At 39.1% G+C, this 72,089-nt stretch overlaps 3 protein-coding genes and 1 pseudogene across 4 annotated transcripts; 1 reads left to right on the forward strand and 3 right to left on the reverse strand.

Moving 5' to 3' along the window:
- Window positions 1–1,688: 1,688 nt before the first annotated feature.
- nudt4a (nudix (nucleoside diphosphate linked moiety X)-type motif 4a) lies at window positions 1,689–26,411 on the reverse strand. 2 transcript variants are annotated; one of them, XM_056261221.1, is made up of 5 exons: window positions 26,016–26,411; window positions 12,371–12,481; window positions 7,702–7,746; window positions 7,454–7,538; window positions 1,689–3,163 (listed from the first exon to the last, which is right to left on the reverse strand). In XM_056261221.1, the coding sequence occupies exons 1-5, from the start codon at window positions 26,241–26,243 to the stop codon at window positions 2,958–2,960; spliced, it is 675 nt and encodes a 224-aa protein (XP_056117196.1). In that variant the 5' UTR covers window positions 26,244–26,411; the 3' UTR covers window positions 1,689–2,957. The 2 variants fall into 2 exon arrangements, with proteins under 2 accessions (XP_056117196.1, XP_056117195.1); XM_056261220.1 differs by having other exon boundaries at window positions 7,454–7,541.
- A 2,274-nt stretch (window positions 26,412–28,685) lies between these two features.
- On the reverse strand, window positions 28,686–37,964 carry ube2na (ubiquitin-conjugating enzyme E2Na). Its single transcript, XM_056261222.1, has 4 exons — window positions 37,809–37,964; window positions 33,653–33,899; window positions 30,241–30,381; window positions 28,686–29,079 (listed from the first exon to the last, which is right to left on the reverse strand). Exons 1-4 carry the CDS (start codon window positions 37,836–37,838, stop codon window positions 29,033–29,035), a joined length of 465 nt encoding a protein of 154 aa, XP_056117197.1. The 5' UTR covers window positions 37,839–37,964; the 3' UTR covers window positions 28,686–29,032.
- Window positions 37,965–38,601: 637 nt separating this feature from the next.
- On the forward strand, window positions 38,602–41,837 carry c1qtnf13 (C1q and TNF related 13). The gene is made up of 2 exons (XM_056261218.1): window positions 38,602–38,648; window positions 40,698–41,837. The coding sequence occupies exons 1-2, from the start codon at window positions 38,621–38,623 to the stop codon at window positions 41,780–41,782; spliced, it is 1,113 nt and encodes a 370-aa protein (XP_056117193.1). The 5' UTR covers window positions 38,602–38,620; the 3' UTR covers window positions 41,783–41,837.
- A 2,458-nt stretch (window positions 41,838–44,295) lies between these two features.
- On the reverse strand, window positions 44,296–57,064 carry LOC130094870 (chitin synthase chs-1-like; annotated as a pseudogene).
- Window positions 57,065–72,089: the final 15,025 nt, after the last annotated feature.

Consider the following 72,089-nt stretch of genomic DNA (forward strand, 5'->3'; position numbering starts at 1 on the left):
CTTGGCCTTCTCCTCTGCCCAGGTGAACAGAACAAGTGGCACTTTTCTTTTGTACTTTTTCCGGACGTTCACATTGTGCTGGGTCTCATTCTTGGGACCGTCAGGAGAGACTACACAGAAGAGCTTCATCATGAGCATCGATCTCAGAGGCATCATCTAAATGGCTCGCGCTCGCCCATAATACCTCCTGCACCTCACTGTCCTTCTCCAACTAAGCAACCATCTTTCTCGGTTTCATTTCAGCCTCCAGCATTTGGGGGCATTCAGACTTGAGTAAGTCACTGGCCCAGACAGTGAGGTGCAGGAGGTGTTATGGGCGAGCGAAGTGGTGGAGGTCCAGGGATTTGAGGAAGAGGAAGGTGACCCCAGTGAAATGGGAGACTCCAAGGCCATACAAGGCCATTTGGATGATGCCTCTGTTAGTTTTCTTGTAAGGTGCAAATGTTTGTTGCTGACCCACTTTGGCTGAATGTGTTGGATAAAGTGGGCCATTGGGTTTAGGTAAAGTGGGCGACCTTTAACCTTCAGTAATTATACTTAAATTCTTTAAATAAATTGACATCCATTGGTTATTTAATAGCTGATGTGTATAATCTACTTTTTTAGAAAACAGAAATGAGTGTGCAGTCAGGAAATTCAAGGCAGAGATAGAAGAAAGGAAAGAAAGAGCAGAAAGGAAGGCAAGGCATTAAGTTGAATCTGTGGTGTGAAGAAATGACGAGAGGAGCAAAATTTAAATGCAGAGTATAAAGCTTTAAAATTTGGACACAAAGTTAATTTAAGGCGTTTAGAGAAAACAGACAAACATTTTTTACAATATGGTTACCATTTTAAAGATTCCTCTTGTTCAGTTTTTGTTAGCCTTATTCATTCAAAGTGGGTCAGCAAACATTTGCACCTTACAAGAAAACTAACAAATGTTTAAACATTTTTACATTCTTGCAACAATTCTATTCCTTTTCAGTAGTAACAAACAAAATGGTAACTGTCAGAATAATATTTGTTTAGATTTAGAGAGCAACCTTAAGTTAAAAATCTTATGTCAAAGGGTTTTTAATTTTTCACCTTGAGGGAATCTTCCTTTGAGGTCTGGCCACACCCCCTAATGTCATATTGCATCAACCAAAATAATTGTAATATTTAAAGAAATAGCATCTCTTTAATACAAACCCATTGAGCAGTACAATCAAGCTTAAACGGCCCACTTTACCCGCATTCAGCTATATGCCTCCAAGAGAAGACTTGCCACATGACTTTCCAAGGAAATCCTTATCTGATTATTATGTTATCCTATGTTATCATGCCGAATCCCTCTTTTAGCCATGTTTTTTTAAGCATGATATATACATACAGATAAGCTATTACAAATCACAGTTAACATCCCGACTTGTTCTTTACAGAGTTTATTCTGAGTTTGGAACAGAGATGAGTTTATTTTGTTTGAAAATTTTGATTTCCGAAGACAGGCAAAAAAAGAAAAGAAAAAATAATAATAATGATAATTTCTGTCAAATCACATTCACATTGTGGACATTTTAACACGGTAATGTTTTACATATCAAACAGTGTTCATTGAGCCTCGCTGATAAACAAGAGCTAAGGGTGCCTGTGTTTTTAGCAGTGCAATAATTTAACTTTAAATGTCTAAAACAAACTGTGGGACTCATAATACCAAATAAACTAAGGCAGAAGCTGACATTTTTAATATTAAAACATATTTACAACCTAACATGCAATCTTCCCTCTGCAGAAAGATAAGTATGCTTGTTTACCATTTACAGTCTTAATAAAACAGTTTGGCCACATATTTCATCCCGTTCAGTGAATTCCACATAAAAATCCCACTGAAAAAAAAAAAAAAACAGTGGAAGATTACAAAGGCCTCAAAGGAAAAGCATTATGCACAATTACATAAAATTCCTCCTCAGCTATTTAAACTCCCAAGATTGAGCTATTGATGCCTGAATTGTTACTATAATCAAAATAAATGTATACTGCATTTCTGCAGACCTTAGAAAAAACTGGTTTGACAAGATGTATTAGGGTTAACATTAGGTGTTTATGCCTTTTCTTTTTCTGAAATATTCAGAATATCACTTCAGGCAATATAAACAGCATAACATTACATAGTCTTTCATGGACCAATGACACCAGACTTAGGTTTTTTTTTTCTTTTTTTTTTCTCACATTTTACCAAATGCCATTGTGTCTTAAAGAGACAGTGGCTCAGAAGTAATTATAGGAGATGGGAAATTAAACCTTTATGTGCAAAGAGAAAGAAGGGTAATCACATTGCACCGCTTAATGTGGCAAATTCACATTTAAGACCAAACTGTGAAAAGACCTTCAACTTCACAGCATGTTAAACCTATATTACAGGTAGATATCTGTGATGAAGGCATCTAATATAACCAAAAGTAGCCCAAATCCTCTTTTAGACTATTTACGTATTCTATAATTCATGATTATGATAATGTTTTGCCCCTATTTGGTTCTTTATCAAGAATTTTACCCAATACCTAACATATAAGAGTAGTTATCTATTAGATATAAATAGACAGCATTTCAAAAAGACCCATCCTTTATCCTTTCTAAATAACAATCAATCCTTTTCACATCCAACATTTTCTTCCTCCACCTAAAGCATCTGTAAAATAATATTTCTAAAATGTCCATCACGGCACGCGTCTCCATTAATCTGCGCTTACTTGACGTCACTCTTCTTCAAATAACTTTACCTTATTTGGCTTGAAATGCACGTTTACGAATTAAATATTATGAAAACAACTCTCCTTGTTCTTATTGACCCGGAAACTTGCAGGCATTTCACGACAAGCCTTTGGTTTCTACACTTAAAAAAAAAGTTTCAAATAGTAAACATTGAAATTATACATGCAAAACTGTCTTTTCCAATCCAATGATAGTTTTCCTTGCATCGGTGCCCTCTAGTGGCAGTTCTATCTGTGCAAACGGGCCAGTTCACAGTCCTGTGAGGCTGTCTGGCGGAGGGGGGCGTTGTCATCAGTGTTCTCCGGCTCCTGAGCATTGCCGTTTGTGGGGCCGCAGTGAGGAGTGAGTTTGCGGAGATACTCTGCGTGGACAGGTTTGTGGCACTGTAGCACCCGGATCGCCTCGTCGATCTTGAACCATTTCCGCTTACGACCTGCAAAACATATTTCAGAGAATTTTGAAATATTTAAAAGCATAAAATACAGCAGTCTACGGATCCCCTTAAGGGACATGGTGATGGAAAAAAATTTAGATTGGAGGAAAAATTATGTCAATACTAGATAAATAAAATTAGTCATATCGTGATTTAAATATTGGTCATATCGCCCTCCCATACTCTCACAAAAGTTTAGCGTATATAGACCTACCTGCAAAACTTCAAGCACTAGAAATAAGAAATACTACATCAATTGTATAAAGTAATAACATGTATTAAAAAAACACTGCATGGTCTTCAGTGTAAATCAAATTTAATTTTTTTTTTTTAATTAAAGTTACAAAAGTGATTCAGTCAAGAGCAATGAGAAATGTTCTCTTTTTTCTTGTTTGAGTAACATTAATAACAACAGCAGGTACATTTGGATGCTGTCAGTTTAAAGGAATACATGATTTTGAAAGAAAGTGGTGGATTTACAAGTTTGTTGATGTGCATTTCTTAGAAACTAATTTATGTTTATGTTAATAACCTTGTTCCCCAGCAACAATTCAATAGCAGAAATACAGGTTTAACAGCAGCATTAGTTAATGTCATGATTTACTCACCCTCAAGTTGAGGCAAGTTGACTTCCATAGTATTTTTATCCTACTATGGAAGTCAATGGTCTTCAACTCATCAATTGCCTGCTTACCGACATTCTTCAAAATATCTTCTTTTGTGTTCAGCAGAAAAGAGAAATTCATACAGGCTTGAAACAACTCGAGGGTGGGTAAATGATGACAGAATTTTCATTTTTAAGTGAACTATTCCTTTAAGACCGACTGCACGGATCCAATATACTCGTGCATTTTCTTTCTCAACAACGTTCACTTTACGTTCACCTAAGACATAAAATGACTGTGTTGACTTGCAAATACATGGTCACTTTGACAAATAAGTATGTGTATTTAAATGGATAGTTCACCCAAAAATGTAAAATTCTGTCATCATTTACTCACCCTATGAATTTCTTTCCTCTGTTGAACACAAAATAAGATATTTTGAAGAATATGGGTAACTAAACAGTTTTTGGTCCCCACTGATTTCCATAGTAGGGAAAAAATACTATGGAAGTCAATGGTGCGCCACAACTGTTTGGTTACTGACATTCTTCAAAATATCTTCTTTTTTGTTCAACAGAGGAAAGAAATTCAAACAGGTTTGGAACAACTTGAGGGTGAGTAAATTATGACAGAATTTTCATTTTTGGATGAACTATCTCTTTAACTCTTCAAGCCCAATTTGTCGGCAAAAAGCACTCAGTTCAGTTCTCGCGTGCTTTATGAGCAGCGGCTTCATGCGCGCACGTCTCTCAGACAGTGATGAGAAATATAGCGTGAAAAAATATAGAAGAAATGTGTAGTCTTTCGCTGCTAACTGTGCTTTAACGGGTTCAAATCACTTGTTTTTAAACAGCAACAGTTAAAAATGCATGCATACGATAAGCTTTCGTGACTGCGTAGCACAGCAACGTCATGTGAGCCGCGTAACCACGATAGAGCAGATAGTTCAAAATCTCTACCAGTTGACAAATTTCAACCGATTAATAGTGTCTACCGGTATACCTCCCGCCCCTATGTGAGAGAATGCAAAAGCATTGAAAAATATTTGTTCCTCATTTTCACCATGTCCCCTTAGGGGCTCTGCAATTTTTAATTTTGTCCTCGCAAGAGCTACATTTACTTTAGACATATATGCAATTGCCCAGCTAACAAAAATATGTTCTTAGAATTCTTAGAATCCCGTTAAATTATGAAAATGATATTAGTGCCCGAGCACCAATGGTGCGAGAACCCTCATTTCTGAATGTTCTCTGAACAAGTAGCAACATTTAAAAAACATTAGACAAACTTCCAACTAAAACGTTTCAGAAAAAAAGTTTCACGAACGATGCACAAATAATATTTCTTGTGCTAATGTTTTGAGAACATTATTAAAGACCAAATAACTCTGAATTAATGTTCTATTAACATTACTGGAAGAAAGTTTGATCATAACTTTGAGAAAACCTTGCCAGAACATTAGCCAAAGTTGAGAACATTTCCTGTTAGCCGGGTAAATACACTTGCTGCTCAGTTTTTTTTTTTTTTATATAAAAAAACACCAAAACATATAGCGCAAATATATAGTTATCCAACAAGCGCAAATAGGGGAAAGGGAGGCAACAGACATCCAATAAAAAATGTCCAATGTTCTTTATACAGTCCAGTAAATGGAACGATAAGGGTGTCCAGGCATCAATAGTAGCAGGTTTAACCTTAAGTTGTGCTGTTGTACATTCATATTTTACTATGTTAAGAAAATGATATATCCAGTATGTTTTGGTACACATATGTGGCATGAACCAATTTTGAATTGTTTTTTGTTTTTGTTTTTTTGCAGACGCAAAACCAGCCAACACAAAGATCAGAATCATCATTAAGGAGACACAGACCTGGATTAAAGATCTAGACGGTTTGAAGACTTGCTGCTCAGTTTTAAAAATGCACAGCTTTATTTAAATACAGTACAAAAGGTCAACTTCACAGTGAATTTGACAGACATTTGGCTGCCCAACCATCTGACTGACAAACATTCCACTGTATTTATAGTCCTCAAAACTGTCTCTCACAAAGTGCTGAAACTTAAACATTCACCTTAAGCATTTTTAAACATGTCATATATGCAGGAAGGTTTAAGGTCATTACTTTGACAATCAGACTATTGACCTTTTCTATGCATTCAGCTCAGCTCTGTCAAGTTCACCCGCTTCCGCTCTGTGTATTGAGGTTATGATGCCCTATTTGGCAGCCGAAACTATGGTACAAGCAGAGCGAGGCCAGCGATAGGGGAGTGTAGTGACGCTAACTGGAAAACAACTGTGCCCCTGCTAACAGCACGCCTCCCTGTGAACAAACTTCGGTCTATTTATACGGCTGCTTGGACTGAAGAAGGATTACCTGTTTTTTTCATTCCTCACCATCTACAAATAGTGCAAGTTTTGAATTGCGCTGTCTGTGGGAAAATGTTATTATTGTGTATCCTTCCTGACAACAAAAATTCAGTTAAGTAGAAGGTTTTAAGTGGCTAATCCACATGCCTGCTCTATATCTGTAATAGCTTTGGAGAATAGTTCCATAAATCCCCATATTTGCAGCTGCTTACAGATCAGCAGTTGCGTCTTATGAAATGAAATGAAATGAACTGGTTATGATAAGCTTGTCTAAAACTATATAAATTCTGTCCTGTTAGCAGACTAAGCTGTTTGTAGACAAATAAAGTCCCAACTATTGATTCAATGCAGACTTGGGAAAAGGTCACTTTGTTACAGGTGAACTTCTCTGAAGAACCCAATTTCCATAGTAATCAATGCGGCCTGTGTGCTGCAATATTCCAAGTCTTGTTCTGAAGCCGTACGATAGCTTTGCATGAGATTTGAGAACTATGGCGAAGAGCAACTTTACCAAATGGCTTTAGAAGAATTGTAATGTAGCACACAAATCAGACTACTTTCATGCCGTTTTTTTTTATTTTTTTTTAAATCAGCCTAAGGGTACATTTACACGAAAATAATGTACTAAAAACGGAAAACGGCGTAAAAAGTTGTCGTTTAAACAGCCCCTTACTTATCATTATAATGAAAAGTTCTCTAGAAATTCTGCAATATTACTGTTCCACAAAAAAGTCGATCAAGAGTTAGTAAACATTTTTTTAACCTTTTAAAATAACAGTTTACCTTATAGTTTTTTTTAAATGGCTGTATTTATTTGATCAAAAATACAGTAAAAGCAGCAATATTATTTTAATATTACAATTTAAAATGTAGTGCCACGTGATCCTTCAGAAATAATTCTAATATGCTGATCTGGTGCACAAAAAAACATTTCTTGTCATGATCAATGTTGTAAACAGTTGTGCTGCCTAATATTTTTGTGAAAATTTTCCAGGATTCTTTGATGAATAGACAGTTTAAAACAACAGCATTTATTTGAAACAGAATTTTTTTGCAACATTATAAAAGGCTGTACTGTCACTATTGATCAACTTATTTCATCCTTGCGCAATAGAAGTATACATTTCATTTAAAAAAGTGAATCAACTCAAAAGCAAATCCAAATCAAATGTGATCTGATTCACAAGTGAACAACTCTTTTGAGTCGGTTCATTTTAGTGAATGAAAAACAATTATGAAATCACATTTCAGCCGTTACTGAATTAATCTGAATTGTTTATACAAAGAAGACAGTCTTATTCATAACATCAACTCACCAATATTGACCGAGTCCTCCCAGTCTTCCAGTGTCTCTGTAACCGTAAGCACATACACATATGTCCGATGCTTGCTGTCCTGGTTCTGCTGTACAGAATGAGAAATATAAAGTTATCACATGGCTACACAATGTGCATAGAGTAGGTGTGAAGATAAGATATTTATGAATGTTTATGAAATAAAGCCTTGTTTATTGAAGTATCAGTGACAGCGTCTTATTTTATATAAGGTGGTTTGGCAGTCTTACCTCAAACACCCCCAGTAGCCTGCCAAGGGTACCCCTCACACCAGCCTGTTTAAGCAGGAAAAGACACGGAAAAGGCATTAGAGAGACTCACTTTTGTCCCAACCCACAAGCCTTTTCAGTTTTAAACATGGTTGAGGCATCAAACTGTAAATCATACAGAAATATAGTTTAAAAAAAAAAAAAAAAAAAAAAACCCATATATTACATTAAATATATGCATGGGGCTATGATGCGTTATTGTGCAGATTATGGCACTTTTAAAAAGGAAATGACTTCTGCTATGACATAAGCTGCAGCATGATTCTATCAGTGCTAACAGCGGCTTAACATGAAGAGGAGCACACCAAATTTCTGGAACCGTACCAGCTGACGCCGACACATCAGGCCAAAACATTAGCCCCAGCTCACTGATCCGGGAGACCTGAGCTGCGTGTTTCCATAACACAGGAGATTCCCGGACAACATAATGCTCATAAGGGAACATCATGTCTTCATTCAGACATTGCAAAATGCCCCAACCAGCCCGAGCTCACCCTGCAAATTGGGTTGATACGACTGTTCACAATCAGAACTGACAAACAACAGGGGGCGATTTCAGGGACTATGAGAGATTTGTCTATTTAAAATGCCCTGAGAGTGTTTCTGTCATCTCGGTGTATCCTCATCTGACACGATCCCATAACATGAGCATTGCCCTAGACAAACCCTGAAAATAAACATCATAGCTGGAAAAGGACCAAATTTAAACATTTCATGAGGTAAAAATGTCGTTTTTATGTCCCATCCAGAGTTTTAGCCAAGCTACATTCATTTAAAGAGGACCTATTATGCCCCCCTTTTACAAAGTCTTGATTTTGTTTTTGGGGTCAATTGGAATAGGGTTTTATGCTTGAATGCTAAATAAACACCTTATTTTTCACATATTGCAGCACATCTCTTCCCTGTCTGTCAGTAACTCTCCGTTTAGTTCTGCTCTCGTATAAAGCCCCTCCTTTCAAAAAGCACAATGTGCTCGGATTTGTTGGTTGGACCAGTGTGTTGTAATTAATCAACAGCTTCAAACTTGTGTTTCGAAAATGTCACACCCCTTACCATAGCCGCGAGTTTCAACACACTACAAATGCAACTCAACCAAGAGGACTTTTTTGTGTATGTCTCAGGCAATAAATATTTCAATGTGGGATGTTGTGATGTGTACGTTTCCGGAAGAAAAATCAAGACTACACTACTCCTGGGCAAAAACAATAGGCCAAGCCAAAATGGCAAAATATTTAGTGGTCTTTTAATGCTCTCAACCATTTTAATCACAAATCAAATTGGGAAATTAGCAAGAATTGCACAAATACTGTAGATAAAGTAACTTAGGACGGAAAAGCCTTTCCCCAACTTGCAGACAGCCTTTTACATGAAGAAGAGTCAGTGCTGTTTCACTCAATTTGTTTCACTCAAGTTCATTTGAGTTTATTGTGAGACCAAATATGCACTATAGGGTTCAAATCTGGACTCTGACCAGGCCAAAAGATGAGCCTCATGGACTTGTTCTCAAGCCACTTCATGGTTGTCTTTGCAATTTGGGCCGGAGCATTGTCTTGTTGAAAAATAATATCTGATCATTACTCTTTAGATAACTTTTCATTTGTGAAGCAAGCCATTCTGCAATATTCTCCTGTACTCCAAAGCATTATAAATGGTAAATGGACTGCATTTATAAAGCGCTTTCACAGACCCAATGGCCACCAAAGCGCTTTACATTTGCCTCACATTCACCCATTCACACACTCATTCACACACCGACGGCGTATAAGACTTTTCACAGTGGCGTAGCTCACCAATACCAGCAGCGAAAAAGGCCACCACACAATGACACCTCTTCCTCCATGTTTCACTGTGGTAGAGATGCATTCATTGTTATATTTCTCACCAGATTTTCGAAGACACCGCTCTGGAGCGTCACCATGCAACTCATGTTTCATTGTGATTCATCACTCCACACACCTAGGAGTGCATTTGCTTACATTTTGCTAATTTCCTGACCAATAATTTGTGGTTAAGACAATTAAAAGCTTAGAGTTTAGCCATTTTGGGCTTGGCCCTTTTTTTCTGCCCAGGAGTGTACAATTGAGGCGTTTCAGGGATTTCAGAAACAGTGCTTACTGATATAGAGAATAACTCACTTTGGAGTGGACTTTGTACTTTGTAACTTTGCAGACTTTTTTAATGTGCATTGTTCAAACAGCAAAATTACATAAGAGAGTTGAAATGTAATAAAGCATAATAGGTCCTCTTTAACATGTCAAGAAAACAAATGTATTAAGTTATCATTAAATAATAATAAAAAAAAGTTCCTTTTCACAAGAGGCCTGTTATAAAAAACGATCCGCTTCGCAAGAGCTTTGGGACATCCCATCGCTGGCAAAGCCCCTGGGGGTTAAGTTTTAGGTCCCATGAGTGTTGCCATAGCCAGCAGCATGCTGTAATTCACAGACAGGTTTATGGTCTCCTCCAGGGTCTCCCTAACACTCGAATGGCTTGAGTTACACCTTTTAAACCATTATGTAACAAATAAATCCCTCGAAGTACAAAATAAAGTCTTATGTATGAAGGATAAAATGGAAAACATAGGCCAAATATGGCTTAGTTGGGCAGGGTTTTTTTTTCCAGTGTTATGCAACTATGCTTTAGTTAACTGAAATGTAAAACTCATTCAATCGATTTTAAATTATTGAATTGAATTCAATATGTTATTAAAGAAAGCATTACAAGCTGGCTGATTTATTTTCTTATACAGCCAGATAGCTTGCCCAGCCCACTGGCTATTCGTTTAGGGTACAATAATTAATTTCATACTTTTTAAAAAAACATTGACTGCTGTAATTAAGCTGCATTCAGATTGGGCAACTGCAAGTGTCCTAACACCATGACTCTTGAACCTCAGGGACATGTGCATTTCAGATGGACGAGGCCAACGGTAACAGGACACGGTTTCTAAATGTCGCTGTAATGCTTCACAGCTGTCAACAAATTACCCTCTTGGCATCCTCTACGATGGCCCTTCAATGTCATGACACAGCCCATCCTTGAAATGGACCACATAACCATTAGCAGGGATAAACATGAAAAGATTCATTTAGTGAAGCCTCTTAAATTGGAGACGAAAGAAAACGGGCTGATGTACAGATTGGGAATGATGATTGAGGAATCTATATGGTGGTGGTGGTGGTATCACATGACCATAGCTCTCAAACAGTTGAGTCAAAGGTGTGGGCAAAAACTGAATGGAATGCAGTGTGAATGAGAGAGTTTCATGGACTGTTTATGGGAAATTAAACTGCATAAAACACATTGAAAAAAGATAAACAAAGATGTGAGCTTAGTCTTTAGTTTGTAATATTTTGAGTCAAGTCATTATTTGACTAATTTAAGACATTTTTCCACAACTGGATTAAAAATTGGTTTACCGAGATGATGATTGGTTGCAACTTGCTGTACTGTGTTACTAAAAAAAAAAAAAAAAAATAGTATGCAGCATATAGTATATACTGCTAGTGCTAAGTATGCAATAAGCAGGATGGCATGGTGTAAAACAAAAAATCCTGGTGACAAGATATGAGACAGCTGCAAACTATAACTCTCACCTAAACATGAGCACGGTCTCTATGCTGACGCTTTAAACATAACTACAGTACAGTCAAGCCTCATTTAGGACCTTGGACCTACCGACAGACCCTCAGAAGCCTGAGGGACCAACATTACCCAACAGACCACCTGATGATGCAACCCCCTTCAGTAAACCAGTAAAGATAAGACAAGATTTTTATTTTACGTTAATAAATACATAAATAACATAGAGATCAACTGATAAGTCACAGTTACTGATAAAAAAACAAAACAAAAATAACAACTTTATTCAACAATTTCTTCTCTTCCGTGTCAGTCTCCTACACTGTTTATGTTGTAAAAACAGTGTGACGCTTCTGGGTTCTACGTCAGAACGCCGGCTCATTATTGGCCAGCTCCAGGGTCAGCATCACACGCATGCGTCGTGTTGCTCACGTGAACAGCGTCAGCCAATAATGAGCCGGCTTTCTGACGTAGAACCTGGAAGCACTGCACTGTGTTTACAACGTGAACAGTGTAGAAGACTGGCACGGAAGAGAAGAAATAGCTGAATAAAGTTGTTATTTTTGCGCACAAAAAGTATTCTCGTTGCTTCATGACATTAAGGTTGAAGCACTGTAGTCACATGGACTATTTTAATGATGTTTTTACCCCCTTTCTGGGCCTTGAAAGTTGCAATGACGTTGCTGCTGGTTCAGAAACCTCTCGGATTTCATCAAAAATATCTTAATTTGTGTTCATGAAGATGAACAAAGGTCTTACGGGTTTGGAACGACATCAGAGTGTGTAATTAATGACAGAAATTTCATTTTTTGGTGAACTAACCCTTTAAATCTGCAGTGGTCAGCTAGTAAAAATCATTGCTCTCAGAAAATTACGAGTTTACACGTTGTAATTACAAGTTCTACAAGCATGTGAAGGCTTTTTACAGTTCAGAACTGTTACTATAATTATGAAATGGTGTGAACGCAACTTTCACTCTGCAGGAATTTGGACCTTTAGGGCCAGAGTCGAGAACCAATGAGGAAGAAACCTCGAGGACATAGCTCACCTCCTCATAAACCTCTCGAACCGCAGCTCCTCCAGGCTCCTCTTCTGGCTCCATCCCTCCTCCTGGAACGATCCACTGATCTGGGTGTCGACTGCTGCTAACGAGCAAAACCTGCCACACACACACACACACACACACACATTCAAAAACAGAGCTTAGTCAGCTAGTCCAAATCCAAGTGCTCATCAACACTTTGTCAGGATATCTTGATTGCATAACTAAGCCTAACCTGATACTCCTCACAGTACCATCAGTAGCAAAAATACCATCCATCTGATAAACGTCCTTGCACTCTAGAAGTGCAAAGTAGCATGCACTGTACCAATTCATTTTATTTTTATTAAGAGTGATAGTTCATGTTGTTCCAAACCTGCTGTCTGAGTATCTTTGTTAATGCTGTGACAGTTTTTCAGTCTTCAGTGTCAATTGTTCAATGTCTATTAAAGTCTACATCCCTTAATCCTCCTATCCAATACCTAAACTTAACAACTACCTTACTAACTATTAATAAGCAGTAATTAGGAGTTTATTAAGGCAAAAGTCATAGTTAATAGTTAGTTAATAGTGAGAAATGGTTAACGGTGTTAATGTTTTGACTGTTTTTGTCCATGCAATGAATGTCAATGGGTTCCAAAACAGCATTGGACCCCATTGCCTTTCATTGCATGGACAAAAAAAAGACATTTCAAAAAATATCTTTTAGAAAGTTTGATCACAGTCTTTTACTAAAATGTGTATATTTATTACAATTGAATTTCTGCTTCCATAATGAGCTACTGCATTAATCTCGCTCTATCCTGTCACTCTCCACCACTCTTCTAGAAGGCAATCGTATATCTGTGGAATCACGTCTTATAAATAAACTACCAGCAACAGCTGTCTCAGCCATAGCGACAGATTCTGTCTGCTGAGAGTCAAGCTCTGCTTTGGGGTATGAGGTGTGGGAGCAAAAACAGCTGCGGCTGGACCAGGTGACCATGAGAGATGTGGAGAAATCTCACAGGTTCCGCCTTTACATTTCTCCTGAAGGATCACGCGGTTCAATCATAGCTTTAGTTTAGGAAAACCTAAGAATCAATATGCCCACTAATGCAGATGGTTCAGTTACAGTTGTTCAAGGATAAAAATACAGCATGGTAATTAGAGTTAAAGTAGTTCACCTTTATTTTTAGCAATTTAGAGCACTTTCATTTCAGCAAGCATTGCAGTCAATATTTGGCTATGTGAACTGTTATGCAAAGTTCCCCACCCACTGATAGCTTTGAATTTTTTTTTTTTGATTCAATCATCCTTGGAACTGATCAATTGATTAAATTAAGCCACAAGGTTAACAAACATTCTGACTAACAGCACAAAACAGCAAAGGTATTTACATGAATCTGTCCAAATTGTCAACATAAAGACAATTTTTAATAATTATGGCTGACAGGCAGAATATAATCCCTGATATGTAGACTACATTATTATTAACCATCAAATCAAGAATCTCAAATATTTTTATTATATTTTACATTGAGTAAAATAGAGCATTCTGGAAAATTAACTGTTCTCCCACCATAGTCTATAGCATAAGTAAAATTAATAAAATGTATATAAATTAAATTCCTACATTTGGAATTTCAAACGCTTCTAATTAGTATAATTTCCTTATTCTAGAAATATGTATGACAACATTTATGGGTATAATTTTAAAATTAAATCATTATTCAAAGATTTTTGCAGTTAGACATTTCACTCCATTCTACTTCAAATTGCAAGAATTCTGTTTGTAACAGTGTTCACTGTATTATTGTTATTTTGGAAATTAGATATTATAGATTTTATTTATATTTTTATATTTTTCATTTTAAAATCTGTTAAAAGTTATAGTAATTTTTTTTCTATGTTTTTTGGTATGTACTATTTTTTAATTGGTTTCGAAGGTTGTTAAAACCGGGGGTGGTAGTGGGGATAAGCTCCCACTTCCTATAAAATGCCCTCAATGGTGTGCGTCTCAAACAGCCTCTGACAACCCAGTCCAGCTCCTGGCCTTCCCGTGTGGCTTAGCTACTAAGTCCGGCGAAACCGTTCCCACTAACAGGAGAAGGGGCAAAGGCGGTCCTCTGGCGCCTCAAAACCAGTCGCTTCGGGCAGATGGGGCTCGTCAACCTTGGATGGTAGCTCATCTAGGAGAAGGCAACTCTGATTCCAAACCTCCGCTGCCTTGCGGCATACCCCTTCAGGGGAAAGGCTAAGGGAGTAAACCCTGACAGAAAATCCGGAGCTGGAGTCCCTAAGGCGGCCTGGCATAGTATCGTCTTCACCGGCAACTCCTGCGGCGCAGCTGGAGCCAAGCTGTATCGACTCTGTCTTTCCCTTGGATTCTTCAGCTTCGCGGAGAGGGGGGGCCTGCTGCATGGGCAACAGCTGGCCCTCCATATAACCCTGCCCAGGCTCTGTAGCTCCACTGGAGAGGACACTCCAGCGCCATCGCAAGATGTCGACTCAACACGGGAGGGGGCAGTTACCGGTTATAAGCTCGTCCGATTGGCGAAGGAAGCGAGCGCCAGGGGTCCCCTTCGACGGTGGGAGAGGTCATCGCGCCTCATTGGACAGCTAGCGCCCGCCTCAAGCTGGGCAGCCCCCAGCCAGTAAGGTGCCGTCCCGCCATGGCTCACCTGCCCCACTGGGTGCGTGGGGATTAGAGAGGCATCTCTCGAAAAGTGGGCCACTAATCACTCGCACCAGGCAAGTCAAAGGAAGAACCAAGAAAGAAGCCTCCAGCTCTTCGTTTCGCTAGCTGGAACGTCAGGACCATGTGTCCAGGACTAACCGCAGACCTTCTGCAGATCGACGACGCAAGGAAGGCGGCCGTCATTGACAGGGAACTGTCACGACTGAACGTCGACATTGCCGCCCTACAGGAGACCCGGCTGGCTGACAACGGCACCATCAGGGAAACAAACTACACTTTCTACTGGCAGGGGAAGTCCCCAGACCAACCCAGGCAACATGGTGTTGGCTTCGCTGTGAAGAAGACACTTGTCAGTTTCACCGAGCTCCCCACAGCAGGCACAGAGAGGATACTCACCCTCCGGCTGTCAACGTCTTCTGGCCCAGTCAACATTCTCAGCGTGTACGCCCCAACCCTCTGCTCCACCGCCGAGGAAAAAGATGAGTTCTACCAGGCCCTAGATGAAGCGATATCCAGGTGGCCCAGCACTGAAGGCCTTTACCTCTTAGGAGACTTCAATGCAAGAGTAGGAGCTGACCACAAGGCTTGGCCCACCTGCCTCGGAAGCTTTGGGAGGGGGAAGATAAACGAGAATGGCCAGAGACTGCTCGAGCTCTTGTGCCACCACGGCCTGTGCGTGACCAACACCTTCTTCAAGTGTAAAGAGATCCACCAGGTGTCATGGAGGCACCCCCGATCCCGCCACTGGCACCAGCTTGACCTAGTCATCACCAGAAGAGCGGACATTGGTTGCGTCCTCCTCACCCGCAGTTACCACCGTGCAGACTGCGATACGGACCACGCCCTCGTAGCAAGCAAGGTGCGCACTACACCCAAAAGGTTGCACCACTCCAAGAAGAAGGGTCGCCCACGCATAAATGCCTGCTGCGCCAGCAATCCTGAGAAAACCCAGCAGTTCATCAGCAGGCTGGAACACGCCCTCAGCGAGGGAGTGTCAGCAGATGACACCATCGACTCCAAGTGGCCCTGCCTCCGCGACGCGGTTTACAACGCCGCCATCACCGCCTACGGGAAGAAGGAGCGGAAAAATGCCGACTGGTACGAGGCCCACTGGGAAGAAATGGAGCCCGTGACTGAGGCAAAGAGGAAAGCCCTTCTGGCCTACAAGGCCAATCCAAGCCCTAGTACCCTACAATCCCTCCGGACTGCCAGGAACAAAGCCCAGCAGACCGCCCGCCACTGCGCCAACACCTACTGGCTAAACCTCTGCAGCAGCATACAGAGAGCTGCCGAGACAGGAAACGCAAGAGGGATGTACGAGGGCATCAAGAAGGCAACAGGCCCAACCCCCTCCAAGACCGCCCCCCTCAAGTCCAAGACGGACGAGGTCATCACCGACCAGGAAAAGCAGATGAAGCGATGGACGGAGCACTACCTCGAGCTATACGCGACGCTGAACGTGGTGACTGACACGGCTCTCAACGCCATCCCAGACCTACCAGTCATGGAGGAGCTAGATACCCCACCAACCATGGACGAGCTCAGCAAAGCCATCGACTGCCTTGCCTGCAGGAAGGCGCCAGGGAGCGATGGAATCTCTCCAGAGGTTCTAAAGAGCGGGAAACCAGCCCTGCTACAACCACTCCACGACCTCCTCTGTCTCTGCTGGGAACAGGGCTACATCCCCCAGGACATGCGAGACGCTAACATTGTCACCTTGTACAAGAACAAGGGAGACCATAGTGACTGCAACAACTACCGGGGCATCTCCCTCCTCAGCATTGTAGGCAAAGTGTTCGCCCGCGTCGCTCTGGCCCGCCTGCAGACCCTCGCCTCCCGCGTCTACCCCGAGTCCCAGTGCGGCTTCAGGGATGGCCGATCAACAGTAGACATGATCTTCTCACTATGCCAGCTGCAGGAGAAGTGTCAGGAGCAGCACATGCCACTCTACATCGCCTTCATCGACCTCACAAAGGCGTTTGATCTGGTCAGCAGAAGCGGACTCTTCAGGTTGCTGCAGAAGATTGGTTGCCCCCCACACCTGCTTGCAGTGGTCACGTCCTTCCACGAGAATATGCACAGCACAGTATGCTACAACGGCGCAACATCCGAAGCCTTCCCAGTCAGCAGCGGAGTGAAACAAGGCTGCGTCCTCGCGCCCACACTATTTGGTATCTTCTCCATGCTCCTCCAATACGCCTTCAAAGACTGCAGCGAGGGTGTCTACATCCGCACCAGGTCGGACGGCAAGCTCTACAACATAGCCCGTCTCCGTGCCAAGACCAAAGTCACAGGGGTACTCATCCGTGAGATGCTCTTCGCTGATGACGCAGCCTTGACCTCACACACGGCAGACGGACTTCAGCAGCTTGTCAACCGCCTCTCACACGCCTGCAAGGAGTTTGGATTGACCATCAGCCTGAAGAAGACCAACGTCATGATACAGGGAGCAGAGACCCCTCCAAACACCGCCATCGATGGGTACAGCCTGGACGTTGTTGAGAACTTCACGTACCTTGGGTCCACGATCTCCAGCTCGCTATCCATCGACTCTGAGATCAACAGCAGAATCGCCAAGGCAGCCGCAGTCATGGCCAAGTTGAATCAGCGAGTGTGGAACAACTCCAGCCTCACTGAGATGACCAGACTGCGCATGTACCAAGCCTGCGTGCTCAGTACGCTCCTCTATGGCAGCGAGTCATGGACCACCTACGCAAAGCACGAGAAGAAACTCAACAGCTTCCACATGCGGTGCCTGCGTCGCATACTGCATATCAAGTGGCAGGACAAGATCCCCAACACCGAGGTGCTGGAACGAGCCAACATGAGCAGTATGCATGCAACGCTCAGCGAAAGACGGCTGCGGTGGCTTGGGCATGTCAGGAGGATGGACGCAGGCCGCATCCCCAAAGACCTCCTCTACGGCGAGCTGGCTGAAGGCACCAGAACCACAGGGCGCCCCAAATTGCGCTTTAAAGACGTCTGCAAAAAGGACTTATAGCAATGCGGCATTGCCCCCAGCGCATGGGAGAGCCTGGCTGATGATCGCTCCGCTTGGCGACAAGCAGTCCGGCAGGCAACAATCAAAGCAGAAGCGGCACGAAACGACACTGCCGTGGCAAAGAGAGCTAGGCGGAAGCAGCGGCAACAGCAGCCTGACCAGCCATCCCCCTTCTCCTGCGCCCAGTGCGGCAAGGACTGCCACTCTAGAATTGGTCTGCACAGCCATTCCCGGCGGACACACCGAGCTACACCATCGTCTCCCGACACGGGCGGCTGCCGATGATGACGACGACTATTTTTTAATGACTATCTAGTTTTTATTTTTATTTCAGTTTTAGTACATCAAGTTAAGCTAAATGTAAATGAGAAAAACTGCCTTGGCAACTAGAAGTAATATGGGTTTAATTTTTGTTTTATATTTTGTGACGACCCGTGTCTTTAGTAGGGTTTTCCCCAGCGCTGGCTGGATGTCTTTGCCCTCCTTAATGGTCACATTGTAGACACCTGTTGCTTACTTCCCTTTGGGCCTTTAAAAGAAGCAAGATGGATGGCAGACGAGGGCGGCCTACTTGATTTGTTTCATTTTGTTCTTTGTTTTGGTGTGCTTCTTTTTGCACACACCACAATGCCACAGCATATTACATTTCCCTGCATTCATTTAGTGTTACACTACTGATGATGCCTGACTGCTACATTACACATATCTTTTGTATAGTTTTCCTTTTCAAAGTTCGGCTTTCTCGTGTTTCCAGTTTCTCGTTTTGAATGGTGCACACTGCTGTTTATAGAACACATACCAGCTGTAGACGTTAAAAATCAAGGGTAAAAGGACTGATTCAAGGACTGTCTGAAAGTCACAACAAATGGATAACAGTTTCTATGACTTTAAAAACAACCCATTCATCTGAATAACATTACTTGTAATCAATCAATTACTCAATCTTTTTCTCCACTATAAAATTATTATTTAGCTTTATTACTCCAACCCCTCATAGACCTGAGCATTTGCTGACATACTGACCCAGTTCAGAGCCCAACTGACACTCAAGATGAAATGCATGTTAAATCCTATCCTGAGTCTGAGGGGCACGTGTGGCCCCATCGTCATAAACATCATGACTAAAGAGAATGTGAATCTTTTCAGTTGGGCAAACCCCAGCAGACAGGCTGTCTTCCAGTCACGATAGGCATCAGGGTCAGGGCTGTGTTTGACATTTCAGGAAAGTCTGTAAATGTATTTGTGGATTAGATTATAAAAGGTTTTACAATTTCACAGATAGTTTTTGCAACTTTGAATGCAAGACATCATATTTGGCAAATGCTTTTATCCTATACGCCCCGTTTACACCTAGTATAAAGATGTGTTTTGCTCGATCGTATCACAAGTAGACGAGGGAGACACATTCCAGTTCACACCTGGCGTTTTAATCCATCTCTTTTGTCTACTTTCAACCATTTCTGTCCTGATTTCTTCGAGGAGAGGTCTATGGGCGGGTAAATGTATGGGCTTTTTCAAATCTTTCGATCTAATGGACAAAATAAGCTTGTGTAATTTACATATGGACGCACACGGAGACGAAAGAAAAACATACGGAGAGCATCAGCTTTCGTTTTTGCTCTGATAGCCACAAGACCATGCCGAACGCGAAGTGCGTGTTAGAAATCATGGTGAGAGAACATTGTGCTTGGTACGTATTTCGTCTTCAAGCCAAACTTAGGTCTTCAGCCAACAAAGTTTAAATCCCATCTGGCTAGTGGGCTTCCCATAGGTCAGTATGCGAAAATTAGGCAGCCTTTTGCAGCTGTTCAAACGTATCCAACCACATGAGCGTCTACTACACCATGTGAAAGCAATCCGGTCAAAGGCATTTTCGACTCTTCTGGAAGTGGTCGAAAGTGGACAAGCTTGAAACGTTTTAGACCCGTTTACACCTGTATTTAGCGTCGTCCACTTGTGATCCGATCGACCAAAACACATCTTAAATATCAGGTGTAAACAGGATCCTAAACTTCTTACAGTGGATTGAAGCTAGGCTATTGCAGCATCAGTGTGTGGACTGGAAGGTCCTGGGAATCGAACCCATGACCTTCCAGTTGCTAACGTAATGCTGTACCAGACGAGCTACTGACATGCTAAAACAACTCACATTCATAAAGCTCACAAGCTAAAGGAGGAAACGCTTACGGCTTAAAATCAGTCACGTACAGCACGCAACTGACTGCCGTTTCATTCTGGCTTGTTTTAAGGGTCATTGTTCAGGTTCAGTCCACTGTTTCATGTTCACATTTAAGGGGATCATTGTTGCTATGACAACTCTGGCACTACTGTTATTGAACCAGTCTGCTGAGCTTGACAATTCAAAAACTGAAATAAAGTCCCTGAGGCGAACGTGGTCTTCTTGGTAGACCAGAAATGACTGTTTATCCCTAACATAATTCGTTGTATATTTAAAGCTAAAGTTATAAAATCTTCTTTTGTTTGGGACAACTCTGTCCAAAGAAAAACAGTTCAGGCATTTTACCAAGATGCAAAACAAAGACTAGCAAAGCCACCACATTCAATAAAAGTCTTAAGTGGGCAACAGAATGGCAGTTGCTCAACCCAAACACACACCCAAAAACACAAACACATTTTTCAGAAGCACTGTATCAGCAGTATTCTTTCTGAATGTAAATACACATCCCAACCATGAGGAAAGACAACAAACCATGTTTTCTGATAAAATGACATGCTTATTACTGCTGTAGTATTATCATTCAATGCACACAAGCAAATTATTGTTATGTTTGGAATACTCCATCTCACAATTCAATACGTTCAACTTTTGACCTTTCCAGTGTGATGAATGAACCAGAAGAAATATTCTGCATAATTTGTTAACACCCTTTGAGAGATTATTTGACTGATTATTTGACAAATACGTGATATATAGTTTACAAGCTATTGACGTCTTTCCGTGGTTGAAACACTGATTCAAGGATTACATGAGAGACATATTACAAAATTTGTATCTTTTAACATACCTTAACATACCATTCAAGCCCATTTCCAATCCGTCGAAATCGAGGCACCAATCAGAAACGTTGGGGCGGGCTTTACACGATGACGACAGCCCTGAGATTTTGAAGCAGATTTTGTAGCCTACATTACAAAGATGGACGCCGCCGTCGAACATCACTCGTTCGAATCAGCTATCGCGTCTGTTTTAAGCGATTTGAACGTTTCCTTTTTGTTAAAAACCGAGCAAAGAACAACACTCGGAGTGTTTCACAGTGTTTCTCCGCCGCTCTGCATACGTGATCTCCTTCATCGCTCTGATTGGTTTTAGGTCTATCCGTTGGTGACGCCCCTCTGGAAATGATTTGTCTATGACGCTTTGGCAGACCATAACTCAGTTACAACTGAGAATGGTCTGGTTTTAACCAGGCTACTGCGCAACATTAAAGTCATCATGAAATCCAAATTGACCCCATTTACTTTGTTAGCGCACAGTACTATTCTTGTGGTGAACAATTAATTAATTAATCCGGGGAAGTTAGAAAAAACATTTGTTTGTCTTGGTAATTTTTCCACGATTCCAAGCTTCCGCTCCGGAATAGAGTGGTGCAGGTATGACTTCACTTTGTAGGCCAATAAGCAGTTAGCATCACACTGGTTCCCTCGAGAAAAACTCAATAGGATTTTCCCATAGGCTTTTGGATTGTCGCTAAAAACAAGCTCTGTGATCAACAAAAGTTTATGATACTTACACGTTTTGTTTTGTTCATAATTTTCACAGATGAACACAACTTTAATGAATTTTGAAGCCTAAATGCAGTCACCAGAAGTAAATAGCAAAAGGTAGGCTATGAACGAACTAGCGTACATCACGGCCCCATGATTTCAAAGTCACCATCACTAAGCTTCCGACAACTCTTTCGGTTATCTTAAAGACTTTTCTCCAGAAAGGTTGAGTTAGAATAGTTTATAAGAGCACAATTATAAGCATAGCGAGGCTGTAACAGCGAACTGAGCTTACATGTTCAGCATGATGACGTTTAATCTCCTCGACTGCCTCTGTAGTCCCATTTAGCCAATTGTTAGCAACCGCCTGGGGTAATCCTGAGGTATTTTATGCCACGGAATAAAACGTGAAAGTGCCTTGAGTTAGTGTTCACCACATACCTTATTTCAGCCATTTAACAAAAAACCCATTCAAAAAACCCATTGACTTCGGGACGATGGAACCGGAAGTGCTAAATTACTAACTCGCTTCCACGTTTTGGCCTACAAAGTGATGTCATACCTGCACCACTCTATATCCTTAACCACCTCCCTCCAACCATCAGTCTGCTATGAGCAAGGGATGGAGATGAGGTGTGCTAAAGTAAAACCCCTATTCAATATTCTGTTTCACTGGGAAATACGTCACAACACTGAAGTAAAGTCGGTTGCAACTTGTGGTTCACAGGGACTTTAAAGAGTGCCAAAACGTTATTCATTGTTTGAATTTTATTATAAAATTGACAGAATTCGAAAGCTGAGACTTTGTTTCATTACAAAAGTAACAGTGCAGGTGACGTCAGAACCCAGAAGTCTAATTCACAGCTGGTTCCTTCGAGATTTTCCTGTGGGGTTTTATAATGGGGGTTTTCAATTCATAAGTAAAATAAGGTCTTGACTCTTGACGATACTTTGACTTTTTTTTTCTACAACATACACTGCACACACCCAAAACTGTCTTGTTTAGTTACCAATTAGAAAGATATGTTTCCAAAAATAAACACTACTGCTTTAAAATTAGCATTTTCGATATGGGTGTGAGTAAATTACCTTGTAGAACCAAGCGTCGTCAAAGTATCATCAAGTTATGTTTACCACAGGCTTTATTTTACCCATAAATTGAAAAACCCCATTAAAAAAAAACATAGGGAATTCTCTAAGGAACCAGCGGCGAGTTAGACTTCCGGGTTCTGATGTCATGGCATGCACGCTACAACGTTTCTTTCATTAATCAACTGAAAACAGCATAGACCAAAAGATCGATTCTTGGGATTTAAGAATCCATATCGGTTCATCAAAATGAGAATTGATTAAAATCAAGAAATTGCTATTTTCCCCCAGTCCTGTTATGAGGCTTTGTGAGATCTTGTAGGACAAAAGCACAAACAGCAGATGAGCTAAAGGACTGCACTTCTCCCGAGTGAGCTATGTTGTAGCTTGTACTCAGCTAACTATCACCACGGCAGGAATGCATTGACGTCCACAGTAGAGTTCCTGTACTCAACACTTAAAATGATCAGAAGAGCATAGAAATACACCAAAAAGAGGTAAGATCCTTCCCAAAGAGGCGGATAAAAGAGAGCTGGACAGCAATCAGTTAAAACAATTAGAAAGAAAGAGAGATTAAAAAAGTGGAGAAAGGACTCAGTCAGGGGACAGTAATTGCTGTCATTCTGGTTCTATAAATTGCTGCTGATATGTCACTTGGAGCCTTAGAACATAGTGTAACTTACTCCCCCCTCCCCTCTCTTAGTGCTAATCACATGGAGGAGAAACCTGGGAGACCAGGTCCTGTTGCAATGCGGAACATTCAGGTTCGGAGGCTCCCGTGCCTCAACATGCTTTATGTAACTTTGACAACTCTAGTACTACTTAATTAAAGATTCACTGACATGGTAGTTTGGTCAAGTTCATTTAAGGAAAAGAAGACATCTATGGGGGAGTATTTGTGTATACAACAGCATTTTCCTGTAATTTCTGAGTGCACTTTCCACATCAGGTCAAGCCCTCGTCTCAGGAGTCAAGAACACCTCGACTGTGACTGACAAGTTTCATAATAGACAGTTTTTTAGTCTAAGCAGAAACTACTTTCGAGGAGGTCGCAAAATGCTGTGGGTGATCAATTTGATTGTACTTTCTCAATGAGAGACTTTAAATTATGTGGAACACTTTCAAAGCATAGACAAAAAAAAAAAAAAAAATCAAAATAGCTCACAGATTAAAGCAAGTCATTCAGGTTTAGAATGACACGAGGGTGAGTAAATTATGTAAATTATACATTTTTGGGTGATTGTTTGTGACTATCCATTTGACATTTTGAGCCTAGAGGACAAGGTGCATAAATAGTCTGTACTGTACTGTACATGTCAAGCATTCGCCATTCAATCACAAAAATCTTAGTACGCTACGCACTAAATCCAGCTCTATAAAACAACAGTTCAACTAAGTCCGTCTTATTAAAAAATACCTGAGACAGACCAGACCAAGCAAACTAACTCTATGAAAACAAAATCTCACAATATACAGTACATTTAAAGAGATTAGTTAACAAGTGCAACCATGCTTATTAAGAACATTGTGTTCCTTTATTCTCGCTCTCATATAGGCTACTCATATTGTTACCTGTTTTGAACAGCTGTCATTACTCAGGAGTAAAGCTCACTGCTGGCTTTTAGTGTGCTGATCTCATTGATTACATTTATAAAACCTGCCATCAGTCCTCCATGCACAGTCATATATTTCTAGACATGAATCATGGATTAGTGGTCATTGAGTGTTGAGAAGCTTATTGTAAAGTGTAATCTTTATTTGTAATATTATTTAGTTACTTTTAATTATTCAGGTTATTAGAACATAGGCCTATTCCTGCTTTTATGATACTATTTAAATAGATTCATTCATTCATTTTTCAAGATTCATTTTTCATCTTACAAGTACAATTTTGGTAACAGTTTAAGGTCCAATTCTCACTATTAACTAGTTGCTGTTTATTAGTACTTATAAAGCACAGATTAATGCCTTATTCTGCATGACCATATTCTACATCCCTTAATACTACCCAATTCCTAAACTTAACAACTACCTTACTAACTATTAATAAGCAGTAATTAGGAGATTATTGAGGCAAAAGTTCGAGATAGTTAGTTAATAGTGATAATTGGACACTAAACTAAAGTGTGACCAATATTTGTAGCTATTCTGATTAACAACTGTAATAAAAAAAGGTAGGCCTGGTAACAACTATAGTCACAGGTATCAAATAAAGCTGAAACATAACTATAAATAAGTACTAGTACCTATTAAATAGTTGCTGGGAAATTTGGATTATATAACTGCTGCATCTGTAATACATAGTCGGAATTTTTTTTTTTTTTTTTTTTTTTTTTTTTTTTTTTAACGCCACGTTAGCTACGGGCTACACAATATCACAATCCATAAAATTATAAATTATTATATAAAACATTTCATAGAAAATCTAAAATAGGCTACATGTGGGTGATACATTCTGAAATATTTCATGTAAACATGTTTCTAAATTAAAGCATTTTCTAGCAGTATTATAAAAATTACAGTTCAACAGAATATATGTTTAACAGTCCAAGGAACTTGACGTAAGGCATAAAGGAGGAACTTCATAGTCGGAAGATACTCAACAGCAAAGTTGCAGTGGAACAGTTAACACTAACAGTGGTAACTAATTAGGGGGTCACATGTTACAATAACGTTCCATTAGTTAACATGAACTAACAATGAAAAATACTTTTAAAACGTTCATTAATATTAGTAAGTTTATTTTAAACATTGACTTATAATAAATTATTACAATCAAGTTCCATCTGTTAGCCTATTTAATGCACCTGAGCTAAAATTAACTAACAATGAACCGTTGTATTATTAACAAACGTTAAAAAAAGATGTGAAATAAATGTATTGTTCATTGTTAGTTAGTTAATCAATTAATGATACATTATGTTGACGTGTTATAGAACAAGAATCTAATGATCCTATACACTAATTGTTGGCTTACATTGATTTAAGAAATAAGTCCTGGTAAAATAAAATTGCCTACTTAGTAACAAGGAATGTCACAAACAGGTTTCAATGTCTATTTCTGACGTGTGTGTATGCAATAGTAGTCGTACAGTAGTCGACAGTTATAACACTAGATAAACCACCAACCACATTTGCACTTTTCTCAGCCTTACCTCGTCCTCCCGATCGTTCTTGAAACATAGACACGCTGCTCGTTTTTTGAAGCCCTCTCCGTCATATGTCCTTGTCTGATTTGGCTTGAATTTCATCATGTGGGGTTTTCTCCGAACAAAACAAGAATACAAGTGTTCTCGGTTGCCTAGTTGTTGGATCGTACGCTCAACGCAACTGTCTTTCAGGCCAAGAGCTGAAAGTCGTCCCAGATTTTCCAGGCTGATCATGCAGTTTGCATTTATAAGACGTGCCTCATGTTAAAGACATAATTCCTCTCTGGACAGCGGAGATTGTGAGTTGGGGTGTTCTCATCTTGACCATGGTGTCAGGTTGGTGCTGTGTGAAGTGTGAACACTCCTCTGCTGCGGCTCTTCAGTTCTGCGCAGTCGCCTTAAATCAGCTGCAATAGGATCTGCGTTACAAACCCAAGATGTCATCAACAGATAGGCGTTTCCCTTATTGGAAATATGAATGAGACATCATCTCAGCCGCCAGAGGAGGGGGGAAATTGATTCACCGACGCTTGAAGCGGGTAATTGAACTATGCTGCATCGCTATAAATTTGATACAATGGTCAGTTATTGATTTAAAGTAGCAGAGACAAAAGCAACACTGCAGCGTTATAAATAACTGAGATGGGGGTGGTATGTTGTATTGGCGCCATCTGCTGGTACCCGAGTATTAAAGGGATAGTTCACACAAAAATAAAAATTGTGTCATAATTTACTCCTCCTAATGTTGTTCCAAACCTGTATGAGTTTATTTCTTCTGTTGAACACAAAAGAAGATATTTTAAAGAATGTTGGTGACAGTTGACGTCATCCGTTGAATTCCATAGTAATTTTTTTGGCTACCGTCTTACTGTCACCAACATTCTTTAAACTAGCTATCTTCTTTTGTGTTCAACAGAAGAAACAAACTCATAAAGGTTTGTTTGGAACAACATTAGGGTAAGTAAATTATAACAACATTTCCATTTTTGGATGAACTAACCCTGTAATGGAACAATTTTAAGAGTTAACCAGACAGCAAACTATAGTTATAACTATTATTTTAAGTCGGATCTTTTTGATGCTGAACCGGTTTACAAAACATTAGCTTATATAACGGACTGAACCCGTCCGAAATGTTCTTGAATAAACGATTTTTTTTTTTTTTTGACAGGTTACATAACAAGAGTGAATCAAGGATTTGACTTATGGAAGTAAAAGAACATTACTTTTATAGTTGAAATGAAACATAAAAAGCCTACTGGAAACGTTTACGTAAGATTACCTTACAGTTTTATCAGCACATATTTTTTTTATTAAAACGTGCAAAAACTTTGAAGTAAACAGATGTAAGTTAGTTTTAGAATTGTCTTAACTTTATATGTTCTAAACTGGCCATACCCGTAATGTCAGGCGCAGCCTGATCGTCGAAGCGTTTAATCGTTTCTATGAAAAGAACCGATTCATAGAAATGAGTCGGAATTCGCGTTACTAACAACAAAAGAGCAGTTCTGTGAAATTGCATGGGAAACCAACTTAAATGTTTAATCCGCAATTCCTTCATTATTAACAGTTAATACAATTTAATGATGATGAACAACCATCTTCAGAACTTACAAAATCCTTTAAAGATGTACTTGGTGGAATTACTTCAAGTGAAATAAATCTGTAATTGATTGCTCCAGGTTATTTTCGAGTAATGATCAACTAAGATGTGACTATCATTGTCTTATGAAAGCCTACTGAAAGGTAGGAGAACAGCATAAGAAAAAAACAAAACAAATGAGCAGTTAACCTGCTTGTCATTCTCAGAAATGTAATAAAAGCACCACATAAATATTTCTTATTAATCAACAGATTTTATTTACAGAAAGAACAGAAATATGTGTGTGGACTGTTGTCATCACATTTTATAAAGTAGGATTTTGTCCCCTTTAGAAAGCAGGAATTTACAAACAGATTTGAAGTTGACATTTTAACCAAAGACCAATCGAGGAAATTGAGACAAAGCATTTATTGATCTTTTGCAATGTTTCTGCAAACATTCCCACCCCTCATCCCTTTACTAAAATCATACTATTTATCATTCATCTCCAGTCCCCTGCAACCTTGGCGTTTCAATATAAATGCTGAAGGGAAGAAACAGACCAATGAATCTCAATGCACTGGACTGTGATGGACACAAGAATAAAAGCACGCAATGGAGTTTCAAGAGTGCAATTAGTACAGCGATGGCAAGATAGATAAAACAAAACACTAAAAACCAAATATGATAACAGAATTGTTATACTAAAGCAATATTACGCAAAATCTCCCTTCTCTCTAGGCTCTACCTTACCCATAGTCCAGAACTAATTCTACATTAGGGTTTACATCTTCAACAGTTTCTGTAATGGTGGAAAAACTTTTCATTTGAATCATTTCCTAGGTGAAATTACTGATTGCATGTGGTTTCAATCTTGCATCTCTTTTTCGGTTTAAAGAACCTATACTTTTTTTGCTAGGTTTTTTTCTAAGAGGGTAGGTCTGACAAGTGTTCTAAACAGGGGCTAGTCTGCTGCTCCTCATTAACAAAGTGCAATGAGAAGAAAAAAAAGGTTAAAAGAAATGTAAAAATTTCTCCCCCCCCCCCCCCCCCCCTCCCCTCCCTCCCTCCCAACAAAAATGCAATGGAACAGACAAAATGACAGTCAGTTTTAATGCACGCTTCATAGCAGAAGTCTGTGGCTACCTCCCCAACCACTGTAAAAGAAAGCCGTATGAGTAGATCATCTGCCCATGCATCAGAACAGCAGTGAATCAGGACAAAGACGTGGTTTTTTTTTTGTACTAATGTGCATTTAAATCACAAATTGTCTGAAGTTTTCTGTTTACTTTTGTTAATATATTCTTTTCAGTTTATCATATTTTTTGTTTGTTTCCTAAGACTGTGTCCTTTACATGAAAATGAATAGGTCTTGGCAGAACATGGAGTTGTTCACTCTTGACTTCCATTTTTTTCTCTCTTTTTGTGCCCCCAAACATTTCTAGACTTCAATATTGTTCCCGGCATAAAGCCTGGTCCATGTTCGAGCTGAAAAAGACAAACAAATACAGAGTTAATACACCCCCAAATGCTTTCCCACACTATGTAGAGATAAATTAGTTGGTATCTTCAGCACAAAACTGACTTCAACTACAGTTGTGTGAATAAAAAGGGTGTGGATTTTCTCTGATTAGCAATAGCCAAACAATGTACTTCAAAGACAGTACATGAAAATAACTATTCTGCATTATCCTTTGCGTCAGAAAGATTATCAATAGCCGCTTTTCCATCATCAGGCCAGCGAGAGCCAGGACTAACAGCGTGCCGGCGGGGCCACTAGCCTCAAGGCTAAAATTAAGCTGCGTTTCCACTGTCAGGCCAGTCGCTCGCCCCCCAGAGCTACCCTAAAACCCGCCTCCATAGAATGGCGTCACACCTAGCTGACTGAAAACTACATAAAAAGAGAACAAATACTTATTCTGTTGCACCTGCTTCCTATTTATTTGTTCACGTCACATTTCTTAAGAAAGAATGAGCATTTCTATTAATTTCCCATGAAATTATGTGCTCTAATGAGGTTTAAAAGATCTCTCCTGTCTCACTATACCGTTATCCTTTCAGCAAGAGCAACAGAGTTATATTATCATATATGTATTTTCCATATTCATATGTGTATTTAGTTTCACAATGGTTAGCAGCCTTTAGCATCACATATATTTCTGCCTCATACAGTGATCAGAATCCCCATCGGGTCACAATCGGACGTTATTTCAAACACTCGCTGGTGTCTGAAAGGAAGTTTGAGCTGAAAATTGTTTTAAATGTTGAGGTTAACTGGTAACCTGATATGAAAACAGCAGTGTTGACCCTCTCCTGACTCCGCCTTTGTTCATGATCACTCCTCAAGCCCCAGTTGGACTGATTTGGACCAAGGTATTCAGTGGGCCAAAAACCCCAGGCTGTTGGCCCTGAGGAAGCCCAGATGAGGCCCGATTAAGCCGCAGAAGTGACAGTGGCCCTGGCACGCACTAGCATGCTCGCTTTTGTCCCGACAGTGGAAACACGGCTAATGAAGTAGTGCCGCTGGCCTCTTAAAGCTCCCAGAAAAACCTCTGATTTAAATCAATGTAGAACAAGCGGACAAATAAACATTAGCAATATCTATTCTTCATTGAACCATCCCTTTAAACGCATTTAACCAGCACCCACCTGTCTCTATGGCTTGAGCTTCATTAGACTTCCACTGCTCTGCGACATCATTTGCTAGAGGATCATCAGGGTTGGGTGCACTTAGTAATGCCTGGATTGATAGCAGCACTGTGCGGATCTGCAAGGCTGGAGACCACTTATCTGTGTGACATCATGCCATGGAGAGAGATCAACAAGAGAAAGAGCATTAGGAGAAAAGTAGCTGCTAGCTTTCATATGCGCTAAGTCTAGCCATGTACAGTTGAGAAGAGGGATCATTCTCTATGGGGTCAAAAGTGTAATCTGAGATCCTCAATCTTCCTACAGAGATTAAATGGGCACATCTTTCACAGTATGTACATATCAGGTAAGGGAGCTATAAAATTTAATAGACTCAAACTGCCATTGCTCTGAGGTAAAGATAAAGAGTCTTTTTCAGAAATCATAACTTATTAATTTTTCTGCCATACTCTCTAGGGACAAGATCCTAATGTCCCTTATTTTAATAGTACATTTTATCGCCTACCTTTCTTCACCTAAAAGGGGGTGAAAAAGACAAGACGTCCTTTAACATTTCTACTGTCCAACATTTCGCCAGTACTAGCACAGACTTCAGAAATAAATAAATAAATATTTTGAATAAAAAGGTTAAATATGTTCTTATGTATGTGTTTATTTTTGGCAATCTTCTACTTCTCCCATTTTCTGTGCTCTCTCTCTTTATGGGCATCAGATGCAAACATAAACAATCATGAGACAATTAATGAGAAATATTGATATTGTAATATCTAGCATTCATATAAATTCAAATATAAATTAATTGACAATAAGCCATTACTCCAATCTTCAGTGTCACATGATCCTTCAGAAATCATTATAATATGCTGATCTGGTGCTCTGCTCAAGAAACATTTCTTATTATTATCATCAATGTTGAAAACAGTTGTGCTGCTTAATATTTGTTGAAACCATGATATTAGGGCTGGGACAATACACCTAGACATCAGTGTTCATATTTGAACTTTAAACTTTTTTCCAAGTACTTCTATGATAATTTTAACTATTGCATCACAAAAATAATGATACTATGAGGTTGAAAAGACTGTTTGTGAAGCTGTTTCATGACAACTCTCTCCAGGTCAGCGGCAGCGCCAACACAGCTTTGAATGTTGCGATATGATTTTGTCAAAGTTTAAAGACGAATTGAAAGATCGCGTGGGTGTTTGAATCAAGATCACAGTCTTTTAAAGATGAATCGTGCAGCTCTATTGTCTTATCTCTCTCTCAGCATATGAGTAGCGCAAGGGCTTTTCAGTCTCACGTCTCTTCCAAGGGTCCACTTGGGATATTACGTCACTCAACACTCATAGATAACGACACATTTCATCCTCTGTTGGAACGAAAGTGGCTAACTTCTGTCAACCTCATCTACAAGCAAGGACAAAAATAAAGTTTATAATCGAATTAATATCGATTCTGAAAAAAAAAAAAAATGCTTTTAAAATCGTAAAAAAAAAAAATTGCAATAGCTAGGTGAATTGATTTTTTCTCCCAGCCCTACATGATACTTATATGTTTCACGATTCTTTGATGAATACAAAGTAGTGCTTAAAGGTGCCCTAGAATGTTTTTTTTTATTTTTTATAATGTTTCCTGGGTTACCCTTATAATGTTAGTATGTTTTTTAGATAAAAAATATCCATAATTTAGAAATAAATGGCATTTTTCCTAGCCTGCTTTTAGCCTCTGATTTGAACACTCTGTTTGAAGGGGCGTGTCTGCTGTGAGATTCAGTGTAACCGCGGCCACTGCTGTGATTGGCTGACATGCTTGCATATGAAATAGCTACGCATTAAGCCTAGTTCACACTACAGGATTATAAGCCCGATTTAAGCCCGATTTGCAAATCGTTGAGCTCGCCGACAGGTCAGGGTGTTATCGCGTGCAAATCGCAGAGGATTAGTGGACGATGGACGCTTGCCAATCTGTTAGTATGAAAGAGCCAACAACGCATCAAAGACGCTCGCTGACGCCTCGCAGACGCGTCGCCGAGCCCAGAAAAATATCTAGCATGCTAGATATCCAGAGCTGTCGCCCGACTCAACCTCAGTGATGTCATGAGCTACAGCCAATCAGAGCAAGGCATGGGTTGCTCCAATCAGAGCAAGGCATGGGTCTTCGTCTTCTTCGCTGGGTATTAGCGCGCGTGATGTTTCACGTCATTTCCGGTTCCTTTTATCGCGTGATTTTTTGTGACAAAACGTGGTTTGTAGACAAGATTGAATCGTTGGGTGACAGAGTTGTTGTCAACTCGTGTAGTGCGTTACCTCCTGTTGCGGACTAATCACGTTGTGTCGTGTGGTGTGAACAGCTCAACAACTTTAACACTCCTGATTTCACAGAGAGCAAGTCATGTAGTGTGAACCGGACAGTTCAGCCCGACGTTTTAAAATCATGTAGTGTGAACTAGGCTTTACATGTGAAACTCTCTCCCCGAATACTTTTACTACTGCTATTATACGTTTTTACTATAACAGCTATCGAGATTAACGAATCGTGAGATGTTTTTAAAGTATTTAGACCTATTCCCATCACATAAAATGTTGCCGTGATGAGCATTGAGCAGATGACTGTGTGTTGATCGCGAGAATGAAGATCTTATCATTGCAAAGCAGTTTCTGCTCTCTCTCTGCTTTCACCAATGCAAACACGAAGGAACTAAAAAATACTTTTGTGTTCATGTGTACATCCACACTGAGCAACTGCCATGCTTCGGCTGCGCAGTTCCGCCTGGCATTGAGGGCTGGCATTATGCAAATATTTGGAGGCGTACATATTAATGATCCCGACTATTGCGTCACAGTCGGTATTGTGTGGAGAACCGACCGTTTTTTCAGGGGTGTTTTTCATAAACGTGAATTAAATGAGAACGCGAAAACAGTCCAGTTTGAGATTCACTCTATGTCATGTCCATGCACTGAACTCTTGTTATTTGACTATACCAAGGTAAATTCAATTTTGATTTATAGGTCACCTTTAAGATTTTTGTGAACCCCTTGGCCTTGATACATTTTCAGGATTATTTGATGAATAGAAAGAGAAAATCTTGAAATAGAAATCTTTTGTAACATTGTAAATGTCTTTACTGTCACTTTTGGTCAATGTGATGCATCCTTGCTGAATAAAAATTAAGTATGCATCATGATATGTTAGAAAAAGGCCCTTCAGAATAAATAAATGATAACTGACTAATGGAAAATCTAGTGATCATCTCAGATTAATTTCAAAGTGTACATTTTGCTATTTAAAAAAATAATGGCATTCAATTACAACAGAATTAAAGCATTAAAAATTCTTAATCATGTTTAGGTCACGATGAGTAAAATCAGTATAATCTGAAAGTTGAAGAAGATGGAATAAAATGGTCTCTCACCTTTCAAAATATCTAGACATATTCTTCCCAGCTTGTCTACATTAGGGTGATATATTTTGGTCATGAAGCGTACTTTCGGAGCTGCCATGGGATATTCTTCAGGAAGAAAGAGTTCAAGTTTAAAAGTTCCCCCCTCAAAGGGGGAGTCTTGAGGTCCGGCGATGACCACGTGGAAGTAGCGAGCGTTCCCCTCATCTGGCTCTGCCTTTATACCTGGCACCGGCTCTGCCAACAAACGCTGTGTTTCCTACACACACACACACACACACACACACACACACACACGGAAACAAGATCAATTAGGCTGGCGGGGACATAAGGCATCTCTACACACTCAGCTGATTAGCCAAAGCACTGGCAGTGAGACGGTCGAGTACATGGGAGTAAACAAAACAGTAGAAAGAGCCAACATAAGTACACAGTGACAACAGAATTTTGTCTTTGAAAAAACTGTATAATTTCACATTGTTACCTTGCACAATTGCTATGTAACAAAAGACAAATTGTCCTGCATCAACAACAACATTCAAATGGCAAACAAACCTGTAAAGTGATCCATGGACTGACAGGTCATGAATAATTCTAGGTTTATAATTTTATGAATACTTTTTTTTAATTAGATATTGGTATGGCCAGGCCCATATACACTTTCAGCACTGATTTTAGGGTCAAAATGGCAAAATGAATTTAAACATGGATGGTAAAATGTGAGTCCGACCTACATTCTTATTTGTATACAAAACCATTTTTAAAGAATTCCATTTCAAATAATTGCTATTATTTTGGACGTTCTATTAAATCCTGGGAAAAAAAAGATCATAACTGTTTTCAACATTGATAAAAATAAGAAATGTTTCTTATGCAGCAAATCAGACAATTAGAAATGATTTCTGAAGGATTATGTGACTAAAGACTGGAGTAATGATGTTGAAAATTCAGCTTTGTCATCAAAGGAATAAATGACATCTAAATGTAATTATTTCACAATAATAATGCTTTTACTGTATTTTGATCATATAAATGCAGCCTTTGTGCGCATAAAAGACTTCTTTCAAAAAATGTTTTTTAAGAAAAACCTTACTGACTACGTATGCACAACTATGTTAACCACGAAAAATAGGAAAAGATGTAAATTTCAACAAAGTCACAAACTTTATGTGTGCTTAAATATAGTAACCAATGTCAGAACTACAATATTTACAGATAATACAGTACCCTTAACCTTCAGTAGGGCAGAGGACGATCTTACATCACCACAAATGTTACTGGTTAGGCACTATAAATGTTTTCAGTAAACACTCCCTCTTAGTTTGCACCACATTAGAAAAGACAGTATCTTGCTATTTCAATATCAAGCATGGTTTTATATCTTTTTATTCCATGATAAGTCTTGATGCAGTCCTGTATCAGCATCTTGCACTGCTCAATGACGTTTAACATGGAGTAATATCTCAAAATACAACCCATGTTCCAGAAACATTTTCATCTAAAACCAAGACTACAACAAGGGTTAAACTGACAATCATTACAAGACAATCAAGACAGACACTTTGCATTCAGTTAGAGAGAGAAACAGGGCTGACCCTGACAGTCCTTTTGAAACACACACCCTTATGACTAATGAGAATCTGATATCACCTGTGGAATGCTTGAGTCTGGAGACGTTGTTCATCTGAGAACTGCTGTACTATGCTGCACTCTACACCTTATAGATTGACTGTTTGACATCCGAGAACTCTTTCAAAAAGTGGATATTACAATCTCAGTGTTATAACCTATGTTCAAAAGCTACCACACATGTTCTGCAACCTGGTTCAAAAAAGGAGGGTTTTTTGGCCATATGATAATGAACCTGTAAAACAAGACTCTTCTAGTACTTCCAGTATTTCAACTGAACAAATCTAGCTTGATATATTTTTATAATCCTGATACTGGTTAATAAAAGCTGTCATATACAATTAAAAATCAATCAACCAACCAAGAAAGATCTAATGTAAATTACCCTTCAAACGTTTGGGTTTTGGACTTTTTTTTAATGTTTCTGAAATTTTAATTTAAAATAACTTCTATTTAAATAGATCTTAAAATGTTATTTTTCCTGTGATGACAAAGCTGAATTTTCAGCATTATTACTCAAGTTTTCAGTGTCACGTGATCCTTCAGAAATCATTCTAATATGTTGATTCGCTGCTCAAGAATAATTTTTTATCATCATCAAACAAACAAGTTTTCAGGAATCTTTGATGAATAGAAAGTTCAAAAGAACAACATTTAATTTAAATAGAAATCTTTTGTAATAAATCTTACACTATAGCGCAATCATGTAAGAAATAATGTGCATTGATCAATTAATGCCTGACCGCATGATCAGGACCTTAATGTGACGATCTAGAGGGGTTTATTGTGTGATAATGACTCTCAAACTGTTTATCATCACATTCATTACATTACTTTGATCCTTTAACCTAGCATATACATTGTGCTCACAATGAAATTCCTCGCATGTTTCAGATATCCTACAGACAAAACCATGCAGAGCAAACACAGACAAGAGAGGGGCTCCCTGTCATGGTCTCATGCTTGGGGAACAGGCCATCAAGGATGCATTCCCATCCCTCCCACTCACATCACTCAGTTCATTTCACACGCAAACCTACTGTTTCAATGTCCTATTCAGAGGACGGTGCAAATAAAAGAAAGTTTTCTCCCTGTGGTCAAACATTCCTGTAAGTCCTCGACATATAAGCATTAATTACTGGACAACAGCAGTAGTGGACAACGCAAAGCGAGAAACCTTCTTGATAATATACACAAAATATGAAGCAGCAATGATATACCCAGGGCCTAATCTATTTAATCTAAATAAAATGCGGAAACATGCATTCAGACTCATGGTAGAACTTTATTTTACAGTCCTGTTCCGCATTTATAGGATGTACGTATTATAGTTGTTACAATAACTGGGTAATAACTAGGTACTAACCCTGAACCTACCCCTAAACCAACCCTAACCCATTACCTTGTATTACCCAGTACTTTCTTAAGTACAGTGACACATGTAAGTGCACGTACTGTACAATAAAATGAAACCAGACTCAGAGTTGTGATTTTTATCAGGAGGAAGCCCTTTACGTAATTTCACTAGCCATAAATCTGTTCCAAATTATTTTCATTGTGTTTTTAAAAAAAGAAAATCCTGTCATTATTTGTTCACTCTCCTGCTGTTCAAAAGAATATGACGTTTATCTGTGAGACTAGAATTGTGCATTTTTTTCACACATAGAAAGTGAATGGAGACTTTCATTCTGTCTAACATTTCCTTCTGCGTTCTAGACTGACATAAATATTTTGTTTTTGATTTGCAACACCATAAGTTAATAAACGATGACGATTTTAATATGAATTTTGGATGAACGTTACAAATGTTGACATTTTCCGTGAAAATAAACAACAGTTCTCATTTAGGATGGGCCGTTCTTTAATTAATGTTTTACCTCATGTTGTGTTTTATTTGACATTTCTGCTGTTTGGGGCCTTCAGTCATTAGCTCGTTTAGCAGAAGCATCGCAACAGCTTCCCTAGCCAACAGGAAGCGAGCGAGACAAATTATTTTGCAAATGATCGTGCCCTAAATGGACAGATAGACATCCTACACCCAGTAAAATGGGTATACATATATAATATATATGTAAAATCGTTGTGAAATTAATTGTGACTGCTTAAATCGGATTATATTACTAAGTTTTTACGCCTAGCTAGCCGTCTCTGGAGCTGTTAGCAGTCTCGCGAGCTCACACACACAACAGCTCGAGCTTAAGCAATGAATGGCCGCGAGCGAGCCACTCTCATTTAGACTTCAGTTAGTATGGGAACGTTTGTCATTTCTTAATGCTTTTGATTCTGTACCCCAAATAGTAATGAATAAGACACAGGCCCTCCACCATTTTTCACAGCGGTGAATGTATTTTTAACCCGCCCATATTCGGGATACGACTGAATGTACCGAAACGGAAGTGGCTAACAAATACAGTACCAAACGCTAAGCCATCTGTCGCTTCTCTTTGGCTGATAATTACAATGATATTTGAGGATTTCGTGGAGTTATAATTAAAAAAGATAGACTAAAAATGTGCAGTGTGTCTCACTTCACGATTACCTTAATGATCCTGCGGGGCAACCCTGCCATCTTGTCTTGAATGCGGATTTTAGCTTTGACTCTCGGTGCTTCTTACTTCGTTTGCATTGACGGCGGAGACGCAGTGCACACACGCTTTCCGGCGCGTTGCGTCTAGACGCACGCGGAAACGTGCGCAATTGATGATGATGACAATGATGATATCGTTGTAGTTTTGTATTGATGGAAAACTGTTTCTTTCACCGAAAAACACACTTGATTGAATTTTTTAATACAGAAACTTGTTTCCACGGAATAGAAAAAAATAAATAAAAAAAACATCTCACATCTTTGACATCTCACAATTCTGATTTGTGTTAGGCCTATATCACAATTCTGATAGGCTATACATAAAGGTGAACATTTCGAAATGAGGACTTTTAAGAAATATTATGCTATAGGCCCTAAAACTTAATAAAAATAACATAAAACTTAATAAAAATATAAACAATCAAATCATGAACCATATTTGATTTAGGTTGAAAATTTGTTTTCATGAAGCACCTCCTCTCTCTCTCTCTCTCTCTCTCTCTCTCTCTCTCTCTCTCTCTCTCTCTCTCTCTCTCTCTCTCTCTCTCTCTCTCTCTCTCTCTCTCTCTCTCTCTCTCTCTCTCTCTCTCTCTCTCTCTCTCTCTCTCTCTCTCATCTATCTCTCTCTCCCCAATACCTCTTTTATCTGAACATGGGAGGCACTAGTTTTCGGTGAGAGTAGATGCCAGAGTAGATAACAGAATTAACTTTTGGACCTCTTCACAGCGGTGTACAAACTGACAAGGGAGCAGGTCTTCACAGAAATGAAGTTTCTGCAGATACTTAGACCAGGTATGAAAACTGTGTTTGCTTAAAAAATTTTTTTCTTATTGTCTTTAAAGTATGATTTATGCTCAAATATTGTGTTACAGTAATTGTAGACAATAATAACCATTCTTCTTTTTGTTGTTTGAATCTACAGTGCATTCTACAACGTCATATTCATTTATATTGAATAACAGAACCTGTTTAATAACACCTGTTTAATATAGCAATTCCCATGATTCACAAAACCTAGCTAAAACGTTAAGATTGATAGGCCTATTTTTATGTTATGCTCTACATGTGTATTATATTAATAAGCATTCATATTTATTTATATTATGTTTATAAGCATTTACATATCAAAATATATTCAAAAGAGATGAGTAGATCTTAAATTAAAAGACTGAAATTTAGTCAGACTCTGAGAGTATCTTATGATAACTGATTAATAAATAAAAATCTAGTCTACTTTAATTATGTTTAGGCTGCACATGCACTGAAGTGTTAAAGGAATATTTGTCATTATTATAATTACTTTACACTTACAAACAAGTATAAATAATAAAAGTGCTAATGTAAAAAAGTATGTACAGAGGAACATCACATGATGATAATAATGTAGTTGTAGGAATTCTTGGCTAAAGCTTTCCTGATTGTCAACTTGAGTTATTTTGACAGTAAGTCAAAACGAGAGGAAATACTACCAGTGACCCCTTGTTCACTAATTGGCCCTTAATGTGTCTTATTGTGGTCTTCTGTGTCTTTCTTATCTGTTACTAACTGACCGGGTCTTCACTTGACCATGAAGTCTCCCATGGATCTGCACCCGTGACATGTTTCAATTCTCCCTCCCAAATATGCCTTTGTTCCAGCACATAGGAGCAGATGAACCAATGTCTAATCTATTGCCTTTTCCCGGTGCACACTGTGAACAGACAATGCCAGCTGAATTAGAGGGACTCCTGCTTCCACTGAGCACTTGATATGAACGGCAGAATCCATTCTGACAGCGCTAAACCTAACTTCCTAGCACGTTTATATGGCATTTTAACCAGTTCATTACACATTTAATATGCCAGAAGTGCAGGACTTTGATGTTGCTTTTTTCGAGTGATTAAAGATTGATTAGATACAAAAAATGAAAAAAGATGAAAAAAGATTAGATACAAATCTTTAACCCTTTGGTATTCCTTACTTAGGTGTCACACTTGTGAACAGGAGACAAAAAGGATAACTTTTTAAAAAGGAATGCACTGTGTAATATTTTGTATTTTGAGGGGTTTTTATTGTACTAGACAACACACCTCTAAATTATGCACATTTATTTCTACATATAGATATTTATTTTCACTTAATACAGTGTTTAAGTTAAAAATAGAGCATGAGTTGCTTAAAATATAATGCACGGAAGGCAGATTGATGCAATCCGAGGGGAGAATGAAAGAAAATTTTGTCATACTATAGTGCAACCACTATGTCTGCAAATATGGCTGGGTATTCCCCAGTTGTTTATAAGGGCATTTTTAGACCTTACTTACTTTTATAAGGTTTTCCCTTTGGATATATACTTAGACAATATCAAATACTACTTTAGCATGGCTGATTTGTAGACAGTACCTCAGAAAATTGCTTTGTATTTTCGTATTTTTTATATTTCCCAATTATTTCCTATGGCTGTCATTTTTAACTGAAAATATTTTTTTTTATGACAATTTAGCCTTTTCTAATCAGATCCACATTTGTGTGTGTTCATATAGCGAGTGCCCCAAAAGGCACCAAGTTTCGTATAATTCGATAAAGTGAAAAAATGTCATACTGACTGAAGAGTTAAAACATAGGCTACCATTTACACCCGTTAATCACATAATTAAAATAATTCAAGGAAAATGTTTGATTTTAAAGTATTATACAGCATTGAAGATGTCAATTTGTACCTTTGGTGCAAAATACATAATGGCACACTGATATATTTTTGAATAATTACTTGTTATTGTTTGATAACTATTTTTTACGTTTTCAACAGTGCCAAGAAGTGACATTGAAGACTTTTGATAACAATAATGTATTTTTCTACAGCAGCTGGTGTGACGTTATGGAGATCAAGCAGTGGTGTGTCCTGTTTACTTGGGCTGGTCACATGTCTGGGCTGTGTAGCATCCCTCAACATCACCCCAATGACTTCAAGCCCGCGCTCAGCCTTTTCCGCCACACGTAGCAGCAGCGTGTTGGGTGGCACTCAGCGGGTCGTGACTTTTGACCGCCTTCTTGTCAACATCGGTGATGACTTCAACCCAGATACAGGTGGTTTCCGATGCCGCCTGCCTGGTGCGTACTACTTCTCGTTCACCGTGGGAAAGTTTCCCAAGAAGATCCTGTCTGTCATGCTGGTGAAGAACGGCATGGAGGTGCAGGCCATGGCGTACGACGGATACCGGAACCAGGGTCGCAAGGTGCAGAGCCAGAGCGTGATGGTCAGCCTAAAGCCCATGGATACGGTCTACCTTCTGCTTCAGGAGAATCCCGAATACGCCATCTACAGCAACGTTGGACCATACGTCACATTTAGCGGTTATCTCGTCTACCCAGACTCCACATCATCTGTTGGATATCTCAATAACCACCTATCTCCTCCAGGCCTTCATATTCCAGGTTGTCCTCCCCCTATAGATGCCCATTATGACTGGAGAAGAACAACAACCATTGAGGAAGCACGTTCTGCGTTTTCAGTGGCAAGAACATCCTCAGCGCTGGGTGAAAGCAGAGGGCATCGGGAAAGAGAAGCTCTCTCGTTTGACGTGGAATACGTTAACATAGGCGGCCACTTTAACAAAACTTCTGGACGTTTCATCTGCCACTTCCCCGGTGCGTACTTCTTCGCGTTTACTGTGGGGAAACACCCTCGTCGGGCGTTGTCAGTGAAGCTGATGATGGGCAGAGGGGAGGTGCGGGCCATGGTGTTCGACGAGGACTTGTCGCGGAGGAGAGAGATGCAGAGTCAGAGTCTGCTGTTGTCGCTGAAAAGAGGAGACAGTGTCTGGCTGTACAGTCAGCAGGATGACGGATACGCCGTTTACAGCAACCAGGGACGTTACACAACATTCTCTGGATTCCTGGTCTATCCTTATGCCGATTCCATGAACATGGACAGAACTTTCCCCTAAGAACCAGTACTGAATAATTCATAGCTCCGCCTTTAACCTTTTGTTTTTGTACTAAATTTGCCAATACATTCGGCCCTCTAACATAGTGCTATTGTTATGTGCTTTTGCACATCACAAATTATTATGTAAATATTGTATAATTATTTCAGGTAAAACTTAAAGAAACTATTACGGCAAGAAACTTTCATTAATGACATTAACAAACATTACATTGCATGTGGTTAGCAGATCACTAGTGAATGTACGTTAAAATGGAATTCATATATATTCATGTTTGAATGTTAATGAACTACTGATCTAAGCTTATCATATTTATTACCTTATTATTGAAAGTTGTTATAAAGGCTTCCCATTTTTGTATAATTGTTTAGAAAGACATGCTACTGTGACTCGATCTCTCATATTGTTAGAGGCAAAATGCTCTACATAGACATGGTGCTGATTTTTATTGTACCATTGTATTTACTGTTGTTACAAGTATTAGAAAGTGTCTGAGATCTTTCTTATGGGCATTTTGGATATAAACTAATCTAAATAAACTTTAACTTAACCATGTGTGTGGGTGTGGGTGTGTGTGTGTTTGGCCAACATTGTGAGGATCAATATCGTAAGTATAGGAAACCTAATAACTTAATTTATATGTCAAATTGACATTTAAACATTAACAAGTAAACACTACCATCGGTCTTTCTATAATTAATTGATACATTCATTTAAATGCACCATTCATATGTCACATCAATGATGGCATAAAACTGTGATCAATAAGTGTTTTGTTTTTAAAGGATTCATAGTATAATGTATAGTATATTTTTTTGTAATTTATTGCAACCCACATAAAACAATAAAATAATTCTTCTTACAGGCGGGGGGGTTTTTTAAAGAGAAAGAAACACATGGTAGCCTAGCTCTTATTATATCCAACAGGTGCCACAAAACTCCCAGTTTTCTCAGATAGTAAAGCCAATAAGAATGCACACAAACTGAACTTCTATTCAATCACATTGAAACGTCCGGAGTCACAATGATAGATGATTACAAAAGAGAATAGATCATTTTTTTTATTTAAATACACTCAACAGTAAATATACAAAGAAATAATTTAAAATATTTTTTAGGATTGTTAATTTAACAAGTAACATAATCGCCTTAAATGGTCACTTCTAGTAATGTTCATATACTGTATATCCAAAGATTTAGTAGGCAGAAATAATAACATTTAGCAAAAACTACCCAGTATCGTTGATTGATTGTGATTAATCTGATTATTAGTTGGCATATCATACTCAATAAAAATCATTAATTGTCAGACATATTTTTTACTCTTTAAATTTTAAATTCTCCTTAAAGCTGCAGTCCGTAACTTTTCCTCTTTGTCGCCATCTCTCTGTTCGAAATCTGTAACTGCAGTGATTCGCGGAATTATCATCTTTACGTGGGTTGTAATATCGGCATGAAACAGCGCGGATGAACACAGTGCTTTGAGGCGAGTGCTGCTGTCAGTCACCGCGCTGTGTGGATACTGTCATACAGAATCACAGATTCAATTTTTGAAAGTTTGACCAACATAAGAATTTTCATAAGAAAATGTCTTCTGAACAAGTAAGTAACATCCATTTTTGTTCTGACCAACTAAGGGGGAAAAAGCATTCGACATGATAAGCTTCGTAAGATTTAATCAACGCGATTTACAGCAACCGTGCAAATTATAGCCTACTTTGTTCTCAAATTGTTCATGTTAACAACATCAGCATTGCGTGACTAATGTTAAATTTAATGTGTTTTATGGTTAGCAGCTACCTGCGTAGTTCAGAATTCATATTCTCCATAATAGCAAAACGAGAAAGGCACGACAAAGGAAACTCCATAACTGTGTGAATTAAGAAAACGCACTGTTACACGATTGAACTATTGAAATGAAGCACCTTGTTCAGCAGAAAAAAGCCGTCTCTTCTTCCGTTTTGAACCCCTTCAAAACACGGAGTTCACGCACTTTTCAAAAGCCCCGTCGATGTTTAAATCCTTGTGTTCGCATGAGACGGTTTCTTTCTCTTTCTCTAGCCACCTTAAATCCGAAGTACGAAGTCTTTTGGGTTTTATAACTGCTGAATCTCCAGTTGACACTGATGATTGTTGTTTGGATCTTTCTGGATGCCATAAGTTTAATTATGTAAAGTGCTGCGAGAAAAGCCTATACATCTAAACATCTCGTCACGCGCAGTATAGCCGGCTATAGCCGAAACTCCTTCTTTATGTGTACGGGTGTGACGTAATGACGCAAAGACATGCTCGAATTTCCCGCGGAAACCAACCAGTACCACTGGAATTAAAATCATTATTACAAGCTAACCGTTTTGAATCTAGCTATGGCAAGCAGATAGTTTTGACCACTGGCAGAATAAGTTTTTTTTAATATAATTATTTTGGATTATTTTTAACTTAAAAAAGTTACGGACTGGAGCTTTAAATAAATAATTCATAAAACGTTATTAGTGCTACATTAGTATCTATAGGCCAATAAACCTTTAGAATTAAATACAAATCCTTATACTGAAGTGATAACAGAGGGGTTCTGAAAGAATAAGGCTGTATCTGGCTCATGCGTCTCATACTGGGGGTTTGAGACCTGGATCTGTGCAACCTATTGAAACGTGGACATCGTTAATAATAAAATAAAATAAAACATTTAAAATGACAATTTAGTGTGTGATCCATTGGCTCACCTGATGTGACTGCTTTCTACAAGCTTTAATTTCTGTATCAGCATACGCCACAAAATGGATTAATGTGTAGATTCTGAAACAAAAGAACATAATACACCATTACTAAAAATAGGAATAAAACGGAATGATTTATGTTCAGACTTTACACTGGTTATATAATGTTTTGTATGATCTCCACTTTGTGATTTAGGGAAACACTAAAACAAAAAGGTCTGGCAATTTTAACCATATAAAAGAATCAGTGAGAGTGATTTTATTATTTTGTGCATGTTTAGTTACCTGTGGTATAGCATTGCAATAAATTGCACTATCAGCAATAATGCAAAGCTCAGTAGAAACATCAGTCCAATTGGATCAATGGAAAACACTTCTGTTTGGGATAGAGTCCCATTAGGATACATTTTTGGGATCTTTATGGAGATTGAGTCACCAATTGTCTCAAGGAAGAAAGTTGCCACAAGCCAAAGTGCATTGCAGAAGAAAAAGGCAAATGTAACCTATATGAAAGAGAACAGCAAAACAGCATGAGACAAAACTTTACTGTTCCAGAGCATATAGACAAAACCACATACAAAGACATTTTTGCATATTGACAAGCTTACGAGGCTTACCTTATTTCGAAGTTCTCTCAGATCATTAGCCATTGTTTCCTGTTGTTCTTTATTCTCTTTAAGAGGTTCTAGATATTTTTTTTGCAATTCTCTCCAGAATTCGATTTCATCCTGCATGTGGTGAAACAGTAAAATTGTATTATGTGTATGCACTATGCCCCAGCACCTGACATATCTGCAGCAACCAAGGGCACAAAGTTGGGCGTTAGCACAGCCAAAAAAAAAAAACCCCCAAAAAACCTGCTTTCTCCATTGAAAGCCATTCAAATGTAGCCATGTATTATGGCCGAATAATAATAAACATAATTTTTTGCAAAATTAAATAAATTATGAACAAATTATAAACAAATTAATATAAATATAATATAATATAATTTATTTCTTCCAAATCGTCTTAGCCTACCTTTGTAAGTGCAGATTCATGCAAGGGAAAGTCATAAGATTTCAACTGCAGATGTTCAATCCAAGCTTTTGGAATTAAATATATAACCATTTTAATTGTAATCTAATTCAATGTCAACAGCTAGAATATTAGGATATTAAGTATGGAATTCATACTTACTTTGATGATCATCTTTGATGAACTCCTCTGCCCTACATAGTAGGAATACAGTATTATTATTAGTGATAGTAGTATTAAAAACATCCACTGTAATCTGAAGGTAATTAATTTGTTAATTTTATTTTTTCAAATCTATATAAAACTATAAAAATTCTACACAGGTGGATAGAAATGGGATGAAACAATGTGAATTTGTGCTATAGTAGTTTTTTTTTTTACCTTTGTGTTTCCAAAGGAATATGTGGCATTTCAGTTTCTGTTATGGTTTCTGCACGTATTATCTCCTTGCTCGAATCTTCTTTAGATTCCAAACATGGACATTTGCAACATGTGGCATTCATGACCTTCTTCTTGATGGTATCGACTGCTGTAGTCTTAGCCTGGCCGCCGGTTTCACGAGTGCCCCACGTGACATTGTTCATGTTGACCATAGAGTAAATGGCCAAGAGTAAATACCCGCTGGGAATGCAGAGGAAGTATAACAACCCATAGATGACCAGTGAGAACTCCTGAGGGTGTAAAGCTGCCGTAATGATGTACAACACCACCATGCCGATGAGGAACAGACCACTGGGGGTCAGAAAAGTTTTTTGCCTCACTAAATCCCCTATGAGAGTAGAGATGAGGAAATAATATGTATATGCAGTCTAAAAATATTGATGTTCTAAATCGTTTTTTACACATGAAAAAAAAAAAAAAAACAGAGCTGTTACCTATGATGCAGAGAACTGTTCCCGCCATGAGAAATGCGTAGAACACACTCATAATTGCTGCAATTTTAATCTGCATGTCAGATGTCAGTTTGTAGCACAAGATGATATAGACAGTAGGGGGCACTATGGCCAAAGCAAGAGCAATATTTTCACTCATTTCCAAAATGAACACAAAGCTTCCTGCAAGATAAAGAAAGCACTTTAATAGCCCTTTAAAAGCACTTATTTTGGCCATAAAACAGCACAATGAATCTAATGCAAATAAATTACTGTCAATTTTACTTTGCAAGCAAAACCGTACCTGATATCATGAGACAGATAGTGGCAGGGCCCAAGATGGAAGCTGCCATGCTGATAATCTGGTACAAGATGTAAAGTTTTGAGATAGAGCTGTTCCTCTGAGAGGTCAGTCCTCCTGAGCCCAAGAGGTCGATGGTGTTGGCCATGGTAGAAGGTCCCCAGCGTCTGCGCTGGTTGTAGAACTCTTTAAAATCCTGAGGCGCATTGGTGTAGGCATCAGATGCTGCATTATACTCAACCCTCCACCCCTGCTGCAGAAGCAGAGTGCATAACCAGCGGTCCTCGCCTGACGTTACACCAAAAAGAGGGTGAATTTGTTTAGTCCATGCAGGCTGAATTGAAATTATTTGTCATGTGGTTAGCTTCATGTAGACATTACCTTGATCATACTGGACGCAGTGGCTGGCTTCACTTGCTTTAGTTGTATACCTCTTCATGACGTTGTCGTCCATGAGTGCGGCTCCTCTGAAAAGACTGAAACATCCAGGGCTGCACAGTACACAGCCGAACACGTGCTCTGCAGTCTTTTGCAGCCAGTGGCCTACCGCATATTCAAACTTCTGATACCACACCATGGGCCCTTTAAGCATAATAGGCTATCTTATTAGTCAGTTTATCACCTTTATAATCTATACTATACATATTCTTTAGAATAGATGAGTGGATCTCAAATGCCATGCTGATGGTCATCAAGAGGTGAAATAGTTAAACATCGTACCATATTTAATGTAGATGTTTACATAGTTTTCAAAGATTAGTGCATATCTATATTTGCGACTAGTTTCTACCAATTGACAGATGAATTTGGTGGAAAATACCACCTATGATTATAGATATCATAACTGGCTTTATCCCTACAGACAATACAGCTCAGACATATTTGGTTGTTATCTTGATTCTATTTTATTTTAAAATTGTAATTTATTTATTTTGATTCTCTTTGAATGCTTTTTCTAATTTCATTTATTAGTAGTGGTTTTATCTGGTTGATTATTCTTCACACTTCCTCTGCCTCATACTTTGAAAACCATTCTAGAATGTGCACTGTCGTTTACAAGTTTGGGCTCCAGGAAGATTTTTAAAATGTTTTTGAAAGAAGGTCACCAAGGTTGCATTTATTTGATCAAAAATACAGTAAAAACAGTCATATTAGAGTTTTGTGGCTTTTAGTCAATCCATATTAGCTTCATATAGTCCATAGTAGTGTACTCCTTAAAGTTAACAGCTGATGTGAAATAATATTACAATTTAAAATAAATATTTATTTCATTAATATATTTTGCAATTTTAATTGTGATGGCGAAGCTGAATTTTCAGCATCATTACTCTAGTCTTCAGTGTCACATGATCCTTCAAAAATCATTCTAATACACAGATTTTCAGCTCAAGAAACATTTCCTATTATTATCAGTGCTGAAAACAGTTGTGCTGCTTAACAATTAAATATAACCATGAAACATTTTTTCAGGATTCTTTGATAAATATATAAAAAAATATAACAGCTTTTTTTTCAAATAGAAATATTTTGTAACATTATAAATGTTTGTACTACTTGTGAATGTGCCCTTGCTGAAAGGATTAATTTTATATATATATAAAATAAAATCTTACTGAACTAAAACTTTTGAATGGCAGAGTACTCTAGATATTTAGAAAGTTTTAAAGTAACGAATCAAAAACAATAAAATGACCTGATAACAATGGTTTTCTAAAGCCTAGTTCACACTACAGGATTATAAGCCCGATTTAAGCCCGATTTGCAAATCGTTGAGCTCGCCGACAGGTCAGGGTGTTATCGCGTGCAAATCGCAGGGGATTAGCGGACGATGGACGCTTGCCAATCTGTTAGTATGAAAGAGCCAACAACGCATCAAAGACGCTCGCTGACGCCTCGCAGACGCGTCGCCGAGCCCAGAAAAATATCTAGCATGCTAGATATCCAGAGCTGTCGCCCGACTCAACCTCAGTGATGTCATGAGCTACAGCCAATCAGAGCAAGGCATGGGTTGCTCCAATCAGAGCAAGGCATGGGTCTTCGTCTTCTTCGCTGGGTATTAGCGCGCGTGATGTTTCGCGTCATTTCCGGTTCGTTTTATCGCGTGATTTTTTGTGACAAAACGTGGTTTGTAGACAAGATTGAATCGTTGGGTGACAGAGTTGTTGTCAACTCGTGTAGTGCGTTACCTCCTGTTGCGGATCAATCACGTTGTGTCGTGTGGTGTGAACAGCTCAACAACTTGAACACTCCTGATTTCACAGAGAGCAAGTCATGTAGTGTGAACCGGACAGTTCAGCCCGACGTTTTAAAATCATGTAGTGTGAACTAGGCTTTACGAGAGGTTCTCTCGTATTGCGTAAGTTAGCTTACGCTACGGGAAAGATTTATCTTTTCGAGATATTGAAGCCAAAAATTATCCTTAATATGTGTATCCATTGTCAACACAGTGCAGCAGCTAGGAGACCAAGAGCAGGCTGTCTAGCGTGCTCATTGGCTGCCCTGCGGCAACTGCAGCAGCCTACCACTGAGCCCGGCGTGACGTCACGCCCAATGAAGGGCGCTCGTGCCCTCATCGCGTCACAGCCCGCCAGGATGGGCGTGGCTTAGCGTATATAAGCAGGGGCTCGGAGGCTGTTTCTCTGATTTTCATCTCTTCAGCGAAGCTCTCCGCATCGCTGGATCTAGAGAGAAGCAGCCGCCGCCGTCGAGGAAAGCGACAAGCCAGCTTAGGACAGCGCCTGAAGAAGCCGGCCGTCTTCGCCACCTTCAGCCATCCGTGCGAGCTACGCTTTCCGGCGACGTATCCTTTTCTTTGCAAACTCACTCAAGAGCAGCAAGCGTCTTTTTCAAGATGCCTCACACTTTCTTCGGCTCGTGCAGAGCCCCGCTCAGCGACGGAGACCGCCATGTGATCTGCGCTCTCTGCTTGGGGCGCTCGCCGTACTCCCTCCCTCGAGCCCTGCTCTCACCTTCTCCGCCTCTCCTCACAGACGCACAGCTGCCGCCCACGAGCCGCACTGCCGTCATTTCTGATGACGAGGCTGAAGGGAACGCCACAAGGGACTGCTGTTCTATCATGGCATCGGACAGCGAGGAGTGGTCGGGTTCTCATCACTCCTCCTTGATCCAGGAATCCGTCCGGACCCGTGCTGGAATGGACGCTGAGCTGATGCGCCTCCTGTCTCAGGCTGTTGAACGACTCGGGCTCGAGTGGTCGCCGCTGAAGGAGCCCGCACCGAACAGACTCGACGGCTGCTTTCTTCAGAGTCGCCACCATCAAGCGCCCACAGCCAGGGCCGCCCCGTTGTGGAATGCACCATTCTCCACGAGGCTTCACTCCCACTTCTCCGCGTCGCTCTCCCAAGTGGACGGTGCCACCGAGAGGGGATACACTGCCATTCCCCCTGTGATGGAGGCAGTCGCAGCACACCTTTGTGCGCCCTCCTCGAGATGGCGGTCAAGGTCTGCCCTCCCGTCTAAAGCCTGCAGAGCCACATATGCCCTTGTCGGCCGCGCATACGCCGCCGCCGGACAGGCCGCTTCCGCCCTGCATTCGATGGCTTTCCAGAGCATGCTGGGGTGTATGGCCTCAGCTGCAGCAGTGGTTCAGCTGGGCTTACTGCACATGCGCCCATTTTAACGCTGGCTGAACGCTCGAGCGTCTCGCCAAGCTTGGGCCTCTGGCTGCGAACGAATCAGAGTGACTCAGACCTGCATTACGGCTCTGCAGCCCTGGTTAGCGGCCGACTGGTATCAGCGGGGAGTGATGATGGGAGCTGTCTCATATCGAAAGGTCATCTCGACAGATGCGTCCAACTCAGGTTGGGGCGCTCTCTTCGAGGGCAGACCGGCCTTTGGTCTGTGGTCAGACCAGGAGAAGCTCCTTCACATAAACTGTCTGGAAATGATAGCGGTCGAGAACGCGCTGAAGCGCTTCCTCCCGTTCATACAGGACCACCATGTTCTACCGCATTCCAAATTATTATGCAAATGATATTTTACACTGATTTTCCTAAATAGTCGATGCAAATGACAGTCAGTATAATTTTCCAGCCACCAACCGTTAGGGTATAAGTCAAATTTCATTGAACAAACCACCCAACGAAAACAGTATTTTTTTCAAAAATAAAAAACTCAAAATGCACTGTTCCAAATTATTATGCACAACAGAGTTTGAAAACATTTTATAGGTTGTAAAGAACTGAAAATGGTCATTTGTTGAATTTGCAGCATTAGGAGGTCATATTTACTGAAATCAAAAGCTATTTCAATCAAACTCATCTTAACAGGGCAAGTTACATGGGTTAACATAGGTAACCTGACTCCGCCAGATGGATTTGCTCCGCATATCCATCTGGAAACCTTCCGTTGAAGTAGTTTTGGTAAGGGGCGAAAATACTGGTTAGCTGATTGGCCTATGTTGGTGATAGACGGGCCAAATCAACCAATCAGATCAACGAAGCATATGACGACCTACCAGCTCTCTCCCCATGATTCCGGCCCAAAACATGACTCCGCCACCTCCTTGCTGACTTCGCAGCCTTATTGGGTCATGGTGGCCATCCACCAACCATCCACTACTCCATCCATCTGCACCATCCAGGGTTGCACGGCACTCATCAGTAAACAAGACTGTTTGAAAATTAGTCTTCATGTATTTCTGGGCCCACTGCAACCGTTTCTGCTTGTGAGCATTGGTTAGGGGTGGCCGAATAGTAGGTTTATGTACAACTGCAAGCCTTTGGAGGATCCTACACCTTGAGGTTCGCGGGACTCCAGAGGCACCAGCATCTTCAAATACCTGTTTGCTGCTTTGTAATGGCATTTTAGCAGCTTCTCTCTTAATCCGATGAATTTGTCTGGCAGTAACCTTCCTCATTATGCCTTTATCTGCACGAACCCGTCTGTGCTCTGAAATCTCTTCACAGTACGATGATCACGCTTAAGTTTTCGTGAAATATCTAATGTTTTCATACCTTGTCCAAGGCATTGCACTATTTGACGCTTTTCCGCAACAGAGAGATCCTTTTTCTTTCCCATATTGCTTGAAACCTGTGGCCTGCTTAATAATGTGGAACATCCTTCTTAAGTAGTTTTCCTTTAATTGGGCTCACCTGGCAAACTAATTATCACAGGTGTCTGAGATTGATTTCAGTGATCCAAAGAGCCAGGAGACACAATACCATCCATGAGTTTGATTGAAAAACAAAATATATTTTTATTTATGACACTTAATTCCAATTTGCATAATAACTTGGAACGCGGTAGTCCGTTCAGACAACATGTCAGTGGTGTCCTACGTGAACCGCCAGGGCGGTGTCAGATCCAGGAACCTCTGCGATCTTACAGAGCGCCCCCGCACGTGGTCTCAGCATCACTTGCGCTCGCTGAGAGCTGCGCATGTGCCAGGCCACCTGAACGACGGCCCAGACAAATTATCCAGGGACAACGTTCCCCCAGGGGAATGGTCCCTGCACCCCCCAAACAGTCCAGAAATTATGGTGCCTGTTCAGCAAAGCGGAAGTCGACCAATTTGCGTCAAAAGACAACGCTCACTGCCCGATGTTCTTTTCAAAGAACGAGCACGCGCTGGCCCAAATCTGGCCCAGCCGCCCGCTGTATGCCTTCCCTCCGATCTCTGTTACCACAGGTAATCAAGAGGATCAGGGAAACGCGCCACTCGGTGCTCCTTATAGCCCCGCGTTGGGAGAATCAGACTTGGTTCCCGGAGCTGACGCGGCTGTCACAAACAGCCCCGTGGCCGATTCCGGTGAGAACAGATCTCCTCTCTCAAGCTCGCGGCTCGATCTGGTACCCGTTGCCCTGCCAGAAGGAGTGATGAACACGATTATGCAGTCTAGAGCTCCCTCTACCAGAAAGCTTTATGCGTCTAAAGGGCTGTGTTCTTTAAATGGTGCACCGACAAAAATCTGGACCCACGGACATGTGGGGTCTCGCGGCTGCTCAGTTTCCTACAAGAGCTGTTGGATAAGGGAAGGTCTCCATCCACGCTTAAAGTCTATGTGGCGGCCGTTGCAGCGTTCGCAGAGTCGACGCGCGGCCGGTCACTAGGGAAAAACGAGCTTGTGATCCACTTCCTTAGAGGAGCCAGAAGGATGAACCCTCCGCACCCCCCCTTGGAATCTAGTGGTTCAAAGGGAAAAGCTTTCAGGGCCTCGAGGACCAACGAAAAATCCCACATAGGAACCGACGGGGGGCGCGGAGGGTTCATCCTTCTGGCTCCTCTAAGGTAACGGATGACAAGTTTGTTTTTCAGCCTCCGAGCCCCTGCTTATATACGCTAAGCCATGCCCATCCTGGCGGGCTGTGACGCGATGAGGGCGCGAGCACCCTTCATTGGGCGTGAGCACCCTTTATTGGGCGTGACGTCACGCCGGGCTCAGTGCTAGGCTGCTGCAGTTGCCGCAGGGCAGCCAATGAGCACGCTAGACAGCCTGCTCTTGGTCTGATAGCTGCTGCACTGCGTTGACAATGGATACACAAATTAAGGATAATTTTTGGCTTCAATATCTCGAAAAGATTAATCTTTCCCGTAGCGTAAGCTAATTTACGCAATACTCGTCCCCTCTTCTAGAGAGAACCAAGGTTACGTATATACATATAGTATATACAGTATATATCCAACCTGTGCCTGTTGGATGAATCCTGCCACAGGCAGCCCCAACCTCTGGGTAGAGTTTCAGTCTGTCAATTAACAGCATGACTGCGGACGGCTGGAAATCAGTATCCCCATCCAGGGCCAAGACATACGTGTTCTCCTTTTCTCTCTAATGAGCATTAAAAACATTCAGAGTCTAGCTTATATTGTTTTATTCTGTAGAAATACTAGTTGTGAATTTTAAAGTTAATCATCTAACCTTCAGTTTCTCATTAAGGTCATCTAGTTCTTCTCCTTCCATAAATTTTTTGAAGTACTGTCTGTTAAGTCTCCAACCAAAAATGTAATACAAGTACATTATCTGCAAATACAGATGATTAGTGAAGTTCTGGGCGCAAAACATCTGCACCTGTGTTTAGCTGCATGACCCTTACCTGAGACCATCTTTTTTTGTGACGAATAAGTTGCTTGTCTTTGAGGTGAACCATCATCACATTGCCTTTAGGAAGGGTGTATTCCAGACGACCTCCATAGGGCGTGTTTATGATCTTCTGCCATGGTAGTGGTGGCGTCTGCTTGAATATACATGGATCCTCCTCACTAAAAATGCTAATGCATGTGAAGTATTATTAGATTAGTTTTTCCCATAAATTCTCAGTAACCATAAACCGATCAAAATAAAGAGGATTCTTACGTGTAAACTTCTTTAATTACATCCACAATAATTTCAGCATATTCATTTGCATGCCGCTGCCTTCCATTATCAACATCCGTGAAAGCGTCATCAAAATAAATATGGAATTCAAACTCGACATCGCTTGGTTTGTTGGTCTTGGGCCTGTATTTATCTAGCCTGGTAGTGAAAGAAATAGTACTCAATTACAAGTAGACTATAATTCAACTGAGACTGAATGAGTAAGTGTATGTTTACCTGAACATAGAGATGATTATCTTCATCAATTCATCGTAGGTCTCATGCCACATCGTTGCACACAGAAACACTCTGCACTCTGTTTCTTTTGCGCTGAGGAACACATATTAAGAAATCCAAAGGAAAATTGTAATTGCTCAGAGGTTGCTCTCAGATACATATAATTTAATTACTAACATTTGTAAAATTAGAAGCAAGTGAATCAATTGTTATTGACATACAGTAAAAGTAAAAAGCTACAAAATTACAGTGCATGGCATAGCCGTGATAATTTGGATTTGGAAGAATATGATAAGACGTGTTTGAGTTCATATTAAAATCATCGAGCAATTCGAGTTTACTCAAGCAATTCGAGTTTTATTGCAAACTTTGGTATTTTGGCGAGTGTACAGTCTGAGATGCTGAAACTCTTTTAAAACTATAGAGGGGATACATGTAAAAATTAAAATCTAGAGACTTTAGAAAACCTCCATTTGCTCTCCTTATAATCTCACTGATGTCTTCACATAAAAAAAAACTCATTTGTAAATTTGAATGGGAACACATTTACTGTGTAAAATGCTTTGATTAAGATAAGTTTGTCTAATTATAATATATTAAAAATAAAGCACTAAAAAGTAAAATATTTTTTTGTAATGACAAGTGACTAGTGACTTGTGTCGTGCATCACAACATTACAGTATGAAAATGGGTATTTAATTAGGCTACTTTGCATTTAACAGTGTTATTAAATAATAAGTGTTTATAGATGGACATGAAGTAAGAGTCAGATAATATAAATGTAAAAAACAATGAGAATGCACCATTAAATATTCAACACCGATACAGGTAATTAAAAAATCTCTAATATTGGCTGATATTAACAATATGCAACCATACTTAGAAAGTTGAAACACTTACCACCGTTTCTCCTTGATTCTCTTTCTGATTTCAAAACGGGTGTTCAGCAACATGGACTGTTCCAGAAACGCTCCTTCATACATGCGTCGCACGAACAGATCTTGGGTTCTTTCTATTCGATGGAACTTCAGGAACCAGATGTAAAATGTACTGAGCATGAGTCCCAACCACCAGCTCAGAGCAGAGCAGATCAAACACGCCAGTCCTCCTGTACTCATTTTTTCCACAATGTACCTGGCACGTAGAGTTTTTGTAGCATCAGTCAACATCAACAGCAACAATGTACCACTGGATTTCGACTGAACGTTCTCAATACAAGTAGAAGTTTGATTAAACTCTGGGGGTTTAAATGCAAGTGGAATCAAAAACACTGCCAAAACTGCAATCGATGCCATGTAAATGGGCAAGGCGAAGCTGCGATGCAGGGCATGCATCTTGCAAGCCACAACTACAAACCAGTGGCACAGCGCAGAGGATAAAATCTGGAGCACCACCAATGAAATAATAACTGTTTCGAAGACGGATTTGACCGATTTCCAGTTCTGACCAGACAGAGGAACATAAGCTCCAACCACAGCTGAAGTAATCAGGATTCTCATCAAACTGGAGATGATGCACACCACATTACGGGACTGAGCGATGTCTTTGGAAATGTCATCTAGAGATGAGATGGAGAAGAGCGTGCTGTAGTTTTCCCACCAGTTCACAGAAACACAGATGGTCCCCACGATGGCAAGGCCAATTGATATTCTCATCTGAGGGGAACGTTCGATTGCCAGATAACTGACTGCAAAAAGCACATAACCCAGGACGATTAAGAAAATGGAGCATACGGGGAGCATTATAAGCCGCTTCCTCTCTTTGGCGAGGCACTCAGCGACTACCTGGAACACTGCTGACAGGATGCTCACACTGTTTAGGATCATCACATTAGTGACAATGTCAAAGTGTGGCATGGCTACTATTGTTAGAATTGCAGCTCCCAATGCTACCAGGAACTCAACACACAGGACCTAGAGCAAAGATCAAAACAAAGTCAGAAAGGTTACTGCCTTAACATTCAGTTTCAATGCGACTATACATATGTTTAACAAAAACTCTGTTTGCTTACCCAAAAAACTGTTTTTTTAGAGGGCATGGCTGCACTCTTGAAAATGAACTTCCATGTGCTTTTTAGCAAAAGAAGAACACTCGGCCCAACCAGAACAAAGCCAATGCCAAGTAGGGTGGCCGGCTTCTTTTCTGAACATATAATATCAGTTTTATTGTTCCCAAATGTTATCAGAAGCAGAAATGATGTCTGTAAAGAAAAAGAAAATAGTTTTAGTCAAACCGAGCCTTTTGTGTAATATTCAATAGACAAGTTAATTGTTATCCTATCATCCAAAAATGATTAGCCAATGATTAATAAAGCAGCTCACTTTACTGAGCAGCGCAAGGGCAAAGACAAGTACGCCAACAATGGCACACGAGAACCATTTCAAACACTGCACTCGTTTCTTTGGTATCTGCTCATTTTGAATGATCGGCACTTCTCTGCACGCATCCCAAGATCGCCTGTTTGGGAAGAAAAAAGGGAATAGCTTAATTGAAAATGTAAAGTTCACTGCAAAAGATGTACAACAATTTTTGGTATTTTTCGAGAGATTGAAGGAATATATGCCAGGAATAGGTAAATAATTGTTCTTTATAAAGAAATCAATTAGGGAGAAAGTGAAATATTAAAAAAAATTAATTCGAAAATAAGCATTTCTGCATAATTAAATGTTTGTGGAGATCTAAATTGTAATTATTTAATATAAGTTTGATAAATGAAAATCAAAAAATTATTACCTGAATTCATGGCTCTGCTGCTTTTCCATAGTGATGTTTGCAAGGCAGCAAAAACCTTTGATTAACCATATGTACAACAGACCAGAGCCTTATAACCAGATGGGAGGGAGCACTACACTATTATTCAAACGAGTTTCTTTGCAGTAACCTCTATTACACAGAAATCATCTGTCATGTTCATTTTAATTTTCCACTCCCTTTGATGATGAAAAGAGTTTCTCAAGTATTTTAAGCAACTTACCGGATATACTACATGGTTTAACAATTGTGGTAAATCCCTTCTAATGAACGGATTATACTATGATGCACAATTACATGGATTGTAGTTAGTCTATGTGGACATGAAAAGTGGATTGTACCACACTATACAGCGAGATTCTAGAGAATTCTCTGCTTTCAACTAATGGCATTAGTTTCGGGGTAATGCTCATGCACACAATATGCATAAGGAAATGGTGTCTGTGCGAAAGAACTACAGTAGTTGACCTACAGCACACAAAGACCAAATGAGCATTATGCAAAGAACATAAATATAACTGTCGATATGCACGATACACTGATCAGCCACAACTGAAAGGTAAAGTGAGTGAATAACATTGATTATATCGTTACAATGGCATCTGTCAAGGTGTGGGATATATTTGGCAACAAGTGAACAGACACTATTTGAATTTCATGAGTTGGAAGCAGGAAAAATGGGCAAGCGAAAAGATCTGTGTGACTTTGACCATGGGACAAAGATGGCTGGGTCAGATCATCTCCAAAATGGCAAGTCTTGTGGGGTATTCCCGGTGTGCATTGGCTAGTACCTAGCAAAAGTGGTGCAAGGAAAGACAACTGGTGATCTTTAGATCTGGTCACTGTCTTCCACTGAAGCTGCCTCTGTGATGTGTTATTTATGTGCGACCAAAGTCTCTTATATAAAGTCTTTGGCGCGACTCAAATGCTTCGCTCTCACTCAGGTATTAAAGCTGTTGTCGGTTAATTTGACGAATGAACATTCGCCTCGACTTTTTCAAATGCGATAAGACTTTAAAATGTTATTTACTTCAGTCAATGTCATTATGGTTATAGTTGATAGATCCTGTTGTACGTTCATACAGAGAGTAATAGGGGTTACCAAAGGCTTTTCATCTAGAAAAACAAGGAAGAAATGTTTTTAAAGTTATGCCATTTGAATGCATGAGCACAATTTGAAATGTACTGACTAACTGCCTAGTGACATTTTTATTCGGGGGTAGGGGCCAACTGTAATGCTGTAGACCCTGAGCATCAGAACTGGACAATGGAGCAATGGAAGAAGGTTGTTTGGTCTGATGAATCACGTTTTTTTAAGATCAGGTGGATGGCCAGGTGCATACGCATAGTCAATGCATTCTCATCCCAAGGCGTCATCTTATTCACACTTTTGACCATGCTTCAAAATCCGATGCACATGGCACCCTTTAGCGTCAGGTGGATGATGCTCATCCTCGGGCGTCATCTAACACCTTTAGCATCAGTTCTGACGCTTCCGTTATGGGTAGGTTTAGGTCTGGGGTAGGGTTAGCGTCTCATATTGACGCTAAAGGGAGCCATGTGCGTCGGATGTTGGCGCATGGTCAAAAGCGTCAGTTAGATGACGCCTTGGGATAAGAACAGGCTGGCATAGTTTACCTGGGGAACAGACATTTGAACAAATCTGATCCACGGAGACCCCTCCTCGCAACTTGTAGGACTTAGAGGATCTGGTGCTATTGTTTTTGTGCCAGATATCACATAAAACATTAAGAGGACTTGTAGAGGACATGTGGAGGACTTGTCGAGGACATGTGGAGGACATGTGGAGGACATGTGAAGTCCATGCCTCGACGCATCAGAGCTGTTTTGGCAGCTGAATGCCGTGATATACAGCATGTGGCTTTAATGTTGTGAATGATGTAGTGTACAAGGAAGAAGGAAATAAAAATTTAAGGTGAAATCCCTTCATAATCTAGGGTTTCCATTAATACGCTATAAGTAAAACATTCATGAGACAACAAGGAAATTGATATTTTGAAAAAAGAGTTGGCCTCTGATCAAATTATTTTCTGAAACTCTTCGATCAGGAAGATTATGATTCTGTAACTTCACTTCATAACTAGGACAAGGGTTCCAAAACACTTTCATAGGATCCACCAGGTGTAAGGTGTAATCAATCTTGAGACCCAGCAAAAACTAGACCTAAATAGACCTGTGATCTATTTTAGTTAGCGTAATCTTTTATGCCCCATTTACACAAAGGGAAGACGCAGATATTCCCCTGCGGTTTGGCCTCTCATTTACACGAAAACCCCGTTTTTTATCACAGAAAACGATTATTTCTAAAAACTCCGGGCAAAGTGGAGATTTCTGATAACGCCGGTGATGTGTTGCCGTGTCAACTGGGAGAAACAGGGTTTTAGGTTCTCAAACGTCACATTTTGCGCCAGAAAATGCTTAACGTCACGTGAGCGCCCTATGTTTACAATTTGTTTGGCTACTGATCCTGGATGCTGTTATGGTCGTACTCATTTTTACTTTTGTGCAAACGCTTTTGGCTTGTTTGCATTTGCAAATACAACTGAAAGGACTTTGAATAGAGGAACAGGAAGTCGCTTGTGTTATTCGTTGTTGTCGATTCTGAGGATTCTTCTTCTTCTTCTTTATGGAATTTTATTGGCAGTGTGCACACAACGAAATGGTGCATTACCGCTTCTGAGGATTCTGATTGGCTTGCATGGCTTTATCCTTCTCCCTACACTGCCGCCCATAGGTTTGGCATAGTTATGATGGCGCTCGACGGAGTATTTCTTGCGGGTTGATGTAAATGACAACTTTTTTGAAAACGATGTTGTGTGCACGATGTTATTATTGAAAACGGAGGAGGGAAAATATTTGTTTCTCTAAATACCCGGCTCTGTGTAAATGTGGCCTTTTTGTCCTTGTCAAATTACAGAGATGGTTGTATTTATGAGGCTAATGATGCATTGGCATGGAACTAGCTGTTCTGACGGATTCATCAGACTGATTTGGTCATTTGTTTCTGAATCTGAAGCCTGTCTAAAATAGTTAGCTATTTTAGCTAATCATATGTGATCTGTTTGCGTCGTAGGTTGTTGTTTCCTATAACTGTCACAATCCTCAGTAACTAGTCCTGTCACCACTGCACTACATTTCCCATGATCCTTCCTGGCTCCGACACTCATCAATCATCTACACCTGCCATCATTCACCTTCTCCTTCTGCTTCACACACTTATACCCGATACCTACCTGTGGAAATCTAACCTATGCATCGAACTGTCTCGTCCTTCATCATTTCTCTCCATCATCTACAAAAGATAAGACTTTGATTCAAATGCCAGTATCACCAGAACTATCTGCAACCAGTGACCCACCTCAACCGGTGTCATTCAATACACTCCATTCAGATTTTTACCTTTGTCTGCATTCTTCTGTTCCGTGACAATATCAATACAAACAAACAAGAAAAAAATATTACAAAAAAAAATGTATTCCAATATATTTGATTTATAATTGAATTGTGACAAAATCAAGTGATGAAATAGGCTATTTTCTGCAACTTAATCATAATGCATCCAGTATGACTTTCTTCTGTAGAACACAAACAGTGATTCGTGAATGAATTGCTCTGTGGAGACAAATGAGTCAATGGATTCAGTTCCCAGGTAAAAAGATTCTAACAATAAGCTTATCTATTGTTCAGCCCACTTAACAGCAGTTGACAGCCGGGAAATGTTTCAGTAAATTACATTGGTCTCTTCGTCACACAGTGTTAACATATTTGAAATGTCGTGAAGGTGAGTAAATGATGACTTAATGTGTACTTGTTTTTTGGTAAACCATCGCTTTAATTTAAGTGAATTCCACTGACAAATCTTAAAGGGATGGTTCACCCAAAAATGAAAATTCAATCATAATTTTTTACTTGCCCTCGTGTCGTTCCAAACCCGTGACTTCCGTTGATCTTCGGAACACAAACACAAACCTCATTGGTTCTTTCAGAAGCTCAAATAATGGCTTCGTAACACACGAACCGATCTAATGAAAGTGCGTATCTATACCACGAGTTTAATTTCTCGTGCCAAAGTAGCCTAGCCAAAGTAGCCAGTATATGCACGCAAAAACAATTTTTGGCGTGAGCACGAGAAATTAAATTTGTGGTATAGATACGCACTTTCATGAGATCGTGTTGGAATAAACCTTCTCGCATGTCAAGCGAACATGTTTGAGGTTCCGTTTACCCCAACTGATGTGTGAGTTGATCAATGTTTATATGTAAATAAAAGCCTAAATTTAATCTGTTCATCATTTAAAGAGATTGTCTCTTCAGAAAATTTGGACAAACCGCTCAATTAATTTGGATTAGATTTACAATCTCTTTCGGTATTTATGGAAAGGGCCACCGGAGGAAAATAGGGGAGGGTCATGTCTTTTTATTTTTTGTTCAGGGGAGGGTCATCCAACTTTTTTTAGTCTATAGTCTAATACCAGACTCTGCTACTTCACTTTGCTTCGTAGACAGAGTCTGGAATGGCATAATAGAGAAGTGTTTTCTCTCTCGCTAGGGGGCGCTTGTCTGAAGTTTAAAATCATTGGTTACCCATAAGCCAATCAGATAAGTTTATATATGACGTATGTTATGTGCCAACACAGCCGCATCGAACCACAGACATCATGCATCGAACTCAAATCTATGATCGAACTTCCACTGTAAACCTGCTGTAAACTCTTGATGATGCGAGCGAAATACCGGAGTGAACATGGCTGTAAATGACTTTTGCAGATTATGCAAAGTTAATCTACGCATCCACGGTACAATCAGGGCCTCTAAACTGATATTTGACAGTAGAGAGAAACAAAAAAATATTTGCAGCCAACTGTCAAAGTTAGGATTAGTTCTGTTAAACACAGCTCTTTGTTCATCTCGGGTCTGTCGGAAATGCTGCAACTTAATTGCAAGATTACAGCATGTCATGGCAATATTTAAGACCTGGAAAAGAAAGGAGACACTGACCTGTCAAAAGGCTCCCCAGTTTCTCGCTGACGATCGGTAATAGTTGATAATTAAACTTTTCCCAAAGGGAGTAGGGCCACAACATCACCTCCATTCAAAATGTTTAATACACACTCTTCTTGTTCAGGCTTCAGTTTGCTAATGCCTGGAATATTCTCCACAACAGAGTGAATTGCATCCGCGTCTCCATATCCGCGGTCGTTTTCGATTTCCCTGACCTAATCTTAAACTCGGCGCTTAGCGACTACGTCACGGCTTTCAGCCCGCCCTCTGTTCGTTGATTGGCCGGCTGTTTTCAGGCCGGAGGAAAACGGATAGATAGGCCGCCGTCTCAGACTGAGTACAGAAGCGAAATGAAATTGAGCGGAAGCAGTAGCGGTTTTAGGCACGGGCGAAGCGGGCAGTCGCCCGGGGCGGCATTTTTTCATGTCACATGGGGGGCGGCACGAGCAGTTAAAAAAATCCTCTGCGCCACTAAGGTTTTCTATTTTCTATCATTTCAATTCAATTATTGGCAATGGCGCGGCGCCCCTGCTTGCTGAGAAGGTGCCTTGCACAGAAGCGATGTCAAGGTGGTCTCCAGATTGGAGGTAGCTCACCAAGGGGCCGTTCACATATCACGTCTTTTGCGCGCTCGAGGTCGTTATTTCAAATGTAGGCGCACGGGAAGCGCGCTCATAATTGAAGCGACGCGCTCATTTTTTCCAGGAGCAGCGAGATGAAAATTTTAAAACTTTTCAGTATGGGGGTGCACCCAAACACGTGGGTGTTTTTCTCTTCTCCGTAAATAAATCTTTTAGCAGAGCTACAGCAAGCGTTTTTCTGTGGTGGAAATCCATTAGCTACTAAAACTTCTTTGTCGTTGTGGAGAGCGCAGTGCATGGTTGTATAGCAACGACAGCCATGGGAAAATCGGACCGAATTTTACTATTAATAATAAAAGATAAGCTACTGTGCATTATAAATGTCAGGAATTTATCTTTATTGACCCATTCTTTTTATAAAGATGATTTAAAGGCTGAAATATCTTTTTATAAAACCTTTTTTTTGTCAAAAGTTTATTTGAACGTGTGCATGTTAGTAGATAACATAAAAGACACTCCTTTAAAATTTGGCCATCATCTTTAATGTTATTAACTTGGTGAATAGATTTCATTGTGTATTAGGCCTACTTTTTGAACAAGATTCTGTGTTTAACCGTGATCATTTTGGTCACTATATTCATGAAATGAAAGTAATTTTCATAATGATCAACTAAAATCAACTATAGTAATTATGTGTTTTTACAGTATAATATGCAAAGTATAATTTTCTATTAAAAAATAATCTCTGATTCTGTCCTTTTCTCTGACATTTAAGAGTGACAGGCCTACAAAAGCTATTTTAGTTCTAAAACAGTTTGGATAGTTGTTAATTTTAACGGGCGGGCGCTCGAAGGGGGTCTCGCCCAGGGTGTAATTCAATGTAGAACCGCCACTGAGCGGAAGTATGAAGTCTGACGTAGTCAGGCTAAGGGTCACCCAACTTTCATCAAAACAGCTATATTTGAAGAGTTTGGTTCCAAAACGCAATAAATCCATTTAGATTAATTTGAGTAAAAATGTGTTTTCTTTACCAAGAAAGTGGAAAGATGAAAACCACTATTTTCTGTTTCAAACTTTCACATAGCATTTGTAGGTCATAATAACAAAAAAAATTAAAATCCAGGTTTTGATTTTCAAAGATTTATTATAAAAACGGATTATTTTTTTCCCCAAAATGCAATAAATCCATTTAAAAAAAAAATCAAAATGCAATTAATCCATTGAATCAATATAAAAGTTTTTTTTTTCATATTGAAACTGTTGAAAATACACAACAACGTAAGTTTATTAGTATAATATTTTTTATTAAGAACTGTAAAGAAGATTGAAAACATTTTTCCTCCTCCCGAGTGCCTCATCTTCTTAATCTCCTCACGTAAATTATTCGATTTCGATGCCTTGCGTTTCTTACCCACCGCAGAAACAACCACAGGTTCATCAATGCCTCAAAATTATTCTTTTTTTTGTTTGTTTGTTGATCGAAAAGTACAAAATCGATAAGAAAACTAGGAAGCCGGGTGTATTTAAAGCGCTTCCGTTACTGTTTACATTGCGTGGAATGGTGCGTTGTGATTGGTTGAGAGCGGATATATCGCATTCTGCAGAGAAGGGAGACTGGCGTTTGTCGCGGTTTGGAAAGAAAGGGAGAAAACATGACAGAATAACACGGCGGATATCGCATTTTACTTAAAATTAAACATTGACTTTTCAATACCAACCAGATACAATACTGATTTTTGCAGTAACAATTTTTTTTTCAAAATGGCGTTTATCGCGTTTTGGAACCAAACTCTTCATTTCAAAGTGGCTTGTTTGGTGCATATTTTTTCCATGTAGCTCTCTCGGTCTCTGCCCCCCATCGCCATCAGATGGGTCTGACCCAACAAAAATCCAGTTTGGCGCTGTTTGACAGTGCGCGCACACTTTAGTATGCGCTCAGAAAAAGTGCAAGAACAGAACGCCAATGAAATGTTTACCCGGCAAAGCCACTTCATTAAGTTTTATTTTGTAGAAAGCCTTTCTTTAAAGTGAATTTCGTTTTGTATAAATTGTATCTTAATTCTAATCAATTTTTCATCAACCAATTGCCTGGATTTAATTAATAAGAAGCAAATATAGCTGGATTTACAAATGCACATCTTGATTGTTGCATGCACACATATGTCGAAATAACGACATAACCACAACAACCATCGAATTTTCCTGGTTTGAGACTGTTAATACACATAACACAAAATATTCTTTTTATTTTTTTCGTGTTCGCATTTATGAGGGAAAAAAATGTTACTGACGTGACCGTTCTCCGTTACGGACATGACCGCTCTGAATTTCGTTTTTTTATTAATTGTATCTTAATTTTAATCAATGTTTCATCAACCAATTGCCTGGATTTAATAAATAAGAAGTAAATATAGTATAAAATCATCATGACACGAAGGCGCAGGCGCGTGAACTGGACTCTCGTCTAATAAATGAACCGAAACTCGTATAGCCTAAGGTAGGCTACTTGCCTCACAGACCTGATAAACATATACCTGATAAACATATAGTAAGCTTGAAATGTCTACTTTTTAACAGAACAACTCAAAACGAAAGAAAACAGACTACAGGCTGCTCTCTGCTTACAAGCAGAAGTATACAAGTATGAAATGTGCATTTCTCTCTGGTGCGTTCACTACCGCGAAGATCGCGAGTCAGCATCGTCACCTTTATATTTGCAGCCGACACTGACAAAGACTTGTTTATTAATAAACAATTAAAATGTTCCCTTGCTAAATTATTCATAATCATTACTTTTGGCGGTTCTTTGTGGCAGCTTTAAGATACTTTATTGGCAGCGCCACCCTTACATTTTACATGAACGCGTCACCACTGCATCAGCACCGAAAACATGATTTTTTTTTTTAGGGCTGTCAAATGTGACCCGATCTGGTGAAATGAGTCGGAAGTCGCAACGTTCTATTTTAAGATATGGGCCGATTATGTGGAAAAACAATAAAATAATAGTTTTTTTTTTTGTGCTAATTTCAAAGAACAGACATTCAAAAATAATCTCCCAAAGTTTCATAGTCCAGATAATTGAGTAAAGGTATTTAAATTACTATTAAAATTTACAAAGTTTTACTAAATTCGCTGGAAATGAACATTGCTTTTCTCAACTCCTCTCGTCACCTCTGAGCATTTCCCGGGTATCCCCTGAAACGTCACTATCTCTGCTCTTTAAATGGCGTTACACGTTGTATAGAACCAATCAAAAAGCTTAGAAATGTACACAAATGCTGATTATTTGTCGATGGGAAGCCGTTTCGACTGACTGGCACGCGATTGGTCCAGCCACCCTCCTGCCAGACTCGCAGCGAGCGCTCTGTGTAATAAACAAGCTAGCAGGGGCCTACCGCGGTCAAGTGAGCCGTCATCTGGAAAACGCTCGGTCAAGCCAGCCGCCGTGTAGATGTTGATGCTCGTCTATTTGTGCAATTACGGTACGGAAACATGGAGGTGCCAAAAAGCTGAGAAAGACCTGTATTTCAGTAATTCATCGAATTGACCGAACATTAAGTGCAGCCTATTGCACTATTTTCAGTTTAACTATTTTCGACAGATATTTCATTGTGGAGTTTTAGAGAATAATAAAGGCAAAGTCTATCAAAATGCATTATTACATTGCTAATTTCTTGCATTTTGTATTGCCATTATTACATTTTCAATAGAGTTGACATGCCAGTTTCAATGCTTTCTTTTTCTGGATGACCATCACTCTGTCCACATCAATTTTCAAAGGATTTTACTGTGGAGTTTTAGAGAAAAATAAAGATATAGTCTATCAAAATACATTATTACATTGCTCATTTCTTGAATTTTGTATTGTCATTATTACAATTCCAATAGAGTTGACATGCCAATTTCAATGCTTTCTTTTTCTGGATGACCATCACTCTGTCCACATCAATTTTCAAAGGATTTTACTGTGGAGTTTTAGAGAAAAATAGTCTATCATAAAACATAATTACATTGCTCTTTCTTGCATTTTGTACTGCCATTTTTACAATTCCAATAGAGTTGACATGCCAATTTCAATGCTTTCTTTTTCTGGATGACCATCACTCTGTCCACATCAATTTTCACAGGGTTTTACTGTGGAGTTTTAGAGAAAAATAAAGTCAAAGTCTATCAAAATACATTATTATATTGCTCATTTCTTGCATTTTGTATTGCCATTATTACAATTCCAATAGAGTTGACATGCCAATTTCAATGGATTCTTTTTCTGGATGACCATCACTCTGTCCACATCAATTTTCACAGGGTTTTACTGTGGAGTTTTAGAGAAAAATAAAGTCAAAGTCTATCAAAATACATTATTATATTGCTCATTTCTTGCATTTTGTACTGCCATTATTACAATTCCAATAGAGTTGACATGCCAATTTCAATGTATTCTTTTTCTGGATGACCATCACCCTGTCCACATAAATTTTCAAAGGATTTTACTGTGGAGTTTTAGAGAAAAATAAAGTCAAAGTCTATCAAAATACATTATTACATTGCTCATTTCTTGCATTTTGTATTGCCATTTTTACAATTCCAATAGAGTTGACATGCCAATTTCAATGGATTCTTTTTCTGGATGACCATCACCCTGTCCACATAAATTTTCAAAGGATTTTACTGTGGAGCTTTAGACAAAAATAAAGATATAGTCTATCAAAATACATTATTACATTGCTCTTTCTTGCATTTTGTAATGCCATTTTTACAATTCCAATAGAGTTGACATGCCAATTTTACGTAATGCTTTCTTTTTCTGGATGACCATCACTCTGTCCACATCAATTTTCACAGGGTTTTACTGTGGAGTTTTAGAGAAAAATAAAGTCAAAGTCTATCAAAATACATTATTATATTGCTCATTTCTTGCATTTGGATTGCCATTATTACAATTCCAATAGAGTTGACATGCCAATTTCAATGCTTTCTTTTTCTGGATGACCATCACTCTGTCCACATCAATTATCAAGGGTTTTTACTGTGGAGTTTTAGACAAAAACAAAGTCAAAGTCTATCAAACTACACATTATTACATTGTTCATTTCTTGCATTTTGTATTGCCATTATTAAAATTCCAATAGAGTTGACATGCCAATTTCAATGCTTTCTTTTTCTGGATGACCATCACTCTGTCCACATCAATTTTCAAAGGATTTTACTGTGGATTTTTAGAGAAAAATAAAGTCAAAATCTATCAAAATACATTATTACATTGCTCATTTCTTGCATTTTGTATTGCCATTATTACAATTCCAACAGAGTTGTTGACATGCCAATTTCAACGGATTCTGTTTTCTGGATGACCATCACTCTGTCCACATCAATTTTCAAAGGATTTTACTGTGGAGTTTTAGACAAAAATAAAGATATAATCTATCAAAATACATTATTACATTGCTCTATCTTGTATATTGTATTGTCATTATTACAATTCCAATAGAGTTGACATGCCAATTTCAAGCTTTCTTTTTCTGGATGACCATCACTCTGTCCACATCAATTTTCAAAGGATTTTACTCAGGAGTTTTAGAGAAACTTTATAAAGGTTGATTTATTATAATAATTATTTAAAGTATTATAATGAAAACTAGGATAACCACATTGTTATACACATCACAGATTGTTACATATGTGATGTGTATAGATACGTTTATCGTATCAAGATACGTTTATCTTCAAAGTGTTAATCAAAGTCTAAACTAAAGAGGTAATTAATTATGCAACATGCAAATAAGGAGGGGCTGTCAGTCAATCATCATTAGCTGAGGCAAAACTTGTCATTGGCTGCTGATGACTGCTGTAATGAGTTAATTCTGAAGAGTAGGCTAAATAAATAGCACACAATAGAGGTTAGTTTGTGAACAGTGTTTGCTTAAAAATCTCTGGTAGGTAAAAATCTCAGTGATATCTGGTAGGCCTGATTGCAAGTTTAACTTCTTTGCTTACATCAATAGTAATGTTATAATGATGTGCTATTAGTGCTTTCACGACGATCAGACAATGTTTTAAATTCCAGTTTAAGCTAAGGATTATGAAAAAAAGGGGGGAAAAACTTTCAGATATGCCTTTTCCAAGCCATTTACTTATTTATATATCTCATCTCTAATACACCACATATAACTATTTATTTATGCAGCAATGTATGGAGTTGTGTCTTTGCTTTTGCAGGATTCGTTTTCGATAGGCCTTCAGTTCTCACTTGATTCTCAAGGATGAATACACACAGGTCAGCATACAATCAACCAAACAATGTAAAATGCTGTGTAATAACACCTGTAGTACAAGTCGGACAAATGATAGGCTGATGTGATAAGGACACTAAAAAAAAAATAAAAAAAAACCTTTTTATCAAGTTATATCTGGCTATAAGACAAGACGCATAACGCAATGCATTTTAATTAGCCTATCGGAATGATTATATATATATATATATATATATATATATATATATATATATTACACATTTTTTTGTGTGTTAAATCATTTAAATATTATTATTTATAGATAGGCCTATTCATCTTTATAAATAAATTATTGCACAGATGGTAGTCAACCAAAACCGCCGTGTAAAGGCTTTTTTAAGTTGATAGAACGTCTTATTTTTTTAAAGTGCTGATAACGAACGTAATTAAACTCAGATTTTCTTAAGCAACAAAAGACTAGGGATACATTATGTAACTAACACTTTAATTGTGTAGCCATCATCTGTGGTAATATTTGAATGACTAACATTTATTGACAATTATGAACCAAACCGCAATCATTTATCGTACCTGTACTTTATCTCATAAAGCAAACTTTATATAACTGAAAGTAGCTATATTTTCTTTAATGTACATATATTTTGATTCCAGATTTTGCACTTTCACCACATTTGGAAAGGCAAGTGTTACTGTAAACTCACACAAAATGTGCATTTCCCTTTAAACATTGTATTGTTTGTCACACTACATTTTCCACTGGAACAAGATTTGTTGCTTAAAGTGCCATAACAATAATTTTGTTTGATTTCAAAGGGAAGGAGAACTTCTAAAAATCTGCAAGAAATTTTATCAAGTGTAGATAAATTTGCAGTACTTGGGACCAGTATTAAGAAGTACAGTGTTCACAAAGCTGCTGGCTTTTGGGACAATGTATGTAAAGATTTGCAAGTGCCAAATACACTTGCAAATCGCAAAAAAATCCAGACATCCCTGCTTCTGAAGGTAATTTATCATTAGGTCGACTGAGTCAACCTGCTGAGCATTTCAACATTATTATTGGTTCTTATGAAGCATCACTATTGTCACATGTTGGTAAGAACTCTTTTCTATGTCCATTTTATTTTCTTTATTTTATTTTATTTGTTTTACACATTTAGGCCTACATAAATGCCAGGTTGAAATATGCAGTCTTTAGTTGTGCAGTTTACAATTGTACTATCATTAAAACAGAATTAATTGAATGCCATCAGGTCACAACACCACAAATGCATATTTTGCATTCATTCGTTTAAAAGACATTTGAGTTTTTTTACATGTATGAAAAGGGATTGCTTTGGAAATGTCAGATTAAACATACATCTTATTTGTTATTTTTTATTTCTGTAATTGTACAACAAACTAATTTTAGTTTAGAAAATAATGGTTAATATGTAAGACTGGAGTGTCCAAGTTTACATGCTAACACTCATTGTAACTTTTGAGTTCTACTTATTTGCTGACAAATGTTGAATCAAATGTCATTACAGTTCTCATTGATCCTTTCTTGACTTTTGGTTTTAATAGCATTGTTTAACCTTGCAGTTGTTAAAGGTATTGCCTGTGCACTTTTCAGTTTTTTTTGAAATGATAAATGTATTGATATATCCTTTTTATATATGTGCCCAGGATGTTGGAGACAGTCATTTGTCTCAAAGGCAAAACAAAGAGACGGAATGCGCATCTCTCAAATTGGTGACTTTTTATCTTGAGTTTGCTTTCCTTTTGTCTGATCTCCTATTATAATTGCATGTGTCTATTAGTCATTCTTAGTAAAATAAAAAATAAAATAAAAATAAAAATTCACACTTTTCTTCTTAAACAGAAAAGAGAGAGCTCAGTCCACCCTGAAGTCCATCCTGAAGTCCACCCTGAAGTCCACCCTACACAGGTTATTTTAGTTATATTGATATAATTTTATTGAGTTTTTTATTTTTATATATTTTGGAAATTATTATTATTATAATTTTGCCCAGGATTTTGGAAATAGTCAATTGTCTCCATACCAAAAAGAAGGGTCTGAATGTGCATCTCTTGAAATGGTGACTTTTTATCTTTAATTTGCTTTCCATTATGTGCATTTTGTCTAACATACACATTGTTTTAGAAATAAACCCCTCTGTCACTCTGACGTGTGGGAGATAGTCCTTCAAGCAGTGACTTTGCATCAAATTGTGCTACCACAAGTGAAAAGGTTAATGATACTTTTTCTATTAAATGTAACTAATATTCAAATCAATGAAAAATGTAATTAAAGGCACACTGTGGAACTTTTCAACCTTTATAATATATTACCAAAACCCATTGAGATGGTACATCGACTTACAATAGGTTGAATGACACGTCTGCCGAAGCCTGAAGGTGTCTGTATCTCTTTTACCAGCACTATGTAACTTCGGGTTTCGGGTAGGAACCCGAGCACAAAAAGAACTACAAAATTCGACCGCTTTACGGCATACGTCACTTCCCCCACCACCCCAACTTCCTCAAATTCTAACGTGAGAGCTCAACTCGCGTTTGATTGCCGGCGTCTGTATGTTGTCGTCATGGCTGAATCAACAGCTACTCGGAAGAAAGCGAAGAAAGCAAAGATTTTGTCAGAGGAGACCAAAAAAAGAAAAAGGGAGAGTTTAAAATAAACATCGGCATAAAAGTGTATATATAATGTAATATTTACTGCGAATTCGTGTAACAAAACTGATATAAGTCACAACATACTGCCGTATACAAATGTAAATGTTTTTTTTCTTCCTTTCAGCTCATATATGTTTGTATTTGTGTAAAAGGAAAAACAAACTGAAGACTACAAATAACGGAAATATGTGAGTTATATCAGTTTTGTTACACGATTTCCCGACTACTCGATTTCATCTCCAACCCATTGCAAAGAGATCCTGAAGACGTTAATTGTTTGCTTCAGGTGTGTTTGATTAGGGTTGGAGATGAACTGTGCAGGACAGACGATCGGCAGGAGCAGGATTGGGCAACCCTTGTCAATGCGACTTACCTGATCAGACATTGTTTTCTGCGTATGGTACTTTTATTCAATTTGTTTTCTTTATAGGATTTATATTATTAATCTTATATTTATATTATTAATTTGGTCAGTAGTGAATCGATTAACTTTCTCCAACATACAAATCAAATGCCGTCTGCACACACATAAAGACACTGGAGGTTGACCGGTTGACTGTTTGTTGACTTTTGCG

The sequence above is a fragment of the Rhinichthys klamathensis genome, unplaced genomic scaffold, assembly GCF_029890125.1.
Source record: "Rhinichthys klamathensis goyatoka isolate OS25496 unplaced genomic scaffold, OSU_Roscu_1.1 h1tg000181l_1, whole genome shotgun sequence".
NCBI lineage: Eukaryota > Metazoa > Chordata > Actinopteri > Cypriniformes > Leuciscidae > Rhinichthys > Rhinichthys klamathensis.

Coding starts and splice junctions, on each gene's coding strand:
- ube2na (XM_056261222.1), bottom strand. CDS start 37,838: ATGGCAGGGTTGCCCCGCAGGATCATTAAG. Junction 33,900..37,808: donor TGCCCCGCAGGATCATTAAG/GTAATCGTGAAG, acceptor GTGTGTGTGTAG/GAAACACAGCGTTTGTTGGC. Junction 29,080..30,240: donor AGCTCAAGCCATAGAGACAG/GTGGGTGCTGGT, acceptor TGTCTTTTTCAG/CTCGAACATGGACCAGGCTT.
- c1qtnf13 (XM_056261218.1), top strand. CDS start 38,621: ATGAAGTTTCTGCAGATACTTAGACCAG. Junction 38,649..40,697: donor TCTGCAGATACTTAGACCAG/GTATGAAAACTG, acceptor ATTTTTCTACAG/CAGCTGGTGTGACGTTATGG.
- nudt4a (XM_056261220.1), bottom strand. CDS start 26,243: ATGATCAGCCTGGAAAATCTGGGACGACTTTCAGCTCTTGGCCTGAAA. Junction 7,747..12,370: donor TTCGAGAGGTTTATGAGGAG/GTGAGCTATGTC, acceptor CTGCTTAAACAG/GCTGGTGTGAGGGGTACCCT. Junction 7,542..7,701: donor GGCTACTGGGGGTGTTTGAG/GTAAGACTGCCA, acceptor CATTCTGTACAG/CAGAACCAGGACAGCAAGCA.